Source organism: Peromyscus californicus, unplaced genomic scaffold (assembly GCF_007827085.1).
Source record: "Peromyscus californicus insignis strain IS unplaced genomic scaffold, ASM782708v3 Scaffold_1__1_contigs__length_55948999, whole genome shotgun sequence".
NCBI lineage: Eukaryota > Metazoa > Chordata > Mammalia > Rodentia > Cricetidae > Peromyscus > Peromyscus californicus.
Genome location: NW_026294492.1, coordinates 51,526,605 through 51,598,693, shown reverse-complemented (window position 1 = coordinate 51,598,693; position 72,089 = coordinate 51,526,605). Strand labels below are relative to the sequence as shown.

At 41.3% G+C, this 72,089-nt stretch overlaps 1 protein-coding gene across 5 annotated transcripts; it reads right to left on the bottom strand.

Annotated features, from left to right (window-relative positions):
- Positions 1-12,207: 12,207 nt before the first annotated feature.
- Positions 12,208-71,379, bottom strand: LOC128115847 (zinc finger protein OZF-like). 5 transcript variants are annotated; one of them, XM_052746950.1, is made up of 8 exons: positions 71,153-71,374; positions 33,393-33,453; positions 32,716-32,783; positions 31,391-31,494; positions 30,822-31,271; positions 24,913-25,039; positions 24,646-24,706; positions 12,208-23,897 (listed from the first exon to the last, which is right to left on the bottom strand). In XM_052746950.1, exons 6-8 carry the CDS (start codon positions 24,944-24,946, stop codon positions 22,271-22,273), a joined length of 1,722 nt encoding a protein of 573 aa, XP_052602910.1. In that variant the 5' UTR covers positions 24,947-25,039; positions 30,822-31,271; positions 31,391-31,494; positions 32,716-32,783; positions 33,393-33,453; positions 71,153-71,374; the 3' UTR covers positions 12,208-22,270. The 5 variants fall into 5 exon arrangements, with proteins under 5 accessions (XP_052602910.1, XP_052602909.1, XP_052602906.1 ...); XM_052746949.1 differs by lacking the exon at positions 71,153-71,374 and adding an exon at positions 41,562-41,675; XM_052746946.1 differs by lacking the exons at positions 30,822-31,271; positions 31,391-31,494; positions 32,716-32,783; positions 33,393-33,453 and adding exons at positions 41,562-41,752; positions 55,735-55,897 and having other exon boundaries at positions 71,153-71,379.
- Positions 71,380-72,089: the final 710 nt, after the last annotated feature.

The following is a 72,089-nucleotide window of genomic DNA, read 5'->3' as shown; positions in this document are numbered from 1 at the left end:
AATTCAAATGATTGAGTTAAAGTTGTAAGACGGAGAAAATTGTTAACTATATATAGCACCATATATGCTAATTCAAATGGTTCTGTTAAGAGTTTGTTTTGAGTTGTAAGATTGAGAGAATGTGGCTATGTATAGCAATATTTATGTTAACCTGTTAATGGTAATGATGAAGCTAAGGGATTCTTTAAGTTTATAGTCGCCTTAAGAGTTTTTGGTTTAGAAAGGGCTTGAGGCAGCTAAGACTGCTGTAGTCACCTTGGACCTAATTCAAAAGAGAAATGCCATCTTCATCATCCTCTACTCCCATACTGGGAGGTGTAACAGCTATGGAGATTGCTGTAAGCCATTAATAGTTATTTTTTTATATATTAAGAAAGGGGGACCTGTGGGAGCCCGTTCTCGGGTTCCTTGTGGCTTTACCCAGCAGGTCCGCATAGAGGGTGATTAGACCACGGGCCTAAGTGCAGGTGTCTGGGATGGTCTGCACTTGGCTGTGCTGGGGGAGGAGGTCTTTTGCTCCATCCCTTGGCGTCTCTATAAAAACCCTGGGGCAGAGACAGTCAGGGCCCATTGGAATAGGTTCCAGGCCCTCTCGAGGCTATCCTTTATTTTCTATCTGTTTATCTCTGCAAGATTCTCCGCAATAAGTCCTTCTATCTAATATTTCCTGCTGCTCGCACTCAAGAAAACTCTGGGGAACTGTGGGGGTGGTTGGGTAAACGCCCCACACTGAACCACACCACATCTTGAAAAAGGTTTTCGAGTAAATAATAAAATCTCAAGGCTCACAATGTGATCAAATATCCTGCAACAGTTCTGTAATCTGGAAAGGGCAGGGGCTTCTTGAGAGGCCATCCTGAGTCAGGGAGAAACCAGGGACCTCCTCACTGGGCAACATGGTCCAGGGACCCAGATTCAAAACAGGAGCTTGCTGTGGGATGTCTTTCTGTATGCTGTGAATATGTGTGGCTCTCATTGGATAATAAATAAAGCTCTTTGGCCTATGGCAAGAAAGCTTACAGCCAGGTGGGAAATCCAGTCAGAGATATAGAGAGAAGGACAGAGTTGGAAGAGATGCCAGCCACCACCCAAGAAGCAACAAGATGCCAGCAGTCCTGTAATGCCATGACCATGTGGCAACATACAGATTAATAGGAATGGGTTAATTTAAGATGAAAGAGCTAGCTAGCAAGAAGCTAAAGCCATAGGCCATACAGTTTATAGTTAATATAAGCCTCTGAGTAATTGTTTTATAAGAGACTGTGGGACCATGAGTGGGAGAGATTCGTCTGGATTGCCGGGAAAGCAGGACAAGAGAAATTTTCATTTATAGAAGCAGTCCCAACTCAGAACTTCTATTTGTATACTCTAGGTGCTGAAATTGTTCCTCAGAAAATTCAGTGTTTGGAAAGGGAAAAATACAAAGAAAGAATTATTTTCCCTTGAAGGGACTGCAGATAATATTTTGATGTTCATCAAATCTTGGCATCCACACTTGCACTTCAGTAGAGAGATATTCAGCTTCTGAGGAGTCAAACTAGATCTCAGGTAAAACAAACTGCAAAAGCGGTCAAGTGTATAGGGCCAGAGTGACAAATAGAAAAATTAAAGCAGTGTGTGGATAATACAACCATGAACTTATGGAGATGTGATTTTTTTGCATCAATGAAAAACAAGGACTATGTTTTAATGACCCAAGGCCCTGTCTACCCACAGCACAGAGAAACCAGACACTGTCAGCAAATACTTTGTCTATTTGGCCATTCATAGACAGCCACCACGCCTCCTCTGTTCTCAGGGTCTCTGTTGGCACATCTTCTGGAGCACTGGAGTCTGGAGTTGCCTTGTCATGACCAATAACCCACAAAGTCAACTTGGATTATATCAATTTATAGGATGCCCAACCTTGACCTGTGACCTGCACACATGCACATTCACACAGAGTACACACAAACACAATACCTGGGGGGCCAGTGAGATGATTCTGGTGGTAAAGACACTTGCTGTCAAACCTGTTTATTACCTGAGATCCATCCCTGCGATCCACATGATTAAAGGAGAAAATGGATTCATGTAAGGTGTCTTCAGGCCTCCACACATGCATGCCCTTAACCCTACATTAACAAATACATGCAATCTTATATACTTTATAAGGGTACACATGGGAAACTTGGCTTCAAATACTGCCTTATAATCCAATCACTGCCTTGTGACTTTGTGAGAGTGGTTTCACCTCCCTGTGTCTATTAAGAGTGATGTAAGTACAGCACACTTGTTACCATGGTTATAATAACCAGTTGGAGCACAAATACCCAGAATTGCTCTAGCTGAGACTCTCCTCCTTTCTTCTGTGCCTCAGCTTTTCATGTGAGAAGTGGAAGGATTTTTACAATACCTTGCTATCTGGGAGGTTTTTGAGTTTTGTGTATTCTCAGCTTGGTGTGCCCCACAGTGAGCAGGAGGAAAGCCTCCTTTTCACCATTCTCCTTGTCCTTGTCCAGGGAGTCCTGGGCACAGCTCTGGCCCTGGCCATGCTCACTCACCCTCTATGTGAGGCCACTGAAGCTGCAGCTGAGCCATGACTAGGTGGGCCTTGGTAGTGTATCTCTCTTTCTCTCTCTCTTCATAAACAATGCCTCACACTGCAATTGTGGCCCTAGCTCACATAAGATTCTCAGGAAATTTAGACTCCAAAAAAGGATTAGATCCTGGGCCTCTTCCCATCCTTCAGCACTGAACTGATAACATTTCATTTCAAGGAAGGTTCTGGATTCCAAGCTAACCCTACAAACAATCTGATCTTGTCATGTACCTCTGTGTCCCCAAACACATAGTTAAGTCTCTCTGTGCTCTGGCTTGCTCACTCCCTAGTCCAGCCCTGTTCTCCAGGTACTTAAGAAGCCAAGCCAAGGGGCAGGGATTCAAGGGCTACACTGTGAGTTCTAGGCCAGCCTAGGCAACTGAGACAGATTCAGTCTCAACACACACACACAATTTCTTCTAATGATTTTTTTTTATTTATCTGCACTTTTTGTTTGTTTTTGGGACAAGGTCTCAGTGTAGACCTGCATACGAACAACTCAGCTACATCAATGTTTTCATATCAGATGGCAGTCATTGGATATAATGCTTTCTCAGCACACACAAGGCCTCTGCATAAACAGAGCATGGTAGTGAAACTTGTCATCCCAGTAATTGGAGGTGGAAGCAGAAAGGTTATGAGTTCAAGGTCAGCCTAAACTACATGAGCCTGTGTTGGGACAAAGTTGTTTGGGTTCACATGAAACTGGACCACTGAATGAAAACTCAGAGACCTTAAGAATGAATCCAGCCTTTCATAGCTGCAGGGGGATCCAGACTCTCAGGACTGAAGCACTTTCCCTTCACCCAGGGCATTTTTATTTTTCTCAATACTTACACTTCAGCCAGTTCATTTCCATATGTTCAAAACAACCTGAAAGAAGCTCACAACAATACAATGCCAAGTGCAAATTTCTCAATTCATCAGGTACCAGTTTTCTGGCTTTCCTGAACCAAGTTTTTGCATAGGCAAGACTCTCAGACAAGATTCACATAGAGGGCAACAAAAGAATGAGAATATGAATTAGAGGTAGGTGCTAACTCTCTGGAGTCAAGCCAGGTATAGCCCAGCAGGAATGCTGCCACAGATTCTCCTTTCTTTATAAAAATTATTTGGGAGGTTATGTAGCCTCAAAGTAAATATAGCCATTTTTTAAAACTATTTGTCTTACAACCTTACATAAGTAGACCAAAACACACATTAAGGCCAATAAAGTTACTATTGCTAGAACAAGAGCAGCACCTGCTAGGATAAGAAATCTATTAAAGTGATTCATAGGATTGAATGAGGCATTGGTATCTGCTACACTTTCCATAGTGTCTATTTATTGTATCATGTAACTTTTTTGCAAATTTTTTAATTTCTTTCCGTAAATCATAAACCATTAGAGAAGAACTAGGGTGACCCAACAAATGCATCTTAACCTTACCCCAATCATTCTTGCTTTCATTTAATCTTAAGTGTATGATACAATAAAAAGAAACATTCCAATCACATTTTAATTTTATCTGCTCCTTCAAAATTTCTAACTGATCCCCTAACAAAACAACAGCTTGTTTTAACCCAGCTAATTCATTCACTATCTCATTGTCAATATTATTTTGTTTCAGTCTGAAGTTCTTCTGAATGTTTATGCCAGTCTCTAATGAATTCAGTGGTTTGGATTTCTTTATGAAGTGGCACTCCAGCTGTTGCTACTGTAGCTATCAATGAAGTGATTCCCATAATAACTCCAACAGCCAGTCCAACCATTCAACACGTTCTTTAATATTCTTTCTGAAATTAATGATAAACGGCACTGGTTACTGGCACTGGTTACTGTGCAAGAAGGTCACGAGCCATGCCCATGACTACCTAGTAGCAGAGCTTTATTAGGAGGAAGGAGGGGGAGACAAAAGAATCAGGCCTGGGAAGAGAGAGGGAAAGATGGTGGGGGGAAGAGGGAACAGAACAGAGAGAGAGAGAGAGAGAGGGTGGGGTCTGAGTCATGGCTCTTTAAGGCACAGGTGGGCCTACAGAGCTACACCATGCATGCGCTGATTGCATGACCACTCACGTAGTCACTAGCATACACTGGTGATGTAAGATGCAAGACCCTTTGCTTAACTCCTGAACTGCGCATGTGCAGTCATGCAGCTAGAGTGAGGGCAGAATTCTAACACTTTCAGCAAGCTTCTGTACTAGGATCATCACAGGAGAGTCTTGCCATTGCCTTGACAACTCCACTGGTATCCAGATTGCTGGCCTTGCTCTAAGAATATATAAACTTTCAAAGGTCAAATTTAAAAGCATACTAGAATTAACACAAGTATGAAGGGTGCAGCATTCACAAGTGATGCTGTAATTATTAGGATACCATTGTACAGGCCTTTTCAGTAGCAACTTACAAGTACCATGAGAGTATAGAACAGATAACAATTACTGTTTGACAAGTTGAACCACCAGACATATAACTCCCTGGTGGGAAGCTCCACTTGACAAAGCCATGGAGTTACTGAATGTTATTGACCTATTGCCCCTGTCTGTAATTCTTCTCATGTGCAACTGCATTTCTTTCCTAAAAACAGCTATGGGTGTTTTCTCCTTGCTTGTGTGTTTATCTTAAGAATATATTCCATCTTTGGGCACACTTATAGTTGTGGGTGATCAGGTTATGATTTCTGTTTAAGCTGTATAATTTTGATGTGTAGAAACAATACTAGGATATTTTACATTACTCAGACTGACGTAGGATTCTCAGTTACTAGGACAGCCTGTTACATAGACAGCTTTTAGACTTCAGAGCAGATTCAGAGCAGGCTGGTTGCCCCTACAGACATTTATACAAGGTCATTTTTCCAGTTGTTATTTTGCTTATTCAAGTTCAGAGGTTGAAGCAACTTCAGACATAACTTTCTCAGTAATTGACTTTTTGCACGTAGTCCCAGCCTCAGTTAATGCTACAGGCTCAATGTTCGGCCAAATGTTTACTTACTGTCTGGGATCCCTCAGTAACTTAGAGCTACCTGCATGGGTCAATGTGACATTACTAGTCTAAGAGAAAATACACGATGTTATCTTGTGTTGGGAGAATGGGTAGAACCCTGAAAATGTAACTTATAATTGTCCAGAGTTTGGCTGTGAGAGAGCAGCCATGGTGGTATGGAGAGCGATGGCAATGTAGAGCTATGTGAGAGCTGCTGCTGAATCTGAGTGAAGTGTGTATGTGCTAAGTGAGAGATGAAGAAGCATGAGAGAAGTGTGAAGGAATGAAGGGGTGAAAGAGTGAGTGAGTGAGTAGAATGAGTGGATAATGTAAAAGAGAGATATATGAGTGTGAGAGAGCTGTGTGTAAGAGCTGCTGCTAGGTAGAGGAGCTATGCCTAGGAATTGTGTAAAGCTCTGTATGGTGACAGATCCACATAAATGAGATGTTTATCTGTGGCTGTGTAGAGATTTGTAACTGTGTGGAGGCAAGGAAAATGAAGCTGTATGGAAAAGGTGTAGAAGAGAAATGTATGTAAAAGAAAGATGTGTAGCCATGTGAAAAGATGTATGTATGTAAAGATATGTAGCTATATTCAACAGTGAATATATTTAGCAGTGTGGAGACAGAGTCAGAGACCATTTGTAATATCAAGTAAAAGAGAAAGTTAACATCAGAAAGCATGTATATTTCCTTATTTCACTAGTCATAGATAGATTAAAACTTATTCCTAATTACCCTCAGATAAAAGAGTTTCCTATCCCTCACTACTCTGAGGCATTTCTTGTATTACTCTAAGCTGATCATGGGAACTAGTCTCTCATGGTCCATGTTAGCATCTAAGATAATGGTACACATGCCATAAAAGGATGGCTTTGATTTAGTCTAAAAGACAGAGTGTACTTATCATCCTTAATGTTTCATTTTCTTTCGCATGCCTTAAGAGGGTAGAAGGCACTTGCCAATTTCTACAAGTTAGCCTGAATTGTATTGCCAAACTGCAGAAGAGGACTTGCCATTCCAACTCCATGCCACCAAATAGGTTCATTAGCAGAAGCACTGATTTCCACAGTTCCATTCAAATTATACGGTTTCCATCTTAGTTCTGTGTGGGAATATTTTCCTTGAGGGGAGCCGTAAGAACTCCAGTCAATGATGTCTCCTCAGGAGATATTAGTTAGCATTCAAGGTTTCAAGGTTTCTCACTAATACATTGTCGCCAATGTACCCAGTCAGATACCTTATTGGTAACCCTCATCTCACAGAACAGTAGACTTATAGAACTAGTAGCATTAATCTCCTGTCCTTTAAAATGAGATGCACAAAGCATATAAGATTATTAGGATAATCTTAGGTAGTACTGACTATGAATAGCCATACTTGAGAGGTTATATTTAAGCACTGAATTCTATTTCTCATGCAAATATACTCCAACAGTCTAATTGTCAATCATTTTACCCTCCTCCATTGGCTGAGGAGGACCTCAGTTGTCATAAGGCCCAAGTAGCCAAGAAGATTCATTAACCACTACAAGAATATTCTTATCTCCCCAACTTACTGCTATGTTAATTGGAGGATTGGGGATAAAAGTCCAATAATTATGATCCATCCCTTTCACCTGCACCATTACCATGGAGAGCAAGGCAAGAAATAAGTTTGTAGCATTTAGAGGCTTGTGAATCATGTGAAGTATTGTCTCTCCTTTGTCACACAAACTCATAAGCTATCCCCAGATGAGAGGATTAGTTGTTTGCACCAAAAGTCTCCTGTGCATCAACTTTGACAGAGATATCTCTGCTTCTGCAGTATCTTGGAGATGTCACTTGCTCATGTGGATTTTTATCAAGTTTGATAGAATCCACAATTTATTATCTCCTGTGGAAACATAATCATAACGTCAACCCTAACTTAACACTTTCCTGTTATATCCATGTCTCAAATCACTCAGAGACTACCAAGGAGCCAGTTTCCCATGCAAGGGTCTTTTTATTTTCAGGTTTGAACCTGGACCACCACCCTATGCTCCAACTAAGCAGATGGAGGGAAATGCAGTAGTGGCCAGGGGCTCAGGGGTAGGAGAGTTTTTAAAGGGAAAAAAAACCCCACAAGCTGGGAATTACATTCATTGGCAGTTTGAGATTGGGTAAAAGGGATATGGGGCAAGGTGATTTTTTGAAACTATTGGGTTAGACTTTCGGTGTGGAAAAGCAACCTGCTGACAGGATTATCTGGATATCTGCAAGGGCCATAAACCACAGACAGGATATCTGGAGGAACGTCTGGATCTTGTTAAACTTTATTACCCTAATTCTTAATTGGCTGCTTCTAGGGTATCTGTTCGAGTAGTTAAGGCACATTCCTGAGAATCTTCCTGGAACTGAGTACAGGACCCAGTCACCAGGAGATCTAAGATGGTGGTCCTTCCCTAAGACAGAGTCTGTAAAGTCAAGTCTAGGCCTTCATATTGCCTTCATATTCTCCCCTCTGACTGGACCCTGAAGGTCCCAATCATGGGACTGTCATGTCCCGTAACTCCATCAAGGCCTCTCTGATTTCTTTTTTTTTTTTTGGTTTTTCGAGACAGAGTTTCTCTGTGTAGCTTTGTGCCTTTCCTGGGACTCACTTGGTAGCCCAGGCTGGCCTCGAACTCACAGAGATCCGCCTGGCTCTGCCTCCCGAGTGCTGGGATTAAAGGCGTGCGCCACCACCACCCGGCTGGCCTCTCTGATTTCTATTAACAGCAGTTAGTATTGGGACCTCATTAACATTAATTGAATAGCTCCTAGACTTTCTTTCATGAATTGTACTAATTTGTTCAATATGCAAGACCCAAAGGTGAGAAGCAAAACTAATATGAGAAGGGGTCTCAACCGGGTAGAAATCAAGGTAGTTTACCATGGGGATGAATTAAACCAGGACTCAAAACATCCTTGGCTGGCCTCACTCTCTCCCTTTCTCTTAGCCAGTCCTTCTCTTACTTTTGCCATTGATTCCTTGACTACTCCTAAGTGGTCTACATAGAAGCAGCATTCCTTGCCCAGAGCTGCACACAGTCCTCCTTGCTGAAGGAAGATCAAATCTAAACCCCGTCTGTTCTGTATTACAACCTCAGCTAAGGATGTCAGAGACTCTTGGAGATGGGAGATGGAGTTTTCTAACCTTTCTATATCTATATCTATGGCAGAGTGCAAGCTGGTATAGTGCTGGCTCTGAATGATCAGGGGTGCTGTCCCAGTTCCTAAACTAGCCAGGCTGGCTCCCAGAGGATACTCAGAGTGAGAGCTGCCATGGGCTCTCTCTTAATACATTTTGGGGATGCAGTTTCTAACTTGTAGAGTGGCTCTTCTTCTGTATGGTAAATTAGCCTTGGGACAAGCAGTACCATCAAACAGAGCCTTTTGTATTTTTGAGAACCTGGGTATAAATGCCGGGCGTTAAATCCATGGAACAAGCCCACCATGCATCATTGTGGGGATTCAGATAACTCTGGGAGTTTGGGAATGCAAGGGTTTAGTTACTGAGAGTTTGTTGCCCTTGGGGGACTGTCCCTACACAGAGGCCCTGGTCTATGACTTGCTGAAGGGTCAGCAATGCCTTGGACTGCTAGCAGCATTGGTTAGGAACAGACTTCGGTATAGTTAACCACAAGGGCAATTCCTTCATAATATGGGTTGAGGGCAGAAGGCTGTGTCATAGTAGAGCCAACAAGATGCAGTTAAATTAGGTGGAGTTTAGAACCAGAAATGACTGATTGAGGAGCTCCCAAAGCGGATCTCCTCCCTTGGTTGCAGTCGGACTGGTTACTGGGGTCCTGGAAGCCAAAAACACTGACATATCTGATGGTTGTGGGGTGTCAAGACTTACTGTACTTTCCAGGGGTTTGGCGTTTGGGGGCTGATGGTGGGTTTATTATCTGATTAGGTCCTATCACCACCCATAACGGTGTTTGAATGTGCGGTAAAGCCTCAGTCCCCAAGTTTCGCCAGTTGTCCAGTCTGTTTTCTTTCCTTGGTCAGTGAATTTGATGACTAATGAGTTGCAGTGCCCCCTGCTGGTGGCCTATGGGTATTCGGGGAAGTGCTTCTTCTCATAACATCGTCCACAGTCAACTTGCTGCTGGCCCACAGTGCATACTCTTGTCCCCAGTGCTCTCATGTCTCCTGCACTTGCTACTGTAATTAGATCTCCCCGTATAGGAGGTGTCCATTTAATCCATCCCATGGACTCGCACCCCCAGTTGGCACAGTAGGCAGACTCAGGGAATTGCAACCATACCCCAGAAATGGTTCCTGGTTGGATGGGTTTCAGTTTTCCCCCACTAGGTCACATAAATCCATAAGAAGTCAAGGAACCATGTGTGTGTGTGTGTGTGGGGGGTGTTGAAGAGGTGCTGTTAGCAATGGCTCCTGTCTCAGCATTCACAATCATCCAGGTCTGATTCCAAGGCACGTGTGGATTTCCCACAGATCAGTCCTGGTGGGTAGAATCATCAGGAGCCATGTTACTGCCTGTGCCACACCCAGAGCTTGAGAGGGTTGTCTGGATCCCTTGAAGCTTCGCATCCTTCACCCCAGTAATCTTCCCTGGGTGTGAAAGGATCAGCTGGCCTGGCATGGGTATAGTGGATCCAGGTAGCCATGATGGCAGTGGGCATGATTAGCAGAACAATGTAGGGTCCCTTCCCATAAGCTGCAATGGCCCCTGACTGCCTTTTCATATATACCCAATTCCGTGCCTGGTATCTGGGACACAAAAGCTAGTCCATTGTCTGACCCTATTATAGTTGGGAAAACATACCTGGGTAAGATATCTAGGAGATTCTTGGCAACCACTTGTGCTATTTCATAATTTGTGGGTATGCTTCAGTCCATCCAGAAAAACGTATCTGTAAACACTAATAAATACCTGCAGCCATACTTTCCAGATTTTACCTCAGTGAAGTCTATTTCCCCTGGTTTCTTGCCCCTGAGCCTGGTTCCTGGATTTTGGGGGTTGGTTACTGTGTTGGTGAACTGGCAAGACTTGCAGTTGGTGACATTATTTACAATTTTTTGTTGTGCATCTCTGATTTCTATTCCCAACTATCTAACCAAGTCCTGCATTCTCCATGTTCCCATATGGATCTTGTTGAGCAGTCTCTCTCCCAGATGTTTAGGCAGGATGATTTTACTGTCTGCAGTCCTCCACCACCCATGTAGACACTGAATCATAGGGAGAGTCTTAATCCAGACGTCTTCCTTAGTATACTCAGAATTTTCAAGCAGATTAGGTGCCCCTGGGTCCACCAGTACATGTGCAAAGACTCAGTTTGGAGTGCCACCTGCTGGGCCGTTTTGTCAGCCAGACTGTTGCCCCTGGCAGTAGGTCCATCCCCTTTCTGGTGCCCCGGGCAATGAATGATGGCCCGTTTCTTGGGTAGCCATAGGGCTTTAAGGAGGGCCAGGATCTTGTCTATATTTTTAGTAATTTTTTCCTTCCATGGTTAGTAGTCCCCTTTCTTTGTATATTGCCCCAGGGACATGTGCTGTGACAAAAGCGTACTGACTGTCAATATAGACATTAACTTTCCACCCTTGCCCCAGATCTAATGCCTTAGTTAGGGCTATCAGCTCTGCCCACTGGGCAGACATCCCAGTTAGCATTGGCTCCACCCATATCACTTCCTCTGCAGTGGTGACTGCCACCCCCACATACCTCCGACCATCCTTCATTGTTGTCAGTATACCAGGTCACTTCTGCGTCAGGCAATGGGGCATCCTGTACTCACCCAGGGCCTCATGCAAAGCTTAATCAAAGATGGTGGGGGAGTTCTTGAATCCTTGTGGTAGTCTGGTCCATGTCAGCTGGCCACTGATCCTAACCTCTGGGTCATGCCATTCAAAGGTGAAGAACTGTTGGCTTTTAGGGGCCAGAGGCAGACTGAAAAAGGCATCTTTTAGGTCCAGGACAGTATAACATTGCTGGTCTGTGGGCAATGAGCTGAGTAGGCTGTATGGGTTAGGCACTGTGGGGTGTATGTCAATCACCCTCTTGTTGATATCCCTCAAGTCCTGGACTGGTCTGTAATCATTGGTATGAGGCTGCTTAATGGGCAACAGAGGTGCGTTCCAGGCTCACTGCACAGGCCTGAGGACACCTAAGTTCAGTAGCCTCCTGATATGTAGTGTGATGCCCTTTTTGGCCTCTAGGGGAATGGAGTACGGGCGGACCCAGTCAAGGCCGATAAAAATTCCTGTAGCCATTTGTCCAGCTACAAGTCATGCTCAGTGGCTACCTGATGTAGCCTGTACTCTTCAGTCAAACTACTGGTCACCAGTACATGAATGGGCTTCCCCTTTTCATTAAGCAATTTAGCTCCTTCATGAGAGAAATATATCTGAGCTTTCATTTTGGTCAGTAAATCATGGCCTAACAAGGTGTATAGGCATTCTGGAATTACCAGGAATAAATGGTTTATCCGGCCCATTCCCAAGTACACTGTTCTTTGGGTAGTCCATGAATAAGTTATGACTCTGGTGGCACTCTGAACCCAAGTCTTTTTGTCTGTCATGTGTAGCTGGAATTTTCTCCAGTTCTGCACAGGCCCAAAGTCAGGACAAATCTCTCTCACCTGCCAGTCCTGCAGGTGCTTCGACCCAAGTAAACACACAGAGACTTATAATACTTTATAATAAACTGTATGGCCGTGGCAGGTTTTTTGTTATCTAGTTCTTATATCTTAAATTAACCCATTTCTATTAATCTCTAAGTTGCCACGTGGCTTGTGGCTTACTGGTACTTCTACATCTGGCTTCCTCTGTGTCTGGTTGGCTACTCCTGACAGCCTTCTACTTCCCAGAATTTTTTTCTCTCCTTATATCTCTTACACTATACTTCCTGCCTGGCTACTGGCCAATCAGCATTTTATTTATCAATCAATCAGAGTAACACATTCAGAGCATACAGACATCCCACAGCACTTCCCCTTTTCTTTTTTTCAAAAAGGCTTTAACTTTAACATAGTAAATTACACATGACAAAACAATTATCAAGCAAGAATTACAGTTATAATATATAGTCTATTTGTATTTGGCAAAATTAAAGAAGATATCCTAACTATCTTATATTTGTGAGTCTAAGGTTTTATATCTAATTTATCTTTTATCATAACTAAGGAAATTATAACTATCTAGTCTTCAACTACATCAAAGATCTCAGAAGGATATACTATTACCTGCAAAATGGGAGAAGGATACAAGCAACTTTTGGGAGTCTTGAAAGAGTAGACAGAGACAGTTGGCAGCCTGGACAGTCATCCAAAGTTCTTCTGTAAAGTTGGGGCATCTGTCTTCAGCCCACAGGCCTAGAATCTCTCAGTCACTTCTCTCTGTGCCCTGTAGAATTTCTGGAAGTTTCCTCTGTGAAGCAGGAACCTGAAGGACCATATTGTCAAGCAAAGTTCAGTGGTCACCTTCCTATGAGTCCTGCATGTCCAGTCAATCAAGAAGTCCAGGGAAAAAGTTTCTTGCCCAAATGGCTATTTTTGTCAAGAAGATAAACTCTATATAGAGTGTCTTCGATGCCCATCCTCCTCTCTGAAGTAAATTAGTGCAGCCAGGAGCAGACATGTCTCACTGTCCAGAAAGTCTAAATTTTTAAAACATTTTAAATGCCATATTCTGTAGGTCTTTGAAGTGTTTGAAGATTACCTACCTAATTGAATTATATCTATGTATACCTAAAAAACTTAACATGACTGTAAGTTTGACTATCGTAGAAGACTAGTTATTAATCTGTATTTTTTAGTTATCCATTACAATCTAAATGAGTTACATAACCATAATATCTCAAACAAGAGTAGAAATATATATACAGTATAACAAAATTAAGTTTAAACTTGTATCAATAAAAATCCATAGCAATGTAAAACATTTCTAAACAAGTTGCTATTCTCTAAATGTAGGTTCGTTAATATACCCTTTCATCCTTCCATGTCTATACTATCCCCTTTTCTTCTTTAGAAAGAGATTGCATTTATAATCACCCTGCTTTAAATAAAAATATTGTTTTTTCTCTGTCGCACACTAGAGGGTCTTCTGATCAACTTTTTTTTTTTTTATTTATTTATTTTTTTTTAGCAAATATGCTTGGGTTTAGAGAAGGAGTGAGCCAATTCCATCTCCAAAGCCAGCTTGGTATATTTGGGAATTTGGGTGTAGCTTTTCATACTACTTCCTGCTGGATGAGGGTGCTGTATTCTTATGAGGACATGAAGAAAATTTTAGGATTTTATTTTAGGTAGTCCGTGAGGCTGTATTGTCTGAGCCAGTTGCCTTGAAACTGTTCTGGATGTTGGATCATCTGGGCCATGGTGTCATCGGAGACCTTTCAGGGGGTCTTGGCTGGTCAAACCTGATGTATCTTAATCTGGAACAAATCCATAGCCTCTTGCTTTCTGTGGAAACAAAAGCAGAGCCTCCTTTCCAAAGCAACATATCCTTACATCCAAATTTTGAAGTCAAGGTATCTTTAAAATATACATATTGGTTTAACTCAGCAGCCTTTACAATCAAATGTCTCTCTGTAGTTAAAAATCCCAAAGACAACACAATCCAGATTCTCTGTGTGATATCCATCTTTACGTGGCTTAGTTTTTATATTACTTTTACTTTCTCTTTAAAGACTTTATTTTTTCAAACTATCTATTTCTATATATAACTGCATATATTAGTTTTTTCTCTTCCAAGTCTATGTACATTTTTACACACATTGTAAACCATTTAGAGGTTTATCCCATCTGAATTTGTCTTATTGTGAATCTACTGCTTTAAACTGCAGCATTTCCGCCCACCTTAGCTTCCCAACATCACAAAACTATGTTTACAGCCAGCTCTGGGAACCATACTCCCACCAACTCTGGGAAGCAGTGGGTCTATGCTTCCATCAAAGCAGCATGTAGCCCAGAAATTTTTTTTCAGAGTTAAAGCCCAAGAGATCAGAGCACTAGCAAAGAGCCAAGACAACCTTTAGCTTACCACTCGCTGTCATCCTTCCCGAGAGACTTTCTTCCTGTGTCTTGTTTTATTGCTTTCCTGTTCTGCCTTCTCATTGGCTCTAAGCCCAGCCACATGACTTCCTTGTCACTGCCTGTCTATACAGACCTCCTGGTCTCTATGGTTGGTACTGGGATTAAAGACTCAGGGGTCACCACGCTTGGCTGTGTCCTTGACCAGACAGAGACTCTGCCTGCCATGTGATCGGATTAAGGGCATGGGCTACCACCACCTCACTTCTATTCCTGGCTCGCTAATGACCTCTGATCTCCAGGCAAACTTTATTTATTAACGTACAAATAAAATCACATTTCAGCACAATTAAAATATCACAAGGAAGAAGGTCTCTCTCTTAGGGGAAGGACGGCAGTGAGTGGTAAGCTAAAGGTAGTCTTGGCTCTTGGCTAGTGCTCTGATCTCTTGGGGTTTAACTCCATATTTGGCTGTTTCTTATTTAATAAGACCGTTTAGAATTTTGTCCACAGTCATGGGTCCTTAGCCCTCAGTAGCACTGAGTTCTGAACTCCCGTGTCCACCATGAAGTCAATTGGTCTCCCCTCCACTCTTAAGTGTTACCCTAGGCTCAGGGAAGGGGGCCGAACCCTGTCTCACCTAATCACTATCCATATTCTGCTGGCTAAGGACTTTAGTTACCCTAGTTGACTTTTGGCAGCATTCTTTGGCCCAGTGCCCTACCTATTTACAGTACGCTCATTGATTCTTTCCCACCTGGGGCCTTTCTTTCTTCCCTCTCAGTTTTTTGTTTTTGTTTTTTTTTATTCTCCTCTCCAGCACAAGGCACTGCAGTCTCCTTTGGCACTCTTCTGGTTCTGCAGTAGCAGCCAGCAGCACAGCAGTGAGGTGCCAATTCTTGCACCACTCCCGTTTGATTTCCTTCTTCTCCTCACTATCTCTTCAACTATACACTTTCTCAGCCACCTCTACTCAATCCCTAATGCTTTTTTCTCTGGGGCGTTTCAGCCGCCGTAGCTTTCTCTTGATATCTGGAGCTGACTGGTTAATGAAGGCCAGGATCATTGCAGGGGCATTTTCCTGGTGTGGTATTGTATTCCCCCAAATATTGTGCATGCTAATAAACTTATCTAGGGTCAGAGACAGAGCAGCCACAATATTAAACATAGAAGTTAGGCAGTGGTAGCACACGCCTTTAATCCTAGCATTCCAGAGGCAAAAATCCATGTGTTCAAGGATACAGCTAAGCATGGTGACTCATGCCTTTAATCCCAGAAAGCAAGCCTTTAATCCCAGGGAGTGGTGGTAGAAAGCAGAAAGATATATAAGGCATGAGGACCAGAAACTAGAGGCATTTAGCTGGTTAGGCATTTGGCTGCTTAAGCTTTCAGGCTTCTAGCAGCAGTTCAGCTGAGAGCCATTGGGATGAGGACACAGAAGCTTCCAATCTGAGGAAACAAGGCCAGCTGAGGATCTGGCAAGGTGAGATAACTGTGGCTTGTTCTGTCTCTCTGACCATCCAGCATTTCACCCCAATAACTTGCCTCAGGTTTGATTTTTATTAATAAGACTCTCTAAGATTCATGCTACATCCTGGGACTCAGAATCATAAGGCGTATAACTTCTTAAGGCCTTCTGAAGGTGCTCCAGGAACGATGCTGGGCTTTCATCTGCTCCGTCTAACATCGTAGACCCTACTCAAATTTGAAGGTCGCTTTGTGGCTGCCTTGAGACCTGCCAACAGAGTCTGGCAATAGACCACACCAGGCGAATCAAGGGGAAAGCCACATCTATGAGAGCTTGGTTAGCTGAAGGCTCTCCAGTAGCACTTGTAACCAGCTTCCGGGCCTTGGTCTGTATGCGGTCTCTCTCCTCCGTCATGAAGTGGAGCTGAAAAAACGGCCTATAGTCGTCCCATGTGGGGAGGTAGGTGAAGAGAGTTGTTTCAAAGAAGGTAATCAGTTCCTTAGAATTTTCTGAGAAGATTGCATTTGGGGCTCTCCAATTGTAAAGATCACTCATGGCAAAAGGTCAGTAGTGGTGTGATTTGATTCCCATCCTAGTGGGGAGGTTCTGCTGCCCTAAGGTGAAGGACTGTTGTGCCAGGATCAGGGGTATCTCTCCTACAACTATGCATCCCATGACCCGGTCCCTCTCTTACCCCAGGGGAGGGAGCATTCAGGGACAGAGGAGGAGGACCCAGCGGGATTGACAGGGGGGCTGGTATTGGGATGGCTGCACCAGGATTGGGGGCATAACAGGAGGCGGGGCAGAGGAAAGTTCTCTTCCTCTGTGTTGTCTCCTTCAAGGACCTCCGGCTTAGGAGCTGAAGGGGCCTTGGAGGCTACGTCTTTCTCAGCAGCAGTCATGACCTTAACCTGTAGGGGCAAGAATGGTTTAATTCAGGAAGGGGGGTCCTCTAGCAGGTCCCTCCAGGCCACTATGTAGGGAGCTTGGTTGGAGTGCCCCACTGGTGGTCTGAAGACAATCTCCTCCACTGCCCCAATAAGGGCCAGGTGGAAGGTTCCCTTGGGAGGCCAGCAAATACTGAGTGCCAGCCAGTCTGATCTGCAAGAGGTGACAAGTTTAGACTTTTTAATCAAAACCAAAAGATTATGAGCATGTGTGTTAACATCTCAGTAATAAGTTAAGAATAAGTCCAGAGAAGTGTCTGTCCTATATCGTTTGTCACAGTCAGAAACACAAATACATAGAAACACATACCACAGGAGACCAAGGACACAAGAGAAAAGCTTGCCTCAATGAGGCTGAAAGCAGAGGGTCAAACAGAATGATGGCTTGCTGCCACGTGGGAGCGACATACTTGTGTGTCCAAATGCCATACAGATCAAACAGATGTGGGGCTCTCTATCCCCACTGTAGGAGTCTGAAACATCTAGCTCCTTGTGATCACAATTCTCTGGCACGTCTGACCTTAACCATTCCCAACCACAATCACTGACTTAGGTATGCACAAAACTAAACACAGACAGACAAGACAGACAGGCAGACCCTCCAGTCCAGAGTCAGGGGAGGGGAGGGTTCCCAGACAATGAACCAAATGTTATGCCCATGTCTCACATCCCCTAGAGACCACCAAGGACCTGGTTTCTGATGCAAGCACACATGGGTCTTTTTATTTTCAGGTTCAAACACAGACCATCACTCTATGCTCTGACTCAGCAGATGGAGGCAAATGTGGCAGCAGCCAGGGGCTCAGGAGTAGGAGGGTTTTTAAAGGAAAAAACCACAAGCTGGGAATTACATGCCTTGGTATTTTGAGATTGGGTAAAAGGAATATCGGACAAGGTGATTTTTTGAAACTATTGGTCTAGACATTCAATGAAAAACTACATTTGAAACTATTGGGTTAGACTTTTGGTGTGGAACCACAATCTGTTGACAGGATTATCTGGATATCTGTAAGGGCCATAATCTGCAGACAGGATATCTGCGGGCCTATCTTGATCTTATTAAACTTTACTGATGAATTTCTTAATTGGATGCTCCTAGGATTTCTGTTCAAGTAGTCATGGCACATTCCTGAGAATCTTCCTGGAACTGAGTACAGCCTCCAGTCACCAGGTGGTCTAAGATGGTGGTCCTTCCCTAAGATGGAGTCTGTAAAGTCAAGTCTAGGCCTTAATATTGCCTCCACATTCGCTGAACTATTTTGATGTTAAAACATTTATAATACATGGGCCTACTTGATTCAGGAATTCTTTTCATAACTCACTGTTGTTCCTGTTTCATTAGCGTTTAAAAACATTTAAAGTTAGTAAAGCATTAATTATGCAGTCTATTCCTGATGGTCCTCATATTCCCCTTCTGTTTAGCATCTATTTTATAGTGTGATTAGATCTTTCAACAATTGCTTGTCCTATATGGTATCCCAGTAACATGGTTTATGTTGTAACACGCAAAAAAAAAAAAAAAAAAAAAAAAAAAGTTTTATATTACTGGAAAAATAAGCTGGGGCATTATCAGTCTTAATTTGTGCTGTATGTTTATTACAACCATTGTTTCTAATAAACATGTGTAATTATAGAATCTGCCTTTTCAGAACTTAAGGGAGATGTCCATTGGAACCCAGAATAAGTGTCAATGATATTATGAACATATTTTAATTTTCAAAAATCTACTAAATGGAATACATCCATTTGCCAAATTTCATTCCTTTGTGTACCTTTAGGATGAGATGTGCAGGTAAAGGAACTTGATTATAAAAAGAACAAGCAGGACAGTTTATGAATTCCTTAGCCTGTGACTTTCACTTATAATTCTTCCCAATACTCTTTCCAGGAATATACCCCGATTTTAAACATCACTTTAAAAGCTACTTCAGAAATTGTAGGAATATTAATTTGAGCTTCCCATTGTTGTAACAAATCTCTCCCCCATAAATTCATGGCTATATCAGCCACATAAAGCTTTAACATTTCTACTTGTCCTTCAGGTCCTACACATTTAATCCACTCTACACTCTTTTTTTACTTGAGATAAGGTTGCAATGCCTACAAATTGAGTGGAGATTTCTTGTAAAGGCCAGTTGGGATCCCAGGATTCTTGTGAAATTACAGACACATCAGAATCCAATAATCCTTCAATTTCAATCCCATTTAATTTTGCTTTTAATTTAGACCTTTTATCATTGATGACTGTTTGCCAACACACCTTTTTTTCCTGTACTTCCAAAGCCTCCAGTTCTATATATAGTTGCCACTTTGCCTTTAAGATATGGAAGCAATAATAATTGACCAATTCTATCACCAGTCTTTATCTGCATAGTCTTTTTTTTTTACATAAGCTATCTATAATAGCATTAAAGACAATCTCTATAGAATTTTAAGAGTACTTTTATAAAATCTTAAAAAGAGGATCCTTTTTTAATAGATCCCAAGTAACACATTAATGCAACTTGCCAATAATTAACAGTGTGGATCAAACAATTTACCTGTATTTTGTTTAGTGGATAAATAATTTTAAAAGCTCTTTATCAGTAAGAGATTATTTTCTATGAGTTTTTATCCTAGCAACCACATTATTTAATAAGCTAACAACTCAATCTGTTTCAGGTTTTAATATTTTAAAGAATTTAACCAAGAATTTCTAGAAAGAAACTTAAAGAGCAGAACCAAACTCTCAGTAATGATAAACAGACAAGTGCATATCCAATATATAGTTTAAAATTACGAATCCTGTTCCTTTAGTTTATCTACCATGAAAATCAAACATTCATCCAAACACTTATTAGACAATCAAAAGAAGAGAACATCCTCTATACACTGAATGATTAATATCTCTGGGAAATCAAACACCATCAACTTAGCATTCCATGTCCTGACCACAACTGTTCTCACCAGAAGTTGGGCCCGTTTAAACTTCCTCTTTCTCCCATGAAGGGACTACTAATAGTGAGTTATTCCCACCATTAGGGAAAAACAGAAAACATTTCCCATGAAAGGATCTTTAATAGAGAATTATTCCTGGTCTGAGAGAAAAATAAAAAAACATATAAACCAAAGTTAAGCAAACAGACAACACAATTCTAAGCTCTGGGTTTGCTGTGCTTGTTCAGGCTGCAGCAGTGAAGCCTCATCTGTTGATTTTTTGTAATTCAGATGCTGCCACTCTGTGCTGGCAGGCAGATCTGTGAAAGAGCTGACAGGCAGAAAGAGCTCAGAGTTTTAGCTATCCTCAATTTCTTATATTGGAAAGAGCTATTTCTTCCTCTCTACTGGGAAGAGGCTTTTTACTTTATTTTTCTTTTATGGGGCCTTTTAATCTTTAAGCCTGGTTTCAATATTTTTCATCTTGATTAACCATTTCACCCTTTTCTATTGCGAACTTTCCTTTTATTTCCTTTCCTTCCCTCTTCTCTACTGGGAAGGATTTTCTTTTTTTCTTTCCCTTTTCTGTATTGATAAAGGTCTTTTTCTCTGATTTACTTCCTGTCTTAGGAATCATTCTATTTCTAGCTTTAAAAATTGTATAGTTACCACTTTTTCTTTTGACAAGCACTTTAGCAACTATACATTTTGTTGCTCCTGAGATGGGGAGTTTAAATTCTCCATGACCCTGCAGATTGTCGAGTCCCCTTACCCTGAGGGCGCTTCCTGTTAAGATGGCCAGCTCCTCTGTCCTTCTTCAGCAGATCATTTGTCCTTCTTCAAGCCACACAACAGGGGTCAATGTCATGTTGGGCACCAATTGTCAAGGTGAGGGTGTGTGGGTGCACCCGGGATTGGACCACTGAATGAAAACTCAGAGGCACTTAAGAATTAATCTAGCCTTTCACAGCTGCAGGGGGATCCAGCCTTTCAGGATTGGAGCACTTTCCCTTTACCCAGGGCATTTTTATTTTTCTCAATACTTACACTTTAGCCAGTTGATTTCCATATGTTCAAAACAACCTGAAAGAAGCTCACAGCAATACAATGCCAAGTGGAAATTCCTCGATTCATCAGTTTTCCGGCTTTCCTGAACCAAGTTTTTCCATAGGCTTGTACCCTCGGGAGACTCTCAGACAAGATTCACGTAGATGGCAAAAAGAGAAACAAAAGGTAACCAAGAAACAAAAGATGGATTAGGGGTATGTGCCAACTGTCTGGAGTAAGGTCAGGTATAGTCCAGCGGGAATGATGCCACAAAACTGTTCTAAAAAAAAAAAAAAAAAAAACCTCACAAAACAATGATTAACAAAAAAATATCAGGGCTCAATGGAAATCATGGCATGCCTCCGCAGGTAAAGGTGCTTGCAGCCAATACTCATGGACCTGGTTTGGTCCTTAGGATCCAAATGGTAGAAAGGAAGGACTGGGTACCATAGGCTGTTATCTGATTTCAAACTACACTATGCATGTGCACTCACAAAGAATAAGCTGAATCTAAAAAGAAATATAAAGGGCCAAGAGATGGTATAGCAGTTTAGTACCTGGCGTGGACTGCACGGTAACCATTGCTGTTTGGCCAAGTACGAGCATATTGACATTGCAGATCTTTTAATTCACCAGCACCTTTACCTTTATTTAATAATTTATTCAATAATTTAATTTATTTAATAATTCCCATTATATATTATGAAGTCTCCTTATGCATTTTTCTGTGGGAAATATTTTTTGTGGGCTTCAGTAGAGGATAGGAATGTATACATAGGCAGTCTCTTCAAAAAAAAATTATTGAAAAATCCCCATCACCATGGAATCACATAGCATGATAAATATGCCTACTCTCACACAAGAATGCCCATTTTGTTCCCCTGATTACCAAGAACAGAGAACTTAAAGATGCACTAACTGGATATACCTGGTCCCAGGGATAAGAGCACACTACAAAAGGAAACAATGGGCTCACATCCAGAAAGGCCTTTAGATACTTGGTGGAACTATCACTTTTTGTCTCAGGAAAAATGCTGTGATGAGGTTGATGCCTGCTTTTATCCTGGAATCATTAAGTCTGCTTACAATCTTGCTTGAGTCTAAACTAATATTCAGTTATAGCATAGAATAGGTGTAGTACTTTTTCAATAAAGCAGCAGCTATGCTGACTCATGCTCAGATCATGGCAGTCTCCTTTTGGTGACAACCAATTTCCTCTTTGGGACCTGAACCCCTATGGATTGGACTCCAGCAAGTACCTCTTGTAGAAAACACAGTTCAGTTTCTAGCACTCACATGGCAGCTCACATCTTATTACCATATTGATTACATCCATATGGTACTATCTAGTATGAATTCTTTTGTGATTAAGAAGATAACCCTTTGTTGCAAACGCTTTACCACACTGATTACATTCATAGGGTTTCTGTCCACTATGAATTCTTTCATGGCTGAGAAGATATTTCTTCAGTGCAAAGGCTTTACCACATTGATTGCATTCATAAGGTTTCTCTCCAGTATGATTTCTTTCATGACCAAGAAGATTCTTCTTCTCTGCAAAGGTTTTACCACATTCACTGCATTCATAGGGTTTCTTATCAGTATGAATTATTTCATGACTGTGAAGAGTACTTTTCTGGACAAAGGCTTTACCACACTGATTACATTCATAGGGTTTCTCTCCAGTATGAATTCTTTCATGAATTTGGAGACTATTCTTCTGTACAAAAGTTTTACCACATTGCTTACATTCATAGGGTCTCTCTCCATTATGACTTCTTGCATGACTGTGAAGACTACTCTTCGATACATAGGCTTTATCACATAGATTACATTCATAGGGTCTCTCTCCAGTATGAATTCTTTCATGAATGAGAAGATTACTCTTCTGTGCAAAGGCTTTACCACAGTGATTACATTCATAGGGTTTCTCTCCAGCATGAATTCTTTCATGGTTGAGAAGATTACTCTTCCTTGAAAAGGCTTTATCACATTGACTACATTTATAGGGTTTCTCTCCAGTATGAATTCTTTCATGACTGAGAAGCATATACTTCTCTGCAAAGGTTTTACCACATTGATTACATTTATAGGGTTTCTCTCCAGTATGACTTTTTTCATGACAGAGAAGATTCTTCTTCCGTGCAAAGGCTTTACCACAGTGATTACATTCATAGGGTTTCTCTCCAGTATGACTTCTTAGATGAGTGAGAAGATGACTGTTATATGCAAAGGCTTTGCCACATTGATTACATTCATAAGATTTCTCTCCAGTATGACTTCTATTATATATTTGAAGATTAGTGGGACATTCAAAGGATTTATCACATTGAGAGTATTCATACTTTTTCTCTTTAGCTTGAATTCTATGTACTTGATGAAGACTGTGACATTCAAAGGCTTTATAACTTTGATTAGATTCATAGAGTTTTCCTTCTAAATGAGTTCTTCGGTGTACTTTTAAAGAGGAGTCAGATCTAAAGACTTTATCATGTTGATTACATTCATAGAGAGCCTCTTCGTTATTGGTTCTTTGGTGTGTTTGACGATGCCTGTCAAGCCTAAAGCCTTTAGTAGATGACTCACATTTATTATTTTCTCTTCCCACATGAGTTTTTTCACATCTTTGAAGAGAACTTGAAGAACTGAGAATGTGACCACACTGATTGCATTCATAACATTTTCTTATACTGTGAGCCACACTACATGTGCACAGTGAACCAGTACAGAGAGATGTATTTCCATATTCCTGGTACTTATAAGGTTTTTCTTCAATGTGAGTTTGTTGATGAATTCCCCCTGAAGTTGAAAAACCAATTAATTGTAAACTTGTATCACAGTCATCATGTCTTCTCATAGAGGGGACTACTACACATCTTCCAACTTTTCTGCGAAAGACAGAAGTACAATGCTTCTTTGCATGTCCCTTATGCTCACACGCCTTGTATCCAGAATGACAGATGACATATCTTGTAAAGGAAAATAAAGTTAAAAAAAAAAAAGATTTTCACGTTACAGTCACATAGTCTCACGTTTTGTATGCCATAAAGATGTGGAATAGGGATTAATGTTTCCACACCACAGCAACTTCCTGGTCTCTCATAAAGTGCTCCTCTAACTAAACTATGCTAAGTCACTCACTACAAGCATATGAGTAACACTAGCTTTAATATGGAAGCTTTGCGGGGCTGGAGAGATGGCTCAGAGGTTAAGAGCACTGGCTGCTCTTCCAGAGGTCCTGAGTTCAATTCCCAGCAACCACATGGTGGCTCACAACCATCTGTAATGAGATCTGGTGCCTCTTCTGGCCTACAGGCAAACATGCTGTATACATAATAAATAAATAAATCTTAAAAAAAAATATGGAAGCTTTGCATATAAGAGATCTTGGACATAAACTAATCCCCTCATCAATGTGTATACCTTATATAACTGAATGGTATGGCAGTAAATGGATGGACAGTTCTACAACACGCCTCTCACATGGCTATAATTGAAACTGTGACATCTATTACGGCATTGTTTTCTCGTTTTCTACTTAAAGGAAAGCTGAGTAAACAGTGGTCAGCTACCTGACATTGGAGTGCATGGTGTTGTGACAATTTTATAATCATCACAAAGCTATGCTTATTTACACAGTGGCTTTTCATTAAATGTTCAGGGTACATTAACATTTCTTCAAATATACATATGTATCAGCTTGCATGTGAAAATTACCTTCCATTTCTTCTAGAGCTCTGACAATGTTCTTCAATATTATGGTCTTTCCATTTGAATCCTAAAACACAGTATGAGAAAATGTATGTGATATATTACTGGAAATTAGGCACACTTGAAATTACTATCTTGCATGAATCTTAGTACCATGCTTGATTTATTCACCACATTCTTCCCCTTTCACGTTCAAAATCACAGAAGAGCACCAATCTCCAAGAAAAGCTTGTCCCCTTAAGTTAAAAATTGACAGAAAGCTCACATTCTTACCTATAGAAATGAGGTTCCAATAGGTTTCCAGCATCACATTTTTGTAGAGACTCTTCTGGGAAGGATCCAGCAAAGCCCACTCTTCAGGAGTGAAGTTCACATGCACATCCTCATAGGTCACCACATCCTAAAATGTCCCATAAATGTTTGTAATTGAAATGAGACTGACTGAATTACAAATGTACACTTCATTGAGAAAATATTTAAACAATTCTGTGTGTTCAAAACATTCTATGACATGGGTCAATAAATATCAAATACAGTCACCAACTCATTTTAAAAGGACACATCAAAAGAGAATGACCCTTCCATTCCAGTACCCACAGAAAAGAATATGGCACAGCAAGAGAAATGCCTAGGAATATATACAAAGAGACATGCAATGTGAGTAACACTATTTAGTATACATCAGCAGAATTTTATCAAAATTATTAACTTCAAGAAAGGATAGAAAATATAGGTGTGGTGGTGCACACCTCCAATCTCAAACCTCAGGAGGCAAAGTAGATGAAACTCTATGATTTCCAAGCCTGGTTTATGTAGAAATTGCCAGGACAGCCAAAAGTACATAGTAAGACCCGGTCTCAAACAAAAATTCCTCCAAAGAGTTAAACATTCACTTCAGTTTTATACTTGTCTATCATAACCTAGAGTGACCCCTATTGAACTGTAAGACTAATAATTCCCAGGAAGGAAAGCATTTTTAAGAAGTTACTAACTGACAGATCAATGAATTCTCAAGAACATTAGTAAAGTAAATATTGATCCTAAAACAGGAAAACAAACAATCAAAGGGATGGAGTATGTGAAGATGGGTCAACAGATAAGATCACCTGTTGCTTCTGAAGAGGTCCTAGCTCAGTTCCCAACACTCAATGGATATTAGCAACTATTCCTAACTCCAGGTCAAAATAGAATACTCCCTTCTGCCTTCAGCAAATAACAGAAAGACAAGTGGTACATATCTATTTGTCTGTCTGTCTGTCTATCTAGGCAAAAATTTCAGCCATTGAAAACAATTTAAAAACATAAAAACACACACAAAGGTAGGGACAATATTACACACCTGCAATTCAGTGATTCAGGAGACTATTAATGACTATTAATTTCTTGAATGTATACATTCTTGCTCTGAAAAATGACAAACCTGCCAAAGTTTAAAAGTCATGATGTGGGTTGTTAAGCACAAGGGCAAATGCTACATGTACAAAAACCAGATTCCATCCACCAAAAATATAAACATAAAAATATCAGGCAAGAAATATGGATTAGGGAGGAAAAGTAATTGCTTCTACTTTACCTTATATTATTTAGGAATGGAATCTCTACTGTTGGTGATGGCGTGCCTACATGAGAAGGAAGGGGGCTGCTCACTTTCAATAAAACCAAGAAATGTGGTGAGACTATATTCCTCCAGAAAGGCTCCTCCTCATAAGAGTTTTGTAAGTCACCAATGAAAACCCACACCAAAGACAAATGCTCAAACTCTGTATACTACTTGGAAGATTTTTCATTCAACCCTCAACATTTTGACACAGGCCATGACAGGCTCAAAGTCAAACCATGATGCAAAATGCATTTAGTCTGATTTCAAAGATCCCCATATTATGTAATAGTCCCAACACTATTTGAATGACAACAGATTCTTCTGACACAGAAGACAATCTTTGACTATGACCTCAAGTAATATCAAAACAGGAATCATATCAACCCAAAACACAATGGCATAGAACATACATTTCCCTTTCAAAGAATTAAGGAAAGATTAGACCAGGTCAAGTGTAAAACTATACAGGACAAACACCAACACTTGCAGCTGTGTCAGGCACCCAGGGCTTCAGTTTCAAAAGGTTTATACGGTTCTTTCTCTCTGCAACTTCTCATACATCTCTCTCTTTGGCTACTTCCACTTCCTACATGCAGCTATTCATGGCATGTGTCTCAGAGCCTGGGTAGCTCAACATATTGTTACCTCAAAATGAAACTAAGGCTTTATCTCATATCTTCATGAAAGGAAGTCTCACAGTCTCTTCACTGGGCCCCATGAATGCTAGACCCAACATTAAGGCTGCAGGTTATTATATTTAAAACAGGGTATCCTGTAACCCCAGGTGACCTTTACTGCCATTTGTAATCTAGATAGCCATGAACTTAGTATTTCTGCCTTAATTTCCAAATGCTAGGTTTATAGATATAATCCAACACTCTGGGCTTTATGGCTGGAGTTTTTAAAGTGGTGAGAGCAGGGCTTCCTCATTCAGTGACACAAAGGAAATAAGGGACACATGGGAGTTGACCATTCTTGGCAAAGGGAAAATGAGGTGAAATGCCCTGAAGTGATAACATACTTGACAACCTAAAGCACTGAAGCATGGTTAAAGCAATGTCAACAGAGAACTAGGGAAAACAGTGGACTTGAGGACTTGATTTTACAAGGAACTTTACTGTCAGGCCTTCAGTTTTGAGAATAAATAATATGTATAACAACATGACCTACTTTGTTCTTTAGATCTCTGGCACTTTACAGATATCTAACTGGTTAAAGAGCACTGTCAGCTTTTCCAGAGAATTCAGGTTTGATTCCTTGCAACCCCATGGAGACTCAATGACCAGAGTAACTCCAATTCCAGAGGATTCAATGCTGTCTTCTGGCATTCTCAGACTGTACACGTTCATATGGTACATAAATATACATACAGCCAAAACACCCATATGCATACCATAAAATAATTTAAATAAAAATGAAATAAAAGATCTGACTTAAAATATAAATGGTTGGAGAACTAGAGATTTGGGGTATGAGTAGAATCAGATCACTTAGGGTCATTGCATGGCTCAGTGGTTACCAGCACTTGATGCTCCTCCAAAGGGCCTGGGTTTGTTTCCCAGAATGCACATGGTGGCTCAGGACCACCTCTAACTCCAGTTCAAGGTAATCTGACTCTCTTCTGGTCTACATGGCACCAGGAAAACACTCTGTACACAGGCATATACGGAGAAAAAACATTCATATATAGTAAAATTATAATTAAAATCCTATTAAAAAGAAAAAGATTATAGGATCTCAGGATGTAGCTCAGGTGGAAGCATACTTGTCCAGAATGCATGAATCCCTGAGTTTAATTCCTATTTTATGAAGGGGACAAGGATAGTGTGATGCTTAAAAAGAAAATGTGCCCTAAAGGGAGTAGCACTATAAGGATGTTAGAACTGTTGGACTAGTGTGGCATTGTTGATGGAAGTGTTTCACTGTGGAGGAGTGCTTTGAGGTATCATGTATGCTCACGATACCACTTCCTGTTTCCTGCAAGATGTAGGACTCTCAGCTACTTTTCAACACAATGCTGCCTACATGCTGCCATGTCCCACCATGATAATAACAGAATAAACCTCTGACCTGTGAGTGAGCAACCCCAATCAAATGTTCTCTTTATAAGACTTGTCGTGGTCATGGTGTCTCTTCATAGCAATAGAAATCCTAACTAAGACAGATTGGGATGGCTGTCATGCCAGCACTTAAGAGTGGAGGTAGAAAGATAAGAAGTTCAAGGTCATTCGTGGGTAAACAGAGAGCTTTTGGGCAACCTGTGCTATGAGGCCCTGCCTCAAGAAACAAGAACACAAAAATAATCACACAAGAATATCCTAGGAGAAAGAAAAGCAAAGCATTTGGGATACATATCACAAAAGAGTTACGAAAGGCCACAGGTCTGGAATAGGTATTGATTTCCTTCATAGTCAAAAGAACTGCCATCTAGGGCTTGTGAACTGACCTGTCTTCAGGAAACTCCATATGCACGTTAACATAGCCATTTTTCCAGGCTCTGTGAACTTTAAGTTCGACTACAATATAGCTTCACTTTCTGGGTGTTATTACCAGCAGAACATATATACACATATATCTTAGAGTAAGAAGACTTTCAGAATGCCCCAGCAATGGCTGTACCTAACGGAATCAGGAATTTACTGGCCACAAGCAAGAGTCTACAGTCCTTTCTTGTCAAGTTATATCCATGTCATTCCCTATATAAATATGTATGGCTCTAAAAATAAAATATTGAGCATTAGGCTAACAACTAGAGCCTGCAGAACAGAGCTCTCACTAAATTAAGCCTTTAATGAGAGGTCTTTATCACATAGGCATGGACACCTGACACCAGTGATCTCTAACTAGGAGGTAGAAACAAGAGAATTAGAAGTTCATGGCCAGTCTTAGCCCAGTGAGATCCTATCTCAAAAAGGAGTCTCTAAGGGACACACAAAGGTCCCAATTGATTAAAATCAGGTCTAGGAGAAATGGAGAAATAGTGTCTAGTAAAAGCACTTCATTTTCATTCTAGGAATTATCTATTTAATAATACCTATTCATACCTTGAGTTATACAATAACACTATTTGGATCAGATTAGTCTTCAACTTTCTCCAACTTCCTCCAAAACATTAGGATGACAGGTGTGAGCCTTCATGTTCAGCTAAATAAATGTACTGATTAAATCAAAGAATAATAGAGAGATATACGGCAAGTTTGGAAGAAGAGCAAAAATAAAGTGAAAGTGACAGGCTAGTTTTAAAACCTTTTAACTCTTGCCAAGGGGGAAATCTAACCATGTAAGCAGCATCACCACTTGTTCTGCTATTGGCCTAGGAAAACTTTGCCTTTTATTTCTAAATGACTACCTATAGAATCTGCACAGCATATGTCCTGGAGAGATCTTGTCCTATATGAGGAAATTGTTTTGTGTATTTGGAAAAAGGTCTCATTCTGTGCTCTGGTCTGGCCTCAAGCTAGTGGTGCCCTGCCTCAGCTTTTCAAGTGCTGGAAATACAGGTGTAAATCACCATGAATGACTGAAGAAAATTCTATATAAAAGCTGACATAGCAGCATATTATTTGCCTATCACATGTGAAGTATGTGGTTTGAACTCTAGCTCACAGGGGAAAATAACTAATGTGGCCTCATTGCTCATCTAATACTCCCATAAGTATATAAAATGCATCTAAGGCTCTTCTAACAAAAATTAATCAAAAGAGATGAGGAAGGGCACTACATGTTTACCATTGGTAAAATCTGCCATGATGATGTTTTAATTTCTAACATGCATTCTTAAAACACAAGGGCAATTTCATTTGTAAAACAAATACTACTACAGCTTAAATCAAATATTGGCCGGGCGGTGGTGGCGCACGCCTTTAATCCCAGCACTCGGGAGGCAGAGCCAGGCGGATCTCTGTGAGTTCGAGGCCAGCCTGGTCTCCAAAGCGAGTTCCAGGAAAGGCGCAAAGCTACACAGAGAAACCCTGTCTCGAAAAACCAAAAAAAAAAAAAAAAAAAAAAAAAAAAAATCAAATATTGACTCACACACTAATAGTGGGAGATGTCAGTACCTCACTCTCACTCATGCACAGGCCATCCAGAAAAAAGCTAAACAAAGAACCAGCGAAGCTACCAGACATTATAAACCAAATGGATCTAAATGATATTTATAGAATATTTCACCCAAACACAAAAGAATACACCTTTAAATCAGCACTGTAACAGGGACCCATACCTTAACACAACCGACTTCATGATGGAAGTGCCATTCAGGATGTAAAACTCAGCACATAAAAAGCACCACATGCCAAAAATAAAAACAAAGGCCTAATTCATCAAAGTCCATAGTTATAGGAAAGTCTCTAAATGTATGAACCTTGCTTTTTACTTCCTGCAGTTCCATTTCAGTCTAACTGTTCTTGTTAACTGAAGTATGTAAACATAAAACATGGTTTTTGTGCTTAAAAGCTCATCCTGAAAAAGGCACAGGGCTACAACGGGATCCAGAACACCCAGTGTAGTTCGAGGCTAGCTAATAAACACATTGTATTTGCTTAAATCTCTGCCTGAGAAGTCTTCTTTGGTGAATACTCACATTTCTGGAGATGCCAGAGTTGCCAGAGACCAGACTGAAGGGTAGATAACAGGGGTTTTAGAGCCCCTTGGAGGAAAGATGTGTGCAGTAGTCAGGTGACTGCTAGGGGGGTACATAAACTGAGATATTCCAGGTCCACAGGTGTCTTTGTTAGGATTTTATTGCTGTGAGATACCACAACCATGTCAACTCTCATAAAGGAAAACATTTCATTGGAACTGCCTTATAGTTTATAGGTTTAGTCCATTATCATCATGGCAAGAAGCATGCTGGTATACAAGCAGACAGGGTGATGGAGAAGTTGCATAGACTTCTTCTATATCTTGATCCACACGCAGCAGCAGGACACTGAGACACACAGATCTCTAAGCCCACTTCCACAGTGACTCACTTCCTCCGCCAAGGCCACATCTATTCCAGCAAGGCCATACCTCCTAATAGTGCCAGTTCCTATGGGCCAAGAATTCAAATACAGTAGAGTATGAGGGCCTTTCAACATCAAACAACCACATTCTACCCCTTGGCCCCCACAGGCTTGTAGCCATACCATAATGTAGAAATGTACTCACTTCAACTTCAAAAGTCCCTAAAGTCATAACAGTCTCAAACTTGTTTAAAAATCCAAAGTTCAAAGTCTCTTCTGAGATTCATATATTCTCTTAACTGTAATCCCCTGTAAAACCAAAATCAAAAAGTAGATCACATACTTCTAACATACAATGGCACAGCATATATATACTACCATCCCAAAATCGGGAAAGAGGCATACTAAGGAAACAGTGGACCAAGGCACCCCTGAAACATGCCTGGCCTCAGCAGCTTTCCTTAGAAATGGAGGGAGATTCCATAAACCCTTTCTTCTAACTTTGATTCTAAAGCCAGAACAACGTGGCTGAAGCTTGTATTGTACTTGACTACTGCTTACATTAAGTGTTGGGCCCTGTGAGGAAGAGGGAGTGGCCCATGGCCATCTAAGATGAATGCACACAAAGTTGAGGGAAATAGGTTCTCCTGGTGAACATTTCCTCCACTTTGTGCCTGGTCTAAGCAGTTCCAGGGAAAGAGAAAAGTTCTCTTGGGCTGAGTCATAAAGAAAACAAAATTCCACTTCTTTCATAATTTGTCTCTTTTTCAACCAGTGATCTGAAAAACCCGTACTTCTCTTTGCAAAAAGTAAAAATACTGCCCCTGGGCTGGGTTAGGGAATTGCTGCCAGGAAACAAAACCTGGAAAGAACAGATATTCCCTTCTGTTCCTATGGGCCTGTACCCTAACACTGACCAAGGGTACTTTAAGGAATTTCACTAAGTACTTTTTAGAAAGATTAAAGATAGTAGCTAAAAAGATTTTTTTGTCACCCAGTCACACATGGTATTAGAAAAATGTTTTAAAAAATTAAAGGTAAAACTAGGTCCCAGTTGCTGGAGGTAGTTCAAAAGGTGTTTGTTAACAAGAAAAAAAAAACTGATTGGGACAAGAACTTCTGCATAAACTGAAAGCCACCTTCACCTTCTCTGATAATGAGACCTACAAATACACAGCAAAATTTTGGTATCTTACCCTCTGTCAGAAGAATATATGAAAATTATGCCTCCAATCAAAAGATAAATAATACCAAATGACCTTGGGAAAAAAGAGGAAAATTAAGTTCATATTGCCTGGCTTGATGAGACAGGCATCCTGCTGCCTTGCCAGTCACCCTGGAATATGCCTCTCCTGCCTATGAAGAAACCTGGGGCCTCTAATTCTCATGAGTCTGGTTTTTCCAGAGAAACAGGTGTACACTGTCCGGACATGAAAGATGCATTCTTCAGCCTCCCACTGACAGTGGTGAGTCAACCACCTTTGCTTTTAAATGGACAGACCCAGTGGGGGGTTTCAGTAGGCAACTAACCTGGACCAGGTTGCCCCAGGAGTCAAAGACATTAAATGTAGAGTTCCTGCCCTTCCTTCACAGGTTTCCTGAGAAAACAGATTATAAAAGAACCACTGAGTTTATAAATTATAAAATGACCCCGGAAGTTTACAGACTTTTGGCTATAAACTATTGGCTAAGAAAGCCCAACTTTGTGGAAGCCTACCTATCTTGGCTCCCAGCTGAAGGGAGACAAAAGGAGCTGTCTCAGAATAACATTGCTGCCATCCTTCAGATCCCAACTCCAAAAACTAAGAGATGGGTTTAAGAGTTTCTAAGTGCAGCTGGGTATTGCTGTCTCTGGATACTAATGTCTCTGGAAATGGCAATAAAAATATACAACAGCACGAATGGGGCCCTGAGCCCCTAATATGGACTGAGACTGAACAAAAGCCATTTAAGGCTTTAAACACAGCTATGATTTCCACTCCAGCCACAGAATTTCCAGATATCACAAAAAATTTTCACCTGTTTGTCCACAGAACACAAAATGAAAGGGTTTTTAAGCCAAATTTTGGGGCCATGTAAATGTCCTATGATATACCTGTCCAAATGATAGGACTCTGTAGCCACAGGTTGGCCTATCTGTCTAAAAGCAATGGCACTAGTTTAAAGAAAGAAAACAATTTAACTTTGGGTCAAGATCTAATACTCACAGTATACCATGACATGGTTGAGGCTACCCTCTTGTATGATGGCACAGGAGATTGTCCATGACTGTCAAGAGATGAAAGATGAAACCAAGTACATGGGAGCTGTAGCAGTTCCATTAACTGAAAAAATATGGACCCACACCAGGTACCACAGCACACTGAGAGAAACTGATTAATCTGATCAAGGGTCTCAGGTGGAGAAAAGGAAAGTCCTCCACCATACACATGGGCAGTCACTATGCTTTTTTGTCAGGCATGTCCATGCTATGATCTGCAGAGAAAGAGAGCTTCTCACCAATAGGAAAAAGGACATTAAAATACCTTGGCCCTCCTAGAGGGCCATTTGGCTTCCCCTACAAATTGCTGTTCTCCACTGCTGGGCTTCTAACCTGGCAGCCCACCAAACCAGAGGGCCCATGGATATTCTGTCTAAAACCAGTGGGACCTATTGATATTCTGGAACCATAGGGCTTACTGATAATCTGGCTAAACCCAGGGAAGCCAAATGATATTCTGATGGCATACCATGACCCTGAAACTTGGTGGTTAAAAGGAAAAAAAATGGACAGTTTGAAACCACAGGATAATGGAGGACACCCAAGGGAAGATTCATTCTCCCAAAAACAACTGACAGGACTGCTGGTAACTAACCTTCACCAGACTACTCATGTGGTGTTCACAAAACTTTCAGAGTTGAAGCAGACGAAAATCTAGTATATCTAGACTAGTATACCCTAGCAAGGGATGTCTCAGCCAGATGCCAGGTTTGTGCTCAAGTGAGTCCAAAATTGAGAGCCCTTACCCAGAAAAGCATCCAAATAACAGAGCAAGACCCCCAAGAAGTCTGGGGAAAATGACTTCACCAAGATCCGCCCTGCCCAGGGAGGATAACAGTACTTGCTAGTTTTCATAGATACACCTTCCTGGTTAGCAAAAGTGTTTCCTAACCAGACTAAAACAAATCAAGTAGGAATTAAAACAACTCAAGTGGGAACTAAAACAACTCAAGTGGAAAAAGCTCCTCCAGGAACTGGTCATACGATTTGGGTTCCACCTAGCAACGGGGGTCCAACAATGGCTTGGCTTTCATAGCCTAAATTCTCTCAATTAATAGCCACAGCTTTACATATAGATTGAAAACATCATTGTGCATACAGACTCTGAAAGCCAGAAGGTCCTGGATAGATATTTTGCAGACACTAAGAGACCATGGATGCCACCCCAGACTACTATACCCAGCAAAACTTCCAATCACCATAGATGTAGAAAATAAGATATTCTATGACAAAACCAAATTTAAACAATATCTATCCACAAATATAGCCCTATAGAAAGTACTAGAAGGAAAACTCCAACCCAAAGAAGTTAGCTGTACCCACAAAAACACAGGTAATAGATAACCTCACACCAGCAAATCTCAAAGAAAACACACACACACACACACACACACAAAAACACACACACACACACACACCACCACCACCACCACCACCAACAACAACAAAAACAAAAAATAACAAGAATTAACAGCCACTGTCATTAATATTTCTTAATATCAATGGACTCAGTTCACCTATAAAAAGACACAGGCTAACAGAATTGGTATAAAAATAGGATCCATCCTTCTGCTGCATACAAGAAACATACCTCAACTTCAAAGACAAACATTACCTCAGAGTAAAGGATTGGGAAAATTTTCCAATCAAATGGACCTAAGAAACAAGTGGGTGTGGCCATCCTAATATCTAACCTAATAGACTTCAAACTTAAGTTAATCAAAAGATATGGAGAAGAACATTTCATATTAATCACAGGAAAAATCCATCAAGATGAAGTCTCAATTCTGAACATTTATGCCACAAATACAAGGGGATCCACATTTGTTAAAGAAACATTAGTAAAGCTTAAATCGAACATCAAATCCCACACATTAACAGTGGGAGACTTCAACACCCCACTCTCATCAATGGGCAGGTCTGCCAGACAGAAACTTAACAGAGAAATAAGGGAATTAACAGATGTTATGAATCAAATGGACTTAACGGACATCTATAGAACATTTCACACAAACACAAAAGAATATACCTTCTTCCCAGCACCTCATGGAACCTTCTCTAAAACTGATCACATACTCAGTCACAAAGCAAACCTGAATAGATACAAAAAAAATTGGAATAGCCCCTGTATCTTATCAGATCATCATGACCTAAAGTTAGAATTTAACAACAATGCAAATTACAGAAAGCCAACAAAATCATGGAAACTGAACAACACTCAACCGAATCACCATTGGGTCAAGGAAGAAAAAGAAAGAAATTAAAGACTTCCTAGAATTCAATAAAAATGAATGTGCAACAAACCCAAACTTATGGGATAATATGAAAGCAGTGCCAAGAGGAAAGTTCATAGCACTAAGTGCCTACGAAGTTGGAGAAATCTCACACTAGTGACTTAAGAGCACACCTGAAAGCTCTAGAACAAAAAGAAACAAACTCACCCAGGAAAAATAGATGATAGGAAATAAATCAAATTGAGGGCTGAAACCAGTAAAATAGAAATAAAAAGAACAACACAAATAATCAGTGAAACAGAGTTGGTTCTTTGAGAAAATCAACAAGATAGACAAACCCTTATGCAATTAACCAAAAGGTACAGAGAGAATATCCAAATTAACAAAATCAGAAGTGAAAAGGGAAACATAACAACAGACAATGAGGAAATACAGAGAATCATTAGGTCATACTTAAAACACCTGTAGTCCAAAAAATTGGAAAAATCTGAAAGAAATGGACAATTTCCTGGATAGGTACCACATACCAAAATTAAATCAAGACCAGATAAACAATTTAAATAGACCTACAACCCCTAAGGAAATAGAAGCAGTCATCAAAAGTCTCCCAACCAAAAAAAGCCCAGGGCCAAATGGTTTCAGCACAGAATTTTACCAGAATTTCAAAGAAGAGCTAATACCAATACTCCTCAAATTGTTCAACAACATAGAAACAGAAGGAACATAGCCAAACTCTTTTTACAAGGCTACAGTTACCCTGATACCCAAACCACACAAAGATGCAACAAAGAAAGAGAATTACAGACCAATCTCCCTCACAAACATTGGTGCAAAAATACTCAATAAAATACTGGCAAAGCAAATCCAAGAACACATCAAAAAAATTATCCACCATGATCAAGTAAGTTTCATCCCAGAGATGCAGGAATGTTTCAACATATTGAAAATCTGTCAATTATATCTACCATATAAACAAACTGAAAGAAAAAAACGACATGATTATCTCATTAGACGCTAAAAAAGCCTTAAACAAAATTTAACACTCCTTCATGATAAAGGTCTTGGAGAGATCAGAAATACAAGGAACATATCTAACATAATAAAGGCAATATACAGCAAGCCGACAGCCAACATCAAATTAAATGGAGAAAAACTCTAAGTGATTCCACTAAAATTAGGAACAAGACAAGGCTGCCCACTCTCTCCACATCTATTCAACATAGTACTTGAAGTTCTAGCTAGAGCAATAAGACAACAAAAGGAGATCAAGTGGATACATATTGGAAAAGAAGTCAAACTTTTGCTATTTGCAGATGATATGATAGTATATATAAATGACCCCAAAAATTCTACCAGGGTACTCCTACAGCTGATAAATTCCTTCAGTAATGTGGCAGGATATAAGATTAACTCAAAAAAATCAGTAGCCCTCCTATATACAAATGATAAAAGGGCTGAGAAAGAAATCAGAGAAACATCACCCTTTACAATAGTCACAAATAACATAAAATATCATAACTCTAAACAACAGACCTATAAGATAAGAACTTTAAGCCTTTGAAGAAAGAAATTGAAGACGATATCAGAAAATGAAAAGATCTCCCATGCTTTTGGACAGGTGGGATCAACATAGTTAAAAAACGGCAACCTTACCAAAAGCAAACTACAGATTCAATGCAATCCCCATCAAAATCCCAACACAATTCTTCACAGACCTTGAAAGAACAATATTCAACTTCATATGGAAAAACAAAAAACCCAGGATAGCCAAAACAATCCTATTCAATAAAGGAACTTCTGGAGGTATCACCATCCCTTACTTCAAGCTCTACTATAGAGCTATAGTAATAAAAACAGCTTGGAAATGGCATAAAAACAGATATGTGGATCAATGGAATTGAACTGAAGATCCTGAAATTAATCCACACACCTATGAACACCAGATTTTTGACAAAGAAGCAAAAACTGTACAGTGGGGGGAAAAAAAGCATCTTCAACAAATGGTGCTGGCATAACTAGACGTCCACATGTAGAAGATTGCAAATAGATCCATATCTATCATCATGTACAAAACTCAAGTTCAAGGAGATCAAAGACCTCAACATAAATCCAGTTACACTGAACCTGATAGAAGAGAAAGTGGGAAGTAGCCTTGAAAGCATTAGCACAGAAGACCACTTCCTAAATATAAAACGGTAGCACAGACACTGAGAGCAACAATTAATAAACTGAGAAGCTTCTGTAAGGCAAAGGACATGGTCAGTAAGACAAAATGGCAGCCTACAGAATGGGAGAAGATCCTTACCACCCCAATATCTGAAAGAGGACTAATCTCCAAAACATATAAAGAACTCAAGAATCTAGAAATCAAACTAGAAATTAAAAAATGGGCTACAGATCTAAACAGAGAATTCTCAACAGAAGAATCTCAAATGGCTGAAAGATATTTAAGAAATTGCTCAACTTCCTTAGTAATCAGGAAAATGCAAATCAAAACGAATCTGAGATACCATCTTATACTTGTCAGAATGGCTAAGATCAAAAACACTAATGACAGCTTATGATGGAGAGGATGTGGAGCAAGTGGAACACTCCTCTACTGTTAGTGAGAGTGTAAACTTGTACAGCCACTTTGGAAATCAGTATGTTGACTTCCCAGAAAATTGGGAATCAATCTACCTCAAGGTCCAGCAATACCACTCTTGGGCATTTACCCCAAGAGATGATTAATCATGCCACAGGGATACTTGCTCAACTATGTTCAGAGCAGCATTATTCATAATAGCTAGAACCTGGAAACAACGAACCTAGATGCCCCTCAACCAAACAATGGATAAAGAAAATGTGGTACATTTACACAATTAAGTATTACTTAGCTGTAAAAAAACAATGACATCATGAAATTTGCAGGCAAATGGATAGAACTAGAAAAAAAATCATCCGGAGTGAGGTAATCCAGATCCAGAAACACAAACACAGTATATACTCACTCATAAGAGGATAGTAGATGAAAAGCAAAGGATAACCAGGCTCCAATCCACAACCCCAGAGAAGCTAGGTAACAAGGAGGACCCTAAGAGAGACGCATGGAAATGGAAAGCCCTGAGAAGGGGAAATAGACATGATCTTCTGGGTAAATTGCAAGTGTGGGGGAGGGGGAGGGAGGGAAATAGGTGGTGTGAACATGAGGGCATGGTGATGGTTGACCTGAGGGAGGGATAGAGAGAGAGAGAGAGAGAGAGAGAGAGAGAGAGAGAGAGAGAGAGAGAGAGAGAGAGAGCAATGAGTTATCTTCATAGAGGGAGCAATTATGGTATTATGGAGAAACCTGGTGCTAGGGAAATTCCTAGGAATCCACAAGGATGATCCCAGCTAAGACTCCAAGTAATAGTGGAGAGTGAACCTGAACTATCCTTACCTTGTAATCAGATTGGTGACTATGCTAATTGTTATCATAGAACCTTCATACAGTAACTAAGTAGATGCTAAGACCCACAGCCAAGCACTGGGCTGAGCTCCTGGAATGCAGCTGAATAGAGGGAGGAGGGATTATATGAGCAAAGGTCAAGATCATGAAGGGGAAACCCACAGAGCCTGATGCTGTGAGCAAATATAAACTATGACAGGAATACAACCTCAGAAGAAAGAGCTCTAAAGTAAAGGAGTGAAAGATATTAAGGGTGACAAAGAATGAGATAGAGAAAGAGGGAAAGAGAGAAAGATACAGAAAGAAAGGGAAAGGGAAAGACAGAGAAGGCAAAAATTATTTCCTCCACATAAGGAGGGCCAAATCCTCTCACTGGATTAGTCTTCCTTAATAAAATCTTCCCTGCCCCATCTACAAAAAATATTAAACACGGCCGGGCGGTGGCCTTTAATCCCAGCACTCGGGAGGCAGAGGCAGGCGGATCTCTGTGAGTTCGAGGCCAGCCTGGTCTACAGAGCGAGATCCAGGAAAGGCGCAAAGCTACACAGAGAAACCCTGTCTCGAAAAACCAAAAAAAAAAAAAAAAAGATTACTTATAAAAAAAAAAAATTAAACAATTCAAGGCCTCCAAATCTAGGTTTAAGTCCATATCTTTTCTCTGTGTTCTTTGAATTATCCCTTGTTTCCCTCCTTACCCAATTCTCTTAGAGAACCTCGGAAACCTTGGATCAGGTCTGGTGGAAACATAGAAGGCAGTCAGTCTCTTGGTGTGCTGAAGTGTGACTGCTGTAGATGATGCCATCTGGAAGCTGCATTTCTAACTGAGTAGGTGTACCACACAAGGCTACAAAAGTTTTAAATTTTATTTAACTTTCATATTTTTTTCATTTTTCCCCGACAGAGTTTCTCTGTGTAGCCCTGGCAGGTCTGGAACTCACACTATAGACCAGGCTGGCCTCTGCTTCTCAAGTTCTGGGTTTAAAAGCATAGACCAACACCACTGATTTGACTATTTTAACAAATTAAACCCTGAAGTCTTAAGTTCAGCAAACATGGAGAGTCACTAATCTTGTATGATCACAGCCCAGACCAGACTCAATTGGGAGAAAATGGGGCCAAGCAAGATCTTGTGTTTGGGGACTGAGGAGAGAGTGAAAGATCTGGATGACAACAATAGGCTTCAACAGTTATAACCAGTTGGTGAAATTTATGGATAGACTCATCTGTCTCTGGTTGGGGTCATGGAATTCTTTCCTCTGTTCCTTGTCTGTGTGGGCCTACATGCCTAGGCCATAGGAATCATCTCCTCCTATATTCATGCAAACCTAATTAAAGAGTCTTTTTAAGAAAAGGGTATAACAGCACACCTTTAACCTAGGAGAGGTGTGGACCCCACTGGCAACTGTGCTTGATGGAGGATGGGCTGCCTGATGGAGGATGGGCTTCCTTCGCAGGGAGCTGGACTAACTTTGAATAGAAAGCAACCATGTGACTATTATGTCAATAATATTACGATAATACAGAATTTGAGCTATGGATACAGCAAAATTCCAATTAAAAACTCTAACAATTTATGCTACAAACAACAGAAATGTCATGAGAAAAGGTCATCATGAATGAAAAAATGATCACCACATGATTGAATAAATAGTACACACTGTGACACCATCTGACTTCTAACTTTGAATGAAACTGTAATAAAGACTGTACTGAACTGGGCAGTGGTGGCAGCACACGCCTTTAAACAAAGCACTTGGGAGTTCGAGGCCAGCCTGGTCTACAGGGTGAAATCCAGGACAGCCAGGGCTACACAGAGAAACCCTATGTCAGAAATAAACAAAATAAAATAAAATTAAAAAAAAACTGTACTGTCTGGAAAATAAAGAGATAAACTGATCATGAGCGCAAACTTAGAAAGAAAAACACAATAAATATAGAGTCAAATGTGACAGGAGGCCAGGAAACCCAAGAAGGATGGCCTTACTGACATATGAGAACGGACTACCCTGGCATCTACAAGCAAATGGGTTTATGACACAGACTTTATGCCCTGCACAGAATTAACTGCAGACGGATCCCACACCTGAATGTTCAGTGCCAAGTGCAGAACTTCTAGAAGACACTAGAGAGATCAGGGCTCTGTGAGTTAGCAAATCTGCCTTCCCTGACAACAGTAAAAAACAGCGCATGTGCGGGCCCTGCATGGTAAGGAGGATGGTTCCACACAAAGGCTCACACCCCGCCATGCTCTCACACACCCCCATGCTCTATGCAGGCGCAAACCGCAGCGCTAAATCACTCAGAGGTCCTGCTTCTGCCTGGGAGTTGCAGGGACCTCAGGGGACCAAAGGGAATCACTCCGGACACTGCGTCATGACGCCATTTCCACAGCCCTGGGGGACCCCACACCGGCTCCCGCGGCTCCTCCCCGTGGGGACAGGGGCCCCTCACTCACCATGGTGGACTCCGCGCTCACACGTTCTCTTCGAGACTCCAGGCAGCGGATTAGGGAAACACGAGACTCTACCTCAGCAGCTGTAGGAGACCAAGCCCCATGGAGGACCGGAAGTGCCCTCCCCATTCTGGCTGGCAGTCCATCTCGAGGTATTGATTGGCTACTGAGGCCTGAGTGATCTAAACAGCTCCCTTAGGGACAGAATGCTGTGAATTAGCATCCCTGGCTTCCACTCCAGGCACAAAGCGGCCCCTGACCTGAAATTGGCATTGCTGCAGAACTTGGGGCTGGACAGCAAAATCTTCCCTGAACTATTCCTGCACTCAGTAGGACTCTTTTCTGGGGCATTAGTGAGGTATGCTAAGAAACTGAGAAAGGACAAAGGAAACCTGCCACTTTCTGGGCTAGCCATACATCAGGCGAGCTGTGGAAAAACGTGTTATGATTTTCAGTTTCGTAAAAACAAAGTTTAATTTATGAAACTACTGACTAACATGCACTCTCTTAAACTGTTAATTCTGTTTAAAAGGCCCATCAATGTAAATACAGGATTTAGAGTAGTAAACCCTATGGTTCAGAATGAGCTTTTTACTTAATCACTCCATATTTACTATAGAACCTCAATATTCTGATGAATAAATTATACATATTTTACTACCTACTTGCCATATAAGTCTACAGATTTGTTTTCCTCTCAATTTGGCATCATTAGTGAAAATAAGTAAACCAAACTAAGAATACTTATTTTTACATCATGCTCCTATTGTTTCATTTTCTTTGTCAGGGTCTCATTCTGCAGCCCTGGCTGGACAGCAACTCACTATGCAGACCAGGCTAGCCTAAAAAACATAAAGATAAGTTTGCCTCTGCTGCAGAGTGCTAAGATTAAAGGCCTGCCCCATGCCTGACTTCTATTAAATCTGCACATTTACTAATGAAATAAACATAAGCTAGGTGTGGCATGTAATTGGACTATGAACTGAGGACACTGTTGCAGAGAGACCACTGTGAGATTTAGTTAACCCTATCTCAAAAGAGCAAATAACAAAGCACATGCAGCCTCCGCCACCCCAGCTTTTGGGACCATTAGTGTCAGTCTTTGTCCTGGAGTCCACATGGGACTATGGCACCCTGGCCTTTGCCCCCCAGTCCACTGTCCACTTTTTGACACCCCTGTCTGGAATCTGTGACAGTGCTGAAGCAGCAGCCAACAGCAGTGCCGATGGCATGAAGAATCCCTGTCCAGCTGCTTTACTGCTGTGCTCCACTGCTCTGTGGAGGAATTTTATCCTGTGTCCTGCCTGCAGGCCTTCCGCTGAGGATTCTTTAAAGCCACACTAACACTTGACTGGCATGTTCAGTTTGGCTCACAGTATGATTTCTGGCTCAGTAACCTAGTTTTCCAGGGCTACTCATTTGTACCTGAACTTGGAAAATAGTAGGTGGAACACATGCTTATGTTGATTGTGAAATGTATGGGATGTTGGGGGCACAGTGGTACTTGTACATGGAGAAGTAGTAACAGAACCAGGGAGTTAATCATCCAGGGGTGTCTTCTCAATGGAGAAGATACAAATCAAATAAGTTCATTCCATCCAGAAGGCTGAGAGTAGATTTTGTTAATGACCTGGTGATTATTTGCTATTTGTGAGGCAGACCTCACCCATCTTTTGCTCTAGAAGCAGACCTCACCACTCTTCCCCAGAATGATTATCCCAGAGTCTTCCTTCCCTAGTCTACTAAGCATTTGTGGGAAGATGTCACATGTACTCTATTGCCTGCTGACCTCTAAACTCTCTTGGTCAGTTATCACACTAGATTCTAGGCCTTTTAGGTATAGAAGCCACCCTCATGGTCACATGTACTTTGTAAAGGAGTCTCTATGTAATCACACCTTAACCTTTATTGTGCACCTGGAAGTGGATTGATTGTTGACTGGAAACCTTTTCCCATATTGTACTGTGTTTTAAATATACTGACATTGATCTTCCTCTCCCCAAATTCTGATCCACATTGATGAAGTCAATCTGAACTGGGTATTCAGTCTCATCCTGCAGGGACCCCCAAAACTGGTGCCCTATGTGGGGAACATGACCCTTGGAGAAGTTAAGAAGAGTTTACCATAACTAAAAATAAGGGGTCCTTTCACTGATAAGCAGTTGTGACCTTAAACTGAGAGTGGGACTAAAATAAATATGGGCTCTCCTCAGTTATCTGAGACAAAGCATGTTGTACAATAATTGAAATACTTATTCAGATCCAAGGAACAAAATATTCAGAGCTCCAGGTCTACAAATTTTAGAATGCATAGGAACCAAAGAAAGGAGAACCCATGAAAAGGGGGATAATAATGTTGCATGGACTGCACAGTGACCACTGCTGCTTGACAATTTTCTAGCCTTTTGACATTGTGGATCACAGTTCTCCAGCACCTTTTGGTTTTCATTTTTAATAATTCTCACTGTGTGTTATGGGAGTTCCCTTATGCTTTTTTCTTTGGGAAATTCTGGGTGGGCATCAGTAGAGAATGAAGATGTATACAATGTGAGCGTCTTTAAACAAAATAATTTTTGGAAAAAAATCCCTGCCACATATACCATGATAACTCTGCCTACTCAAGTTAACATCAAGCTGCTAGGAAAGTTAGATGAGTAACATATGCTTGATAAATAAGATTTATTTGACAAAGAAGATTTTCTGATAAATAATGTATATTTGATAATCAAGATTTATAAATAGCTAACGTCTGTTGATTCACAGTAATATTTATCTAGCTTTTTTTTTTTTTTGCTAACTTTAAGAATTAGCTATTTGGATAAACTAAGTAATATTCTATAATAGAGGGTCTGGTTCCCCCCCAAAAAAGTCCTTTTCCCAAGATCAGACATTTAAACAAAAGCTGACATTTCCACAAGGGCTGGGAGAAAGTTCCTGCTTGCTATAGAGGGAGCCATTCTCCTTATCTCTGGCAAGAGGAACTAGCTGCCATTAACACATGACTGTGGTGTCTATTAACTCCTCATGGTCCATGCTAGCTCCCTCAATCCCTGCTCACAAGCCCCAACCCAGCACACAAGCCCCCTTCCTCCCATTCCCATTTACTCCTTTGTGCAATTGTAGAGTATAAAAGTGTAGCCTTCTTTAATAAAGCAGCAGCTGTTCAGATTCCCTCTCAGATCCTGTCAGTCTCCTGCCCTCAACAACTCCATACCTCCACTTTTGGACTGAACCTCTGGCAATAAAGTCCCTGTTGAATGGTTTTTAAAAAGTGGAGAGAGAGAATTTTCTGCTGAACACATCTTGGTCACGAAGGCCGAATGGACTCCAGACCCTTTAGGCTTCCTGGCCAGCCACGGACCTTTGGGATTTGTCCTCTCTCAGGATCTGACTGGAACTCAGAACTCTTTCCCTGATCCTTTAGTTAATGCTTAAATGAATGCTTGATTTTCATGGTAAATAAACTAATGGAGCAAATTTCATAATTTTAAACTGTATCATTGGGTGTGCTTGAATAAAAAAAAAAGACATAAAAAGAAAAGTAAAGGACATGAGTGCTCCTAAGTGTGGTGGAGGAAGAAGTTTTTGTAGATGTGTGGGAGAGCATAGTCAGAGGGAGGGATATCTGGGGGAGTCCAGAGTGGACAAGACCAGACTGAGCTGGGTCATGTGGGGAGAATGGGAAGGGAACGGAAGAGATGGGAACCAGGTGAAGCAGTCAGGAGGCCAAAGATACAAGAGGGGCAGGAGACCCAAATGTCTAAACTACATATGGAAGAGCCTCTGGGGTAAGGATAGCCCAGTCCCTGGGCAGGGGAGTTTAGGGTAGAGGGTTCAGTATGCCAGCCATTCCCTGTAACAGGTAGGAACTGAGGGATTCTGGGAGAAAATGGTGGCTAAGTCCAGACTTGGTATGCTAAATGTGCACCTTAGCCATTTGCCCCAGACTTGAAACTTAACATCCCATCCTTTTGTTGATAATGAATAAGGGGTGAAGTAATGGTCTTAGTAAGGGTTTCTATTTCTTTAAAGAGACACCATGACCATAGCACCTCTCATAAAGGTAAACATTTAATTGAGGTGGTTGCCTACACTTCAGAGATTCAGTCCACTATCATCATGGTGGGGAGCATGGCAGTATGGTGCTGGCTGAAAACTGACCAGAAGGCAATAGGAAATGGTCTCAGACACTGGGCTGTATCTTGAGTATATATGAGACCTCACGCCTGCTTCCACAGTTACACACTTCTTCCAATAAGACCATACCTACTTCAACAAAGCAATACCTCCAAATAGTGCCACTCCCTTGGGGGCCATTTTCTTTCAAATCACCACAGTTATCATTTACGAGCACCTCCTCCTGGCATAGGGTTATTGTAGGTGGGGACCTAAAGCTGGTTTGAATTCAGTTGTTGGCTGAATCTGTGAGGAGCAGGCTGTTTCACACATTGTCCAGGCACTGTAGTGCCATCTGTGGCTACATATATGTAGGCAGCAGTTAGAGCAGTCTGTTGCTTGGAAATCTGCTGGAAGAGATATATATTAGGGGTTTATATATAAAGTTGAGGAGTTTAGTGGGAAATTTTTTTCTTAGGTGTGCATCTGAAACTTTTATTCCCATGATACTGGTTGTTCTGGGAGGGGAGTCCCAAGACTAGTAAAGGAGAAGATCCTAACCTCAGGAATAGTCAGGTGGGGAAACAGGCTGTTGGTTGACAGGATATCTGGAGTCCCTTTAACCTGTGAGAGATGGATCAAAGTCAACGCCCTGAAGCTTACAAAACAATTTATAATTTTATAAAAAGAGGTAAAAATTTTAGATATGTTAGCATTACCACTGTTTGTAATCTACAAACACATTGTAGAAATACACATTGTAGAAAGAGCAGTAGACTCATGCCTTTGTGTCACAGTAGAAGCTTGGGAACCCAAAAATGGTTCTGGGTTAAAAGCATGAACAGTTGTTAAGGTGAGCTCAGAGAGAACAGAAACATTCTGTGGAGCAGAAGGGCAATAGCTCACTAGATCTTGATTTTAAATATGAAAAAAGCAAGGCCTCTTCCCTTTCTTTATTCAGAAGACTGGGTGAATATAGATTATTTGGATATTTTAAGCATAATTGGAAGCACTTTTAAATCTCATGCTCAGCTAATTAAATGTACTGATTAATTCAAAGTATAATACAGAGATACATGGCACCTTCTTAAAGAAGGACAAAAATAAAGTGAAAGTGACAGATTGGTTTTAAAATCTCTTGACAATGGAAAGGCTAGGCCTGTAACAGGCATAACCAGGCATGAGGCGTGGTTTTCCCTCACTGACTGGGAATGATCAGGAGCTCTGACAGCAATCTGGTGACATTGTGTGGTCTCCTCTCATTAGCTAGGCACGATCAGGAACTCTGTATAGCACCTGTTGCTAGGCCCTCAGGCAGGCTCCAGATTGGCTCATAAGGAAGTACATTATGTGCATGCCTTGGCAACTGGTTTGAACCAATTTCCTCAGACCCTATGGGCCTGTCCTACTACATATCCACCCTTTTATTTTATTCTGTGGGCACTCAGTGGGAGTCAGAGTTCTTTGCTCCAGCCTTGTTGACCCCATCTCAGAGGGGCTCAGCAACTGGACTGTGCCTGACTTAGGTTGGCTTGCCAAACAAGCTCTTACCCATTAAGATGCCCTCAAAGAGCATCCATCCCTGGGGAATCACCCCAGGTGAGGAGGATCAGGCAGTAGCCTTTTGAATTTCAGAAAGCCAGCCATGCATAATCTCCTGTGGAGGGCTATGAATTGGATGTCTAAGAGCCATTAACTCCTGTAGAGTCATCTTAGTGGCTGCCCATTGTTGCCAGATGTGCTGTAGGAAACTCTTAATAAGGACACAGACTAAAAGCAACACTCTGCCAATCAATACATAAGTGAGAATCCAGGAGCAATCAGCCTTTTTCTATTATGCCAAACCTTTTAAAAAAAAATAGAGTCAAAGGCCACTACCTCTGCCCTTGCTTGATTTAATTGTAAAATGTTGTGTGTTAGCTGTAGTGAATGATATAGAAACAGCTGACAATGGGCTCTCAACATATTTAGCTAGCTCCTGGTGGACTAAAAATGTGCCTCATCTCAAAAGACATCATACAAAATGAGAAAAAAATGAGGGTCCACAAGTCTTCAGCTTTTAGAGGGGCAATGAGAGCAAGAAAGGGGAGTGTACACATTACCCATCCTGGGTTATTTCCTCCTTGGTGTAAGCAGGCTGATCCATGGCCAGGCATACATCTCTTGCTGGGACCCATATTGGTGTAGTGGCACTCTGAGGAAAGACACAGCATATCCTCTCCCACAGGTCACCAGGGGGGATGGCGGCTGCCATTGGAGGGAGATAGGATCTCTCCATCTCACCAGGGGTAGAGGCATGACTCTTGGTAGAGATGCCCAGTGCTTGTAGGCTGGGCTGATCCCCTTGTCATCAAAAGTGAGAAAATTCATAAGGAAAAGAACCTCTGTTCAAGCCAGATGAAGATCTCCTAGCCTATGGTGAGATAGTCCTTGCCAACAGCTCCTTAAGAGCTCTGTTGGTTCTCTCCACAATGGCTTGTCCCTGTGGATTGTAGGGGATGACAGTTGTATGGGAAATCTTCCAGGACCCCAGAAAGTCACTGAATTGTTGAGAGGCATTGGCAGGGTCACTGTCAATCTTAAGTGCCAAAGTAACCCCATAACTGCCATGGCTGACTTAAGGGCCTTGATAGCATTGACAGCCTCTTCTCCAAAAAGGGTGAGGGCATAAACAAAGGAGGAAGAAGTATCTATTATCACATGAACATATTTAAGATTTCCAAAGGGGGTATGATATGTGACATCCATCTGCCAGATGTTGTTAGGCAACAAGCCCCAGAAATTAACCCCTGCACATTGATGTGGTCCCAAGGGGAAATGTTTACATTCGGAAACTGGTAATTATGGAAGAAGTCTATGAAAATTGTGTGGAGACAGATAGGAACTGCTAATGAAGAGCCCTGGCTTGCTCTAGGAGATCCACAGTGGCTGTTAATATGATGGTGTCTCTAACCTCATTTCCTTGAGCCAGTATTCTGGGTAATTTGGAGTGAAATCTAATATGTGACAGGTACCAATGCTCAGTCTTCTGATTTAGGACATTTTGTATGAGCAGTATGGTGCTGGCAATGGGGGACAGTGAGTCTTTGAGTCGAGAAGAGGCCAGCTTGCAAACGCCTTTACAGCATACTGGTTGTCAGAAAAAATATATTAATAGACTCGGTCTGGCACCCCACTAGAACTTTAGGAGGGCCAATAGCTCACCCAATTGAACAGAACCAGGGTTATGGATAACATACGTAACACCTGTGGAGCCAGGACACTGGATAAGAACAATATATCTGTTTCTATTAGAATCTGAAAAGGCCAGGGTGACATGAGGGATGGGAGTGGAGCAGGGGACTGCATGGGGCTGCATCTTTATTGGAAGTGTGGGTAGTACTGCTAAGATCTTGGCTTTTGGCAAATGATTGTCAATAGTTCCTGTGAATCCTGCAACCATTTCCTAGAATGAGATAGAATCTGCCCAGAGAAACTGGGTATTCTTTAAAGAAAAGGAGAAGACAAACTTATCTGTCTCTCCTTTGTATGTTCTCCATGCCAGCATCTGTGCCTTAAGGTCGAGTTGGAAGGACTAGTAAAACTTAGAGGTGACCTTGTACAGGTCAGAATGTGCTTCATGTATCTATAGAAGGGGCCCAGATCACCATAATACTCCCAAAAGTCCCCTATGTTTCCAGAGGACCATTCCTAGTAAGGGTCTTTGAGGATCATGGCATTGTAGGCTGGAGGTGGCTAGAACGGCCAAAACCATGCTGGGCACCAGATGTTGCTGGGTCCTAAGGGCTCCCTGGGGGGAGGAGGTGAGAAGGCATGGTGTCAACAGCACAGACACTAGGAGTCAGATAAAAGGTAAACAGCAGACTTGTTTACTCAGTAACAGGAAAGGCCTTATATACCCTCCTCCCAGCACCCAGGTTGTATCTCAATCTGGTGACATTGCATGGTCATCCCTCATTGGCTTGGCATGATCAATACCTCTGACAGTGCCTGTTGCTAGGCCCTCAGGCAGACTCCATACAATCAGGACCTCTGACAGTGCCTGTTGCTAGGCCCTTGGGCAGACTCCAGGTTGGCTCATAAGGAAGTACGTTATGTACATTCCTTGGCAACTGGTTTGAGCCAATTTCCTTGACCCTAAGGGCCTGTCCTACTACAGCACACTGTATGATTTCTGGCTCAGGGAATATAGTTTCCCAGGGCTACTCATTTGTACCTGAACTTGGAAAATAGAGGGTGGAGTCACATATTTATGCTGATTATGTAATATCTAGATATTGGGGGCATGCAGGTCCTTGTACTTCCAGAGAAATAATAACAGAACAAGGAAGTTAATCATTCAGGAGTGTCTGCACAATGGAGGAGATACTAATCAAATAACTGCATTCCATCCAGAAGACTGAGAGTGGATTTTGTTAATGACCTGGTGAACTTTTTGCTATCTGTGGAGCAGAGCCCACCCATCTTTTGCTACAGAGGCAGACATCACCAATATTCCCCAGAATGATTATCCCAGAGTCTTCCTTCCCTAGTCCATTAAGCATTTGAGGGGAGATGTCACATGCACTCTATGGTCTGCTGACCTCTATGCTCTCTTTGTCAGTTATCACACTAGACTCTAGGCCTTGTAGGTATAGAAGCCACCCTCATGGTCAAATGTACTTTGTAAAGGAGTCTCTATGTAATCATACCTTAACCTTTATTGTGCACCTGGAACTGAACTGATTGTTGCCTGGAAACCTTTTCCCAAATTGTTCTGTTTCAAATATGTTGGTAATGATCCACTTGCTAATAGTCTCCCCGAAGTCTGATGCAGGTAAATGAAGTCAATCTTCACTGGGTTTTCACTCTCATCTCGCTGAGACCACCACAACTGGTGCCCGATGTGGCACACGTGACCCTTGGAGATGGTAAGAATAGATTCCTTTAAATAGAAATTAAGGGTCCTCCCACTGATAAGGGATTGTGACCCTAAAGTGAGAGTGGGCTCTTTTCAGTTATCTAAGAAAAAGCATTTTGTACAATTATTAAAATGTTTGTTAGGATCCAGAGGAACAAAATATTCAGAGCTACAGGTCTACAAACTTTAGAATGCATGGGAATTAAAGCAAAGAGAGTCCATGAAAAGGGAGATAATAAAGTGTCATGGACTGCATGGTGACCACTGCTGCTTAACAGAGTTCCAGTGTTTAACACTGTGGATCACAATTATCTAGTACCTTTTGATTTTCATTTTTAATGATTCTCACTGTGTGTTATGGGAGTTCAATTATGCCTTTTCCTTTGGGAAACTTTGTGAGGGCTTCCGCAGAGGATGAATGGAAGCCTCTTTAAACAAACTAATTCAATGGAAAAATTCCCTGCCACTATGAAACCATATAGAATGATAACTCTGCCTACTCCTACAAAAGTTAACTCCAAGCTGCTAGAAAAGTTAAATGAGTAACATATGCTTGATAAATAAGGTCTGTTTGAAAATAAGATTTCTTTGATAAATAAGATATATTTGATAATCAAGATTTATAAATTCCTGAGGTCTACTCATGTTCACATTAATATTTGTCTAGCTTTGTCTTTGCTAACATTAAGCTTTACCTATTTGGATGAACTAAACTATGTTGCATAATGGAATGTCTGGTCCCCTGAGAAAGTTTTTTTTCTCAAGGTCAGTCATTTAAACAAAAGCCCCCATTTGCACAAGGGTTTGGAGAAAAGTTCCTGCTTGCTAAAAGGGGAGCCATTCTCCTTATCTCTGAAAAGAGAAACTTGGGACTACTCCATTCACATAAGTCTGTGGTGTCTATTAACTTGTCAGTGCTAACTCCCTCAATCCCTGCTCACAAGGCTCACCCCAGGTCAGAAGCCCCTTCCTCCCATTCCCATTTTCTCCTTTGTACAATTGTAGAGTATAAAATGTGTAGCCTTCTGTTATAAAGCAGGAGCCACCCTGATTCACCCTCAGATCCTGTCAGTCTCCTTCCCTCAACAACTTCACACCTCTTGTTTTGGACCTGAACCCTGCTGGAACTGGACTCTGAAAATAAAGTCCTGTTAAATAGGTTTTTTTAATAGAGAGAGAATTTTCTGCTGTACACATCATGGCAGGGCAGGGAGAATGGACTACAGAGCCTTTTGACTTCTAGTTCAGCCATGTATGTTTGGAACTTACACTCATACAGGATCTGCCTGGAACTCAGAGCTCTCAGGCTATGAGCTGCCTGTCACCCCCTTCTGCCCAGGGGCCACCAAAGCCAGCAGGGCTCCACTGCTGCAGCATGAGCTAGCTCAGATGGTCCAGAACTTAGAATTTTCTTGTTTTACATTCATTTGATTTTTGTTTAAATGTTTTTGTTTTGTTTTCATTGTTGTTGTTGCTCCTCTCACACATACTGGGAATAACTCAATATTAAAGATTCCTTGGTGAGAAATGATTTTCCTTTTCCCTTAATAGCAGGAATAACTCAATATTAATGGTCCTTTCATGGGAGAAAAAAATGAAAGCAAGCCCAACTTCTAATACAAAACAATCACAACCAGGACTTAAAATACAAAGCCAATGCTGTTTAAATTTCCAGAGACATTAGTCAATCATTATATGGAGAATGTTCTCTTCCCCTGATCATTTAGTTAATGCTTAAATGAATGCTTAATGTTCATAGTAAATAAACTAACACAGCAAAGTTCATAATTTTGAACTGTATCATTGGGTATGCTTGAATTAAAAAAATAAAAAAGACAGGAAAGGTCATGACTGCTCCTAGGAATGGTAGAGAAGCAAGTTTATTGTAAATATGTGGGAGAGCATAGTCAGAGGCAGTGGTATCTGGGAGAGACCAGAGTGGACATTAGCACAGTGACCTGGGTCATGTGCTGGGGGAAAGGAAATAGGGGAACCAGGTGGAGCAGCCAGGAAGCCAAAGGTTCAAAAGGGGCGTGTGACCAAATGTCTAAATTATATAGGGAAGATCCTTTAGGGGAAGTGTAGCCCAGTCCCTGGCCTGGAGAGTTCAGGGTAGAGGGCAGAGTATTCTAGCCATACCCTGTAACAGGTAGGGACTGAGAAATGATGGGAGAACAAGGTAACTGGGGCAACTTTGATATGCTAAATAGACACCTTAGCCACTTGTCCCAGACTTGAATCTTAACATCCTAATCTTTTGTTGATAATAAATGAATGATAAAAGGTGATATAACTGTCTTACTTAGGGCTTCTATTTCTGTGAAGAGACACCATGACCTCCCCACCAGTCATAAAGGAAAACATTTAATTGAGGTGGTTGCCTAGAGGTTCAGAGGTTCAGTCCATTATCATCATGGTGGAGAGCATGACATTGTTCAGGCACACATAGTGCTGTCTAAATCTTGATCATAAGGAACAGGAAATGGTCTCAGACACTGGACTGTATCTTGAGCATATGAGACCTTAAGGCCACCTCCACAGTAATGCATTTTCTCTAACAAGACCACACCTACTCCAACAAAGCCATAACTCTTAATGGTACCACTCTTTGGGGGCCATTTTCTTTCAAACTACCACAGTAATAATCTATGACTAGCTTCTCCTGGTATTGGGGCATTGTAGGTGGTAACATGAAAAGATGGAATGTTGGCCAAATCTGATAAGAACAGGCTGCACAAATCTAACTCTGTGGGGTGCACTTTTCAGCAAGTTATATCTGTCCTAGGGCAAATGGTTTTGGGCAACAGAAAAAGTATTATCTTTAAATTAAAAAGAAATTCTTTTTGAAATTTTGAAACTAAATATACCTTAGGATATGTGGGTAAATATACCTATATTCCCCTTTATCTTTATACATAAACTAAAGGTTTAGATGTATTTACTTTTAGATCACAAAGGACATTCTGTTGCCAGATTTTTCTCGGGTCACCAACTCACAAAAAAAAACAACATAGAGACTTATTATTAATTATGAAAGCTCAGCCTATAGCTTAGGCTTGTTTGTAACTAACTCTTATAACTTATGTTAACTTACTTTTATTCATCTACGTGTTGTTGCCACATGACTCTTGGCTTTTACCTCTCCTCTTGAATATTTTTGTCCCTCTTTGTCTGGCTGGTGACCCTGCCCTTCCTCTTCCTCAAAACCTCTCTGTCCCAGTAAGTCCTGCCTAACTTCTTTCTGCCCAGCTAAGGGCCATTCAGCTCTTTATTAAACCAATCACAGTGATGCGTCTTCACACAGTGTAAAGGAATATTCTGCAACAGCGTTCAGTTTCAATTTCAGCCTGCCTTTTGCTAGCAGCTTTTAAATTTAAATCACTTTAATTCTTATGTGCCTGCCACTGCCTCCCAAGTTTTGAGATTAAAGGTATATGCCTCCCTAGTGCTGGGATTAAAGGTGTGAACCACTACTTCACTATGGATTCCTTATAATAGTTATTCTCATAGGTTTAATTTGGCTCTACATTTTCCTTATTTTTTTACTGTAATCTGTTATTTTTGCTGATTTATTCTGAATTTGTTCCCTGGCAAATTTTAATGTTCTAGTCTTAATTAAACATGATGCCAATTTGCCCATTATTTCATTATTTTCAGATGTTTTGTCTGAATACAAAATTTTATATCTTTGCTAAGTTTTGCTGGGTGTTGTCATTTTCATTTATGCCTCACATGACCCGATATCTTAGGTCATTTATCTGCAAGTTAGTGGTTTTCCATTTTGATTACAATAAAGCTATACCACTGCAGATGCACCATGAATTGGAGAAGATACTCCTTTTGCCTTCCTTAGTTGTTTGTCTTCCAGCCAATTATGGTTCACTGATTTTGTGGTGCCTTCCTCAGTATTGACCATTCCATCCCAAGTCTAGAGGTTGACGGTTTCCACTAGTTTGGGATCCACCAGCAGTTGATGAGCCATCAGTAAACCATGCCTTAGCCAAATGATGTAACCATTCTGTTTTTTCCCTACAGCTCAATATTTGCCTCTCTTGGTGAAGGGGTGAGTGCTTTAGGCAACTGAGCTATTTCCTCAGTGCAGGAAGGCACAGAGCCCCTTGATATCATATCCTGGCCACTAGGAATTCTGATATGTACCAGTTCCACTATAATGCCTTTCCTTCCATGCTAAGGACTCTGCCTTTGAAGAGATCCAATCCATCATTGTAAGGGGTGCCCAGATCACCATAGGATAGATGCCATTCACTATCAGTTTCTCCATGTCTCATAAAATGTCCAGATTTGTTTCTCAAAGAGAGGATATTTATTCTCCTTATATGGAAATCATTTGCAATAGAATCCAAAAGGTAAATGTAGGTGGACTCCCTTCTGCTTTATGAAGACTCCCTAGTTGCCAATTCACCAATAAATATGATATCCATCATTAGGGTATCATCTGGTTCAATAATGGTCAGGGTGGAATGCACAGAGAAGACCTTAATGGCTGCTGCAAAAGCTGCTCTTTGCTCCCATGCCCCATTGGAAATTAGCTGCCTTTCTAGTAACTATGTAGAGGGTTTACTACAATAACCTGTAAATACTGTATCTGATTTCTCTACTGTGCAAACACAACAATTAGGAGCTGTGTCTGAGTTTTGTCCCTAGGTGGTGGGATTAAAGGCGTGAACCACCACCACATTTAGAATTTAGAAAACAAGTAAGTTATAGAGATCTGTCTGACTCTGCAGGGATGAGAAGCATGGGCAATCACTGCTCTGCTCAAATATTTTAGTTCCCAATCACTCCAACTCTGAGAGATTTAGAAAACAAGTTTGAACTGTAGCAACCATTTGAATTTACTTCAAAAAATGTAAATCTCTTAACTGTGATTTTAACAGCAAACAATAAAAATATCCTTTTTATTTAAGAAGAAAACTCAAAAGCTGATTCCAAAATGACATGAGTCATGTGACAATCTATATTCTAACATTATAATGTGGAATTGAGACATGTGGTACAAAAAACCCATATTTCATTTTATGCCAGTAAGGCAAGTGTGACTTTGGTAAATTATCATTCAAAAATATTATTTTTTTATTCTTTTCCCTGGTCAAATGAAAGAAATTTGTTATTCTTTATAAGTTAGTTTGAATGACCCACCTGTCTGATGAACTATCACCTCTTCTTATACGCAGGTCCCTCCTGTTCAAATATAACTTTTATCAATTTCGATGGTATCTACAGCTTTTCTTCTGTGTAAACACAGGCAAAATCTCTTCCCCAATGGAACACATATCCCAATTCCATTCTGAGGTTAACACACCTTTAAAATACACAAATTGATTTAATTCAGCAGCTTTTCTGTGCTATAATGTCTCTCTGCACCTATCATCTGTTTTCAGTGGCATTTAAAAAATTTGAACTTAATAAAGCAATCTAACATTGGGAGTTTTGATGCAGACAGGGAATGATTGGATTGAATTTGAAATTGGGGCCTCCAGAAGGCCCACTTAGGGTATTTCTCAATGGCAAAGGTTTACCTTGTCTGTCCCTTGATAATCTGCATCAACTGCATCTATAGTAAGACACAACCACACACCCCTGCACCTAAATCAAAACCCCACCTTCAGTGGTCACAGATGGCTGAAGCAGGGATGTGTCCCTGAGGCACCGTGCCTAGGCTGGATCCAGCAAGCTACCCTTCTCTGTGCAGCAACTGCTTCCTCTATGTCCCATGCCCCACAGAGCCTGTAGTACCTCCGTTCTCTGCAGCAAGACTGTCATTTGGCCTCTCAGCACCTCCTCCTCCTCCTCACAGCTAGCCAGGATAGACTGCTGCACCTTCAAAACCTCCTTTAGCAGAAAGGCATCTTTGGCAAATTCTGTAATCTAGAGTGGGCAAGGGCTTCATGACCAACTACTTTGAGCCAGGGAGAAACTAGGAACCTCTTCACTGGGTCACTTGGAACACGGTCTGTAGCTAGAGTTTTCCTGCCTGGCCCACAGTCAGGACAAATCTCTCTCACCCACCAGTCCCACAGCCGCTCAGACCCGAACAAGTAAACACAGAGACTTATATTGGTTACACACTGTATGGCCGTGGCAGGCTTCTTGCTAACTGTTCTTATAGCTTAAATTAATCCATTTCTATAAATCTATACCTTGCCACATGGTTTGTGGCTTACCGGCATCTTCACATGCTGTTTGTCATCATGGCGGCTGGCGGTGTCTCTGACTCAGCCTTCCACTTCCCAGCTTTATTCTCCTCCTTGTCCCGCCTATACTTCCTGCCTGGCCACTGGTCAATCAGTGATTTATTTATTGACCAATCAGCAACACATTTGCCATACAGAACATCCCACAGCAACGGTCCCAGACTCAGGACAGGAGCTGACCTGACTCAGAACTTGTATTTGTATAACCCAGGTGCTGAAAATGTTCCTCAGAGATTTAAATATTTGGGAAGGAAAAAATCCAAAGTTAGAATTATTTTGTGAGGCTTGAAGGTACTCCAGATCATATTTTGATGTTCATCAAATCTTGGCATACAGGTTGGACTCTTCAGGAGGGAAATATTCAGCTTCTTGATATTTGAACTTGATCTCAGGCAAAACAAACTGCAAAAAGGGTCAAGTGTATAGGGCACAATACATGAATCACAAATATGAAAATTAAAGCAGCGTGTGGATAATATAACCATGAATTTATGGGGATGTGACTTATTGCAGCAATGAAAAACACAGATTATGTTTTAAGGCCCTGTCTACTTACAACACACAAAAATCAGACACTGGCCTACAGGTCAGCAAATACTTTGTCTATTTGGCCATTCACAGAAAGCCACCATGCTTTCCCTGTTCTTAGGGTCTCTGTTGGCACATCTTGGGGAACTCAAGAGTCTGGAGTTGCCTTGCCATGCTCAATAACCCATAAAGTCAACTTGGAGTATAATATCAACTTATGGAATGCCCAACTTTGACCTGTGACATGCACATTCACACAAAGAGTACACATGAATACAACACCTGGGGGACAGTGAGATGATTCTGATGGTAAAGACACTTGCTGTTTTTCTACCTAAGATCCATTCCTGGGATCCACATGATTGAGAATATATTTACATAATTCTGTGCACTCTAGACAGTCTATGACATGGGTCACTAAATATCAAATGCAGTCACCAAATTATTTTAAAAGGACACACAAAAAGAGAATGATACCTTCCATTCCAGAGCCCACAGAATATGGCACAGCAGGAGAAATGCTTAGTAATATATACAGAGAGACATGCAAACAGAGTAACATAGTATCAGCAGAATTTTATCAAAATTATTAACTTTAAAAAAGGATAGACAATAAGGGTATGGTGGTCCACACCTCTAATCCCAAACACCAGGAGGCAAAGATAGGTGAACTCTGTGGTTTCCAAGCCAGCCTGGTCTATATAGAGATTACCAGGACAGGCAAAGCTACATAGTGAGACCCTGTCTCTAACAAACAAACAAACAAAAAATACTCAGGGCTCACTCAAAAATTCTTCATAGAGTTAAACTCATTCCAGTTCTATATTTGTCTATCATAAACTAGAGTGACTCCTTTTAAACTATAAGGCATAGTTTTATAATTCCTAGGAAAGAATGCACTTTTAGGAAGTTACTATTGACAGATCAAAGAGTTCTCAAAAAATTAGTAAAGTAAATGCTGATCCTAAAACAATAAAACAACAATAACAAAAATGATGAAGTATATAAAGATTAGTCAACAGACAAGATCACCTGTTGCTTTTGAAGAGGTTCTAGACCTACAAGCTCTAGACCCAATACTAAGACTGCAGGTTATTATTATCATTGAAAAAGAGTGTCCTGTAGCCCCAGTTGACCTTGACTGCCATTTGTAATCTAGATAGCATTGTACTAGATCTTTTTTTTAATTTTTTTAACTACATCATGATGCATTTCATTTCCATGTGTTAGTAATACAGGCACAATCCACCACTCCGGGCTTTAGGGTTGCAGTTTTTAAAGTGGTTAGAGCAGAACTTCCTCATTCAATGACAGAAAGGAAATAAGGGATACATGAGAATTGACCATTCCTGGCAAAGGGAAGAACAGGTGCTGTACACAGAAGTTTTCCTATGTCCTGCCCAGTTCCGCAGCCACTCGGTCCCAAGTAAACACACGGAAGCTTATACTAATTACAAACTGTATGGCCTATGGCTCAAGCTCATTATTAACTAGCTCATATAACTTAATTCAATCCATTTCTATTAATCTACATGGCATTAACTGTATTCTCACATCTTGCTTTTCCTGGTGGCTGCCTGCAGCATATGCCATTTTGATGATATTAATCGATGTTACAGAACTTCTCAACATAGTTACTGACTCTCAGTATGCAGAAAGAGTTGTTTTACACATTGAAACTGCTGAATTTATCCCCGATGAGTCAGAATTAGCTTTGTTATTTATTCAGTCAAAAAAAATAATCAGGAATAGGAAGCATTCCTTACATATAACACACATCTGATCCCATATGGGTCTGCCAGGCCCTCTAGCACAAGGTAATGATGAGATTGATCAACTATTGATAGGAAATGTGCTGGAGGCCTCAGAATTTCATAAAAAACATCATGTCAGTAGTAAGGGTTTGAAAAAGGATAATTTCATAACCTGGCAACAAGCCAAGGAAATTATAAGGAAATTTCCTACTTCTTTATACAATCAAACTCCACTACCTGCAGGAAGTAACCCAAAGGGTACTCAAAGGAATGAAATCTGGCAGATGGATGTGTTTCATTTTGTAGAACTTGGAAAATTAAAATATGTACACATCATTGATATGTATCAGGATTTCAATAGGCAACTACTCTGAGTTCTGAAAAAGCTGATTCTGTAATTATGCATTTCCTAGAAGTTATGGCCATCATGAGTATGCCTGTACAAGTTAAGACTGACAGTGCTCCAGCATATATCTCTGGTAAAATGAAACCTTTTTTGCTTATTACAATATAAAGCATATTACAGGTATACCACACAATCCTACAGGCCAAGCAGTCAGAGAAAGATCAAATCAAACTCTAAAGGATATGCTAAATAAACAGAAAGATGTAACAAAAAACCCCAGAAATAGATTACATAATGCTCTATTAACTTTGAATTTTCTCAATGCTAATGAGTAAGGAACAGCAGCTGCAGAGAGACATTGGATAATAGAAAAAACTACAGAATTAAATCAGCCCATACACTTTAAAGATATGCTGACCTAAGAATGGAAACCAGGATATGTGTTACATTGAGGATGAAATTTTGCTTTTGTTTCTATAGAAGAAAAGCTATGGATATTAACAAAATTGATAAAGGTTCAGTTTGAACAAGAGAGACCTCTTAATTAGAAGAGGTGATAGTTCATCAACCAGTGTGACCATTCAATTTAAACTAACTTATATGACTAACAAATGCTTTTCATTTGATTAGATATAACTTGCCAAAAGGGAACCTCCCCAAAGTTGGGATTGGGAAGAGTTTTGTTTTTGTCTTTTAGGAGAATGAAGGCTAAGGAATCTGAAGAACACTGGACAAATGAGACATCTGAAGAAAAAAGATTAATCATCCAGAAAAAAAAAATGTCCCACGAAAAAGATTTTCTGCAATGAACCATGATCATGCCTAACAACAGCAACCCTTGAAATCTCCAAAAGGATGATGGGGCCCCACAACAATACATGGACTATGATAATACCATTAAGATGACACACACCACCCAAAGATTGGCTTTGGACTACAAACTGCTCAGGACAATTTCAAGACGGCTAGCTGAGATGATCCAGCCTCACAGACTACTCTAGCCAGTACTTGAGACAAGCCCTGCACTTTTCCATTATGCAGAGACTGGACACCAAATGATACAGCTACCTCTCCCAGGACTTGACAATTAACCCAAAATTTTCTTTTCAGGATCCCCTAAAGATGCCTTCACCTGTGGAGACCCACAAAGGTTTCCTAGTAAGATCTGAACTTGCTTTACCCAGCAGAGCTGCATTAGAGGATTGCTTGACCATGTGCATGGTTACTAGTGATTGGAACTATACCTGGCTGAGCTAGGGTGAGGTCTTTGCTCCACCCCTTGGCACTCCTATAAATAGCCCTTTTGAAAAGATAGAAGGGGCTCATGGATAATGATCCAGGCCCTCCTGAGGTATCCTGTGTCTATCTGTCTCTCTCCTTTCTATATTTCTATCTAAATATTTCTCATTTCTCTCTCCTCAAGGGTACCCTGGGGTAAAAGTGGGAGCAAGTATTCCACATTCACCCCCAGACAACAGGAAGTAAATTTAAGAACATGACACCCACATTTCCAAGAGGTGGGGGTGGGTGGTTTTGGTTGTTCAATGAGTTTTGGATATTTGTCATTGTTTAGGGTGTTTGATTACAAGTTGTTATTGGTAATAGTCAGGAAAAAAGGTAAACAAAGGAGATTAGATTCAGGATTCTTGTTTAAAAAAAGAAAAAAGAGGATATAGATATAAGATAAGAGGTAGATAATTGAATCTACACTGAAAAAAAAGAGAGAAAGAAATGAGAGGATAAAAGGGTGGATTATTAAATATACTATGAAAAGAAAAATGGAAAAATATGGATATGATAAGATAAAAAGGTAGATTATTGAATCTACTTTTAAAAAGCAACTACTAGTTTTAAATATTTTACATTGGATTGGATTTTTGTATATATATATAAATTGTGTATGTTGATACAAAGTTGAGATTATTTTTGTTGGAACATACTGTACATATATTTCTACTCTTGTTCAAGGTATTGTACCTATACATCTCATTTAACAATGTAATGCAATTTTCTAGTCCTTGAAAGTTATTACCAACTATTTAGGGTAATAAAGAAATGCAGGTTAGTAGTTAGTTACCTATTACAATAGAACTTGTAGTCATGTTAGGTATGTTTTCATGGTCAAACAGAGATATATTTTAGATAGTCTTCAAACACTTCAGAGATCAGCAGAATATAGCATTTAAGATGTTTCAATAGCATAGATTCTTTTTTTATGACAATGAGACATGTTTGCTCCTGGCATAACTAATCTACTTCAGAGAAGATGATGGGCATTGAAGAAACTCCATATGGAGTTTACTTTCTTCATGGCAAAAGTTAGCCACTGGGCAAAAGCGCCCTCTCCTCGACTGCTGACAGTATGCTGTCCAAATGGACAAGCACGAAACAGAAGAAAGGACTGCAGAACTTTGCCAAGACAAGGTAGGACAGCCCTTTAGGAAATCCTGCTTCACAGATGAGTCTGTCAGATATGCTAGGCCTGTAGGTTGAAGATGGATGCCTCAATGTTGCAGAGGAACCTTAGGTGACTGTCCAGGCAGCCAGCTGTTTCTGTCATTTCTCACATTGTTTGGAAGTTGCTTGTTTGCACTTCCTGTTCACTTAGGTAATATTATTTCCCTCTTGGGACTCTGAGGGAGTTGAAGATTAGTTGGTTATAGTTATAGTTTTTCTTCTTAACAAATTCAGAAAAGAAACTCACTAAAGAAGTGTAAAATGTGTAAGTTTGAAAGATATCAAAAGATAGTTTTTGGTTGGTAATACAAGTTAGGATAGAAAGTGAATTAGGTACACTTTGGACTCACTAAAATAGGATAAATAATTATTTTTTTCTTTTTTTATGAAGAAATTTTCTATTCATTTTACATACCAATCACAGATCCCTCTCTTCTCCCTCCTCCCACCCTCCAGCCTTCCCCCACCCAGTCCACGCCCCCATTCTCACCTCCTCCAAGGCAAGGTCTCCCATGGGGAGTCAGCAGAGCCTGGTACATTCAGTTGAGGCAAGTCCAAGCCCCTCCTCCCTGCACCAAGGCTGCACAAAGTTTCCTACCATAGGCTCCAGGCTCCAAAAAGCCAGCTCACTCACCAGGGACAGATTCCAATCCCACAGCCTGGGGGCCCCCTAAACAGTTCAAGCTAAACAACTGTCTTGCCTATCCAGAGTGCCTAGTCCAATAGCATGGGGGCTCCACAGCTATTGGTCCACAGTTCATGTGTTTTCACTAGTTTGGTTGGCCATCTCTGTACGTTTTCCCAACATGATCTCAATGTTCCTTGCTCATAGAATCCCTCCTCTCTCTCATCGATTGGACTTCTGGAGCTCAGCCAGGTGCCCAGTCATGGATCTCTGCATCTGCTTCCATCAGTTACTGGATGAGGGCTCTATGATGACAGAGTATTTACTAATCTGATTACTGGAGTAGGCCAGTTCAGGCACCCTCTCAACTATTGCTAGTAGTCTAAGGTGGTGTCATCCTTGTGGATTCCTGGGAACTTCCCTAGCCCCGTTTCTCCCTATTCCCATGATGTCTTCATTTATCGTTGTATCTCTTTCCTTGCTCTCCCATTCTGTCCCTGTCCAGCTCAAACCTCCCATTCCCTTATGTTCTCATCCCCCACCCCTTGCCCTCCATTACCCCCTCTCTCTCATTTTGCTCATGTAGATCTCATCTATTTCTCTTTCACTGGGCGATTTATGCATCCTTCTTAGGGTCCTCCTTGTTAGCTATCTTCTCTAGAGCTGTGGGTTGTAGTCTAGTTATCCTTTTCTTTATATCTAGTATCCACTTATGAGTGAGTACATACCATGTTTGTCCTTCTGAGTCTGGGTTACCTCACTCAGGATAATATTTTCTAGTTCCATCCATTTGCCTGCAAATTTTATGATATCAATAATGGAGTATTTCCTCTGAATATGTCAAATGTTAATGGACTGGACATTGTTAATGTAATTCTTGACTGTATTTATTGTATATAGTGTTTCTTATACTAGTTATAACCTTTTACTTCAAGGAAAATGTGGTGATACTTGTAATCTAAGAAATAAAGCTTGTCTGAAGATCAGAGGACAGAGCTAGTCACAGAGTTAAACATAGAGGTCAGGCAGTGGCGGCACACACCTTTAATCCTAGCACTTGGGAGGCAGAGATCCATCTGGATCTCTGTGAGTTCAAGGTCACATTGGGCTACATGAGATTCATACAGTCTAGGAGAGAAACAGAGCCAGGCAGTGGTGGCACACACATTTAACCCCAGTATTTGGGAAGCACACACATCATTAATCCTAGCACTAGGAAGGTTGAGATAGGAAGTAAAATGGCTGGGTAGAGAAAGGCACATAAGGCATGAGGAGACAGGAACTAGAGACCTTTCGACTGAAGACTCAGGGGCATTCAGTCAGAGGATTTGTAAAGTTGGCAAGGTGAGAAGTGGCTGTGGCTTGTTCCTTTGTGTCTCTGATTTTTCAGCATTTACCCCAATATCTGGATCTGGGTTTTTTATTATAAGACTATTTAGGATTCGTGCAACAAGGTGCAAAGGCCCGGAGGTGATAATGTGCTTAACAACCCACAGCATTGAAGCATGTTTAAAGCAGTATCAACAGAAAACTAGGGGGAAAATGGACTTGGGAGGAGTTGACTTTACAGGGAACATTACTGTCAGGCCTACAGTTTTGAGAATAAATAATGTGTATAGTAACATCATCTAATTTGTTCTTCAGATCTCTGGCAGTTTACAGACAGCTCAGTGGTTAAAGATCACTGGTAGCTCTTTTAGAGGATCCAGATTTGATTCTTTGCAACCTAGTGAAGACTCGATCAGTAACTCCAGTTCCAAAGGATTCAATGTCCTCTTCTGGCATTCTCAGACTTCAGACATGCAAATAATACATGGTCATAAATGCAGGAAAAACACCCATACACATATCATCAAACAATAATTTTTAAGAAAAAGAAAGTTCTGACTGCTGGGTTTAAGCATCAATGTTGGGAAAACCAGAGAAATTGGGAATAATTAGGGGACTACTAGGGGGTGGGCAAGCAGAGATATTGAGGTCCCCAGGTGACTTAGGATTTTATTACTGTGAAGAGATACCATGACCATGACAACTTTTTTTTCTTTTAAATTTTAATTTTTTCTTTTTCTTTTTTTTTTGTTTTGTTGTTGTTGTTGTTTTGTTGTTTTTTTGTTTTTCAAGGTAGGGTAGTGTAGTTTTGGAGCCTGTCCTGGAACTCACTATGTAGATCAGGCTGGCCTCGAACTCACAGAGATCCACCTGCCTCTGCCTTCTAAATGCTGGGATTAAAGGTGTGTGCCATCACCGCCTGGCTGAAATTTTTAAATTCTTAAAAACCAGCCATTTATTTCTGCTTAGGTAAAGTAATAGGAGTATGCTGGTGTATTTAAAAGTGGGTTTGTCCAGGTATACTATAACTTAGTGTCTGTATTTAATATTGTCCATGGCAACTCTTATAAAGGAAAACATTTTCTTCTTATAAGTAAGGTTAAACTTCAGATGTTTAGTCCATTATAGTCATGAGGAAAAGTATGGCAGCATGCAGTAAGACATGGTTCTGGAGAAGGATCTGAGAGTACTACATCTTGATTAACAGTCAGCAGAAGAAGATGGAGACACACTAGGCCTAGCTTGAGCATATGAGACCTCAATGCCTGCTTCCACAGTGACAGACTTCCCTTCAACAAGAACACATTTACTTGAACAAGGCCACACCTCCTATTAGTGCCACTCCCTATGGGCAAAGCATTCAAACACATGGGTCTATGAGAGCCATTCCTATTTAAACTACCACCCCACAGCACCCTTTGATCAACTACTGCCTAATTCAGAGGGGTCTGACCCTTCCACCCACAAAAGGACACAAATTAGAAAGTCATTTGTTTTGTCACCTCTGGAGGTTAAATCTTGTTGAGGTGCCTTCTCTTTGAACACATAGAAGAGGTCAGATGTGGATTCTAATAGACTGTCGAGGAACATTTGACATGTTACTGGATCCCTGTCTGTTCAGGTGTATGACAATGTGATGGCCACCCTAGTTGTTTTTCTTGTACATCTGTCACTCTCTGTATCTGTGTCTCTATAAGTCTTCCTATGTGTTTCTATCACTTTTGTTTCCCTGTATTGACTAGTGGTTTTCTCTACTGTGAAACCCTCCTCCGTCCATCTGGAAAGCTGTGCTCCCTCCTGTTGGGGAACTGAATCCTTTTGGCTCTGCCAGGTCACCTGGAGGGGTGAGGAAATCCTGCACCTGTCCTACTCTGGAAGCAGAAGCACTTGCTTCTTTTGTTGCTTGACTCCTGCTCACACTGAGCTGCTGGGCTTCTCCTCCAGGTCCCAGCTGCCCTGCCATCTAAGCAAGTGCACACAGGGTAGGGGTAAATAGTTCCCCCAGGTAAGCATTCCCTCTACTTTGTGCCTGTGCTAAGCAGTCCTGAAAAGGGGGAAAGTTGTCCTGGGCTCTGCCGAAGGAGAAGAAAAAAGTTTCACTACTTTCTCTTTCACAGTTTATGTCTCCTTATCAATGACTGATCTGTAAAACTCACCAATCTCGCAAAAAAAGTAAAAACACTATGCCTGGGCTGGGTAATGCAGCCAAGAAAAAACAGATATTCCCATCTATGAAACATTTATTAAGGAGAGTTTATACCATTTCACTAGAGCAGCCAAGAAAAAACAGATATTCCCATCTATGAAACATTTATTAAGGAGAGTTTATACCATTTCACTAGATACTTTTTGGAAATATTAAAGAGAGATGTTAAAAAAGATGTCCTTTGTCACCCAGTCAACCAGGGTATTTGAAAAAAATGTTATAAAAATTGAAAAAAATTTAAAGGTATAAGTAACTCCCAGTTGCTGGAGGTAGTTCAAAAAGGTTTTTAACAACAACAATCTGATAAAGACAAGAACTTTTGCATGAACTGAAAGCCCCCTTCACCTTCTCTGACAATGAGAAAAGTTAACTTACAGATACCCAAGCAAAACTGAGTTATCTTACCCTCTGTCAGAAGAATATCTCCTAGCTGAAAGTTATGCCTCCAATCAAAAGATAAAAAATATCAAATGACCCTGGAAACAAAAGGGGAAATTGAGGCCCATATTGCCTGGATTGAAGAGACAGGCATCCTGGTGCCCTACCAGTCACACTGGAATATGCCTCTCCTGCCTGTGAAGAAACCCGGGACCTCTAGTTCTCATGAGTCTGGTTCTTCCAGAGAAACAGGTGTGCACTGTCTTAGACCTGAAAGATCCATTCCTCAGCCTCTCCAATTTAGAGGTGAGTCAACCCATCTTTGCTTTTAAATGGACAGACCCAGTGGGAGGTTACAGTGGGCAACTAACCTGGACCAGGTTTCCCCAGGAGTTAAAGACACTTAATGTCGAGTTCCTGCTCTTCCTCCAGAGGTTTCCTAGGAAAACAGATTGTAAAGGGCCACTGAGGACTACTGTAAGAGTTACAGACCTTGGGCTACAAACCATTGGCTAAGGAAGCTCAAATTAACAGAAGCCTGCCTATCTTGGCTACCAGCTGAGGGAGGCAAAGGAGCCTGTCTCAGAGTAGCATTGCTGCCATCCTTCAGATCCCAACTCCAAAGCCTAAGAAACAGGTTCAAGAGTTCCTAGCTGCATCTGGATATTGATGCCTCTGGATACCAGTGTTTCTGGAAATGGCAAGACCTCTATACACTAGCACAAAGGGGGACACTGAGCCCCTAATCTGGACTGAGATTTAACAAAAGTCATTTAAGGCACTAAAAACAGCTGTGATTTCTGCTCCAGCTATAGAATTTGCAGAAGTCTCAAAACCTTTTCAGCTGTTTTTTTTTTTTTCCATGAAACACAAGAAAAAAGGAATATTAACCCAAAATTTGGGCATGGAAATGTCCTGTGATATACCTGTACAAATGATTGGACCCTGTAGCCACAGGTTGGCCCATTTGTCTAAGAGGAATGGAGGCTGATGCTAGTTGATTGAAAGAAAACAAACAAGTTAACTCTGCCACAAGATCTTATACTCAAAGCAAAATACAGGCCCAACTCTGAGAAGCATCAAAACACTGGCTGTCTAATGCTGTGTGACCCAGTCCCAGGCCCTACTCCTGGCACATCCTCCAGTCTATTTTGAGAAATTCACCACCACCAATTCAGCTACCCTCTTGATGATGACACAGGTGCTCAGCCATGACTGTCAGGAGATGAAAGATGAAGAAACCAGGTATGTGGGAGCTGTAGCAGTTCCATTAACTGAAAAAATTGGGACCCATACGAGGTACCTCAGCCCAGAGAGCAGAACTGATCAATCTTACTAAGTGTTTCAGATGGGAAAAAGGAAGTCTTCCATTATATACACAGACATTCACTATACTTATACTGTCAGGCATGTGCAGAGATTGATCTTCAGAGAAAGAGGGCTTCTCACCCCTAAGGGGGGAAAAACACTGAAAACTCTTGGACCTCTTAGAAGCTATTTAGCCTCTCCTACAAATTGCTGTCCTCTACTGCTTTGCTTCTGACCTGGCTGCCAACCAAACCAGTGAGGCCTCTTGAAATTCTGCTTCAAACCGGGGTGGGGGGGGGGGGTGTACTGATAATCTGGCTAAAACCAGGGGAGACAATAGATACTCTGATAACATACCATGACTCTTTGCACTCTGAGACTCCATGGAAAAAAATAGTTGAAAACCACAGGAGATGGAGGACACCAGAGGGAAGGATCATTCTCCCAAAAACAACTGACAGGACTGTTGGTAACTGACCTTCACCAGCCTACTCATGTGGGTTCACAAAACTTTCTGACTTGCTCAGATTAAGGTATATTATACCTAGACTGGACAGCTTAGCAAGAGATGTCTCAGCCAGATGCCAGGTTTGTGCTCAAGTGAATCCAAAACAGAGAGCCCTTACCAAGGAAAGTGTCCAAATGACTGAGCAAGACCCCCAAGATCTCTGGGGAAAATGACTTCACCAAGATCCACCCTGCCCAGGGAGGATAACCGTACTTGCTAGTTTTTATCGCTACCCCTTCCTGGTTGGTAAAACTGTTTCCTAACCAGACTAAAACAACTCAAATAGTAGCTTTAAAAGCTCCTCCAGGAACTGGCCACATGATTTGGGCTCCCCCTAGCAATGGGGTCCAACAATGTCCTGGATTTGATAGCCAAAAATCACTCAATTAATAGCCAAAGCTTTACACATAGATTGAAATTTTCATTGTGCATACAGTCCTCAGAGTTCTGGCCAGGTAAAAAGAATAAACACGACTTGAATTTAAAAAAAAAAAAATTAACAAAACTCTCATAGTCTATCAAAGAATGGACAGGCTCCTGACTTTGCTTTGCTTCTGTCAGCTACACCCCATGCAAGGAGGGATTTACCCAACTATGAGATTATATTTGAAAAGCCCCCCCACTGCTTCCCAGGCTCAGAGACCAACAGTTTGCAGAACAGTCTAATTATTACTTTCTCAAGTCACTATAGGAACTCCAGTCCTCTATAAAGTCTATTCATTGGATTATCCTAGACTCTCAGCTGACCTCCAAGTCCACCAAGAATTTCCCCTTGTTTCAGTCCAATGATACATCTGGGTCAAGTGAGTAGCCAGCAGGACAGTGGAACTACCCTGTAAAGGACCCTAACAGGTGATTATCTCCACTCCTATCGCAGTGAAGAAAGCTGACATTACATCATGATCCCACCACATCAGGGCAAGAAAGTAAAAGCCAAACATGATGCCAAATGGACTGTCTCAGGACTCTGGACCCACTAAAATTAGGTTCCATTGGCTCCTAAATCTTTCTGCTCTCTGTCCTTCTACCTCCTCTTGAGTCTTACATTTGGTATGAACAGGGTCATGCTCCAACCTGCACTGCCCTTAGGCCTGGACCGGGGAACTAAGAAAGACGGACACTGGGAAGGTATTACCTACTGTAACTACACAAAAAGCTACTGGCTACTGTGTAGCCCTGGTTGCCCTGGAACTCCCTCTACACACCAGGCAGGCCTCAAACTCAGAGATCTTCCTGCCTCTGCCTCCCAAGTGCTGGGATTAAAAGCATGCAACAACACCACTGACTTAACTATTTTAAAAAACTGAACCCAAAAGTCTTCAGTCCAGCAAACATGGAGAGTCAGAAATCTGTCTGATCACAGCCCAGACCAGACTCAATTGGGAGAAAACGGGGCCAAGCAACATCTTGTGTCTGGGGACTGAGGAGAAGGTGAAAGACCTGGATGACAACAACTGGCTTCAACAGTTACAGTCAGTTGGGGAAACTCGTCCATGGACTCAGCTGTCTCTGGTTGGGGTCATGGAATTCTTTCCTCTGTTCCCTAGCTGCATGGGGCCTACCTGCCTAGACACAAGGACCATCTCCTCCTACATACATGCAAACCTAAATAAAGAGTCTTTTTAAGGAAAGGGTGTAACCGTGCCCATTTAACCACGGAGAGTTGGCGATCCCACTGGAAATTGTGCCTGATGGAGGATGTGCTTCCTTAGCAGGGAGCAGGACTAACCTTGAGTAGAAAGCAACCATGTAGTTTGCTGTCATCTTGTCTATTATGTGAATATCATATTACAATACAGAATTTGAGCTATAGATATGGCAAAAATCCAATAAAAAGTCTAACAAGTTATGCTACAAACAACAGACATGAGAAAAAGTTATCATGAATGAAAAATTGATCAACACACGACTGAATAAATACAACACACAGTGACACCATCTGACTTCAAACATTGAACACAACTGCAAAAAAGATTGTACTGAACGAGGAAGTATTGGCACATACCTTTAAACCCAGCACCTGGGAGGCAGAGGCAGGTGGATCTCTGTGAATTTAAGGCCAGCATAGTCTAAAAAGTAAGTTCCAGCTAGAGTTCCAGCTAGAGCTAAACAGAGAAACCATGTCTCAAAAAAAAAAAAAACAAACAAAGACTGCACTGTCTGGGAAAGAATAAAGAGATCAACAGAACGTGAGTGTAAACTCAGAAATAAAAAGACAGTTAATGTCGGTCGGTGGTGACACACATCTTTAATCCCAGCACTTGGGAGGCAGAGACTGGAGGATCTCTGAGTTCTAGGCCAGCCTTGTCTACAAAGTGAGTTCCAGGACATAAAGGACTAAACAGTGAAACCCTGTCTCAAAACAAAAACAAACAAACAAACAAAAAAAATAATTAATATAGAGTCAGTTTTGACACATGAGGCCAGGAAACCCAGTAAGTCTGGCCTTAATGATACAAATGACTGGACCACCCTGGCATCTACATGCAAATGTGTTAATGACACAGAATTCACACCCTGCACAGAATTAGCTGCAGACGGATCTACACCTGAATGTTCAGTGCCAAGTGCAGAACTTCTAGAAGACAATCGAGAGACCAGGGCTCTGTGAGTTAGCAAATTGGCTTTCCCGGGAGGCAGTAAAAGCACAACATTCGAATGCCCTGCGCAGTGCAGTGCCAAGGATGTTTCCACACAAAGGCTACAGCTCCCCATGCTCTGCGCAGGCGTATCCCGCAAAGCGAAGTCATTTAGAAGTCCCGCTTCTGTTCAGGACTTGCAGGGATCTTAGGGGACCAACCTTGGAATCACTCCGGCCCCCAAGTCCACCTGCCGGTTCCCACAGCCCCGTGAGGACCCCACACCGGTTCCCACACCGGCTCCCACGGCGCCTCCCCGCGTGGGAAAGGCGGCCCCTCGCTCACCATGGCGGATTCCGAGCTTAGCCGCTCTCCTCACGGCTCTCGGCAGCGTGTCACAGCACAGCACAGGCAACACAGATTCCCTCAAGCCTGGGCTTCTGATACCTGCAGCATGGCGGACTGGAAGCGCTCGCCCTATTCTGAGGGGCAGTCCACCTGGAGGCCCTGATTGGCTAGTGACTCCTGAGTGACAAGAGCATCTCGCTTAGAAACAGAATGTTGTGAAGGGACACAGCACACTGTGCTTCCCAGGCCTGACATCTACCAGAGGCACAGAATTGTCCCAGACCTGCAGAGATTGGCATTGCAGTAGAACTTGCACCTGTACTGAAAAGTCTCCCTGCACCTTTTTTTTTTTTAAATTCATTTTACATACCAACAACAGAGTCCCCTCCCTCCCCACCTCCCCCTCCTATTTCTTACCTTCCCACCCCCATCCACTCCTCAGAAAGAGTAACGCCTCCCATGGGGAGTCAACAAAGCCTGGCACATCAAGTTGAGGCAGGACCAAGCCCCTCCCCGCTGCATCAAGGCTGAGCAAGGCATCCCACCTTAGGGAATGGGTTCCAAAAAGCCAGCTCATGCACCAGGGACAGATCCTGGTCCCACTGTCAGGGGACCCACAAACAAACCAAGCCACACAATTACCCACATGCAGAGGGTCTAGTTCTGTCCCATGCAAGCTACCCACCTGTTGGTCCAGAATCTATGCGCTCCCACGAGCTGGGGTCATCATCTATTGCTATGGGTTTCCCTGACAAGATCTTGACACCCACCCCACCCCACCCCCGTTGCTTATATAATCCCTCCTTCCTCTCCTTGAATGGACTCCCAGAGTTCAGCACAGTGTTTGGCTGGCGAACTCTACATCTACTTCCATTAGTGAAGGTTCTGTAATGACAATTAGGGTAGTCACCAATCAGATTACAGGAGAAGTCCA

Coding starts and splice junctions, on each gene's coding strand:
- LOC128115847 (XM_052746946.1), bottom strand. CDS start 41,687: ATGGGGAGGGCACTTCCGGTCCTCCATGGGGCTTGGTCTCCTACAGCT. Junction 25,040..41,561: donor TGAGCGCGGAGTCCACCATG/GTGAGTGAGGGG, acceptor GGGACATTTTAG/GATGTGGTGACCTATGAGGA. Junction 24,707..24,912: donor TTGGAACCTCATTTCTATAG/GTAAGAATGTGA, acceptor ACTGTGTTTTAG/GATTCAAATGGAAAGACCAT.